This window comes from Amphibalanus amphitrite, unplaced genomic scaffold (genome assembly GCF_019059575.1).
Source record: "Amphibalanus amphitrite isolate SeventyFive unplaced genomic scaffold, NRLGWU_Aamphi_draft 000444F_arrow, whole genome shotgun sequence".
Classification (NCBI taxonomy): Eukaryota; Metazoa; Arthropoda; class Thecostraca; order Balanomorpha; family Balanidae; genus Amphibalanus; species Amphibalanus amphitrite.
The window spans coordinates 215291-286697 of NW_024881938.1; the positions used below are offsets into that span (position 1 = coordinate 215291).

The 71407-nt window shown below is 46.7% G+C and overlaps 3 protein-coding genes and 1 non-coding gene across 6 annotated transcripts; 2 read left to right on the forward strand and 2 right to left on the reverse strand.

Annotated features, from left to right (window-relative positions):
• Positions 1–15082: 15082 nt before the first annotated feature.
• LOC122391548 (probable palmitoyltransferase ZDHHC24) lies at positions 15083–24944 on the reverse strand. 2 transcript variants are annotated; one of them, XM_043385588.1, is made up of 4 exons: positions 24822–24944; positions 17488–18070; positions 17074–17198; positions 15083–16572 (listed from the first exon to the last, which is right to left on the reverse strand). In XM_043385588.1, the coding sequence occupies exons 2-4, from the start codon at positions 18046–18048 to the stop codon at positions 16416–16418; spliced, it is 843 nt and encodes a 280-aa protein (XP_043241523.1). In that variant the 5' UTR covers positions 18049–18070; positions 24822–24944; the 3' UTR covers positions 15083–16415. The 2 variants fall into 2 exon arrangements, with proteins under 2 accessions (XP_043241523.1, XP_043241522.1); XM_043385587.1 differs by lacking the exon at positions 24822–24944 and adding an exon at positions 20536–20654.
• Positions 24945–25210: 266 nt separating this feature from the next.
• Positions 25211–26996, forward strand: LOC122391555 (TBC1 domain family member 19-like). Its single transcript, XM_043385596.1, has one exon. It carries the CDS (start codon positions 25351–25353, stop codon positions 26914–26916), a length of 1566 nt encoding a protein of 521 aa, XP_043241531.1. The 5' UTR covers positions 25211–25350; the 3' UTR covers positions 26917–26996.
• A 161-nt stretch (positions 26997–27157) lies between these two features.
• Positions 27158–50871, reverse strand: LOC122391550 (helicase SKI2W-like). Of its 2 annotated transcripts, XR_006258368.1 has the most exons (24): positions 50662–50871; positions 50054–50163; positions 48979–49060; positions 48432–48600; positions 47988–48202; positions 47040–47204; positions 46620–46732; positions 43598–43829; positions 42738–42854; positions 42276–42430; positions 41644–42070; positions 41079–41189; positions 40704–40815; positions 37198–37317; positions 36808–36961; positions 36323–36422; positions 35421–35525; positions 34763–35012; positions 31576–31790; positions 30661–30787; positions 30185–30390; positions 29637–29774; positions 27705–29344; positions 27158–27438 (listed from the first exon to the last, which is right to left on the reverse strand). XR_006258368.1 is itself a non-coding variant. In XM_043385589.1 (23 exons), exons 1-23 carry the CDS (start codon positions 50668–50670, stop codon positions 29144–29146), a joined length of 3633 nt encoding a protein of 1210 aa, XP_043241524.1. In that variant the 5' UTR covers positions 50671–50796; the 3' UTR covers positions 27588–29143. The 2 variants fall into 2 exon arrangements, 1 of the variants encoding a protein (XP_043241524.1); XM_043385589.1 differs by lacking the exon at positions 27158–27438 and having other exon boundaries at positions 27588–29344; positions 50662–50796.
• Positions 43254–43326, forward strand: Trnav-cac. The gene has a single exon. It is a non-coding gene; the product is annotated as a tRNA-Val (tRNA).
• Positions 50872–71407: the final 20536 nt, after the last annotated feature.

Consider the following 71407-nt stretch of genomic DNA (forward strand, 5'->3'; position numbering starts at 1 on the left):
AAAAGCCAAGGGATGAAAAATAAGTGGCCTAAAACCGGTGAAAAAACTAGATTTGGGGGTACCCTAGGTTGATCTCCATTATGGTGTGCCCCCCAGTCTGAAAGTAGTTCCCGCGCCTATGTCCATGCATCCCTGTTATAATATTAATGACAGACGTGTTTTATTTCCGATTAGGTTCGGAAGCAGGACTGCAACAATTTATAAATAGCAATGGTTTCCTGGATAGCCGAGCCGTACTTATGTAAAGGGTAGAGTCAGAGACTACATTGAAGTGTTTGAAACTTGAGCTGTCATATTCTAAATCAGCTCTGGCCAAGCTTACCGACGAACGAAATGCATCTGTTCAATGAGGATTTATTTAATACATTGAAAAAGATTTACGATAGGCCGAATGCCCAATCGAAAAACTACTTCTTTACTGCTTATAAACTAGCGAAAATTGATGTTTTTTCACATTTTTTGTTTTGTTTCGTCCTTATCTGTCCCAACCGCTCTAGCCAATCACGTAATATGTATGAGCCAACATAAACATAAACCTATTCCACCACAGGCCTCCGAAGTCGCTCGACCCCGAGTGAAAGCTCAGTTAGCCCAATTTTCTGTCCTTGACGGTGACCGGACGTCCGCCCTTGGCCGTCGCGTACATCGGCGCTCCTCTTCGAACGGCCTAATAGCCGAGTGTGCCGACTGAATGGGACCATTGGTCTCTTTGCCGGAGGCCAATCGCCAATGTCTCATTTCGCGATGAGTCATGGCCATCCATTCGCTTCTGACACGGCTAATTTGTGTTGTTTCGAGCGAAGCGATAGACGTTTCTATTACGTAGGGGAAGCGGGGGTAACACCGCCCCCCAAAGCTTTTCGCCAAAATGAGAGAATATGTGTGAAGTCTCTTGGTAGTTATTGTTTTGGTTACAATATTTAAACATTTTCTCACGTGTTTTAGGTACCTACTTATTTTGCATGCTCCTCAAAGGTTTTCATGGATCACGACTTTTAAAAATACCTTGCATATTTGCTGCCTACAAATTGTGTGGGTAACCCCGCCACCGGTGTTGATGTTAACCCAACCCATTCCTACGAAAGCTTTTAATTGTTCAGAGATCGTGTGCGATGAGTTTCCTGTCGGTAAGTGGTAATTTTCGCAAATAATCGGTAATGGACACCTAAATAGGTATAGGTTCATCAGCTGTTTGCCAGCTTTATATAGCTGGCAAGTGCTTGGTCGGGATGCATGAAAAATATAAAGTAAAAAATCAAATAAGCTGCTTATTCCCGACTTAGGAACATCTACCAACATAAATAAAGCGTGTCTTTGGAGTTTCATCACTTATCACGCTACAAACAGGAAACACCGCAACCTCAATTGGGGTAACACCGCCACGGGGTGGCGGTGTTCCCCAATAAGTGATCACAAGCAAAAATCGCCAGCGGTAAGAATGTACTACACGGTTCAAGCAAACTTATCTTACTGGACAAAGCCGATCAGTTATTTTTCGATGTAATCAAGTAAATCAAAATGAGTCTCTACTTAAAGACATTCAAAAGTGCTCCCAACTCATCGAATTTTTATAAGAGAATGTGCATTTTTCTTTAAATGCCCACATTGAGCTTCGATTACACTGAAACACCGGAACACAAATCAGAAGACGCTTACCTGCGTGCGGTCAATAGGGAATAACGGATTTTTACACTTCACATTTCATACTTTCGCCGCCAGATGGGGTGGCGGTGTTTCCCACAGTGGCGGTGTTACCCCCGCTTCCCCTAAATCAGACATCGTAAAGGTTGGTTATGTGGTCGACATGACATGACTTATTTATATACCTATTATTATTTATTTTCTTTCTCCACATTTCAGCCGACATTTTTACTCGTACGATGGTGGAGAATGCCTGTAATGGTATATGAATAAAATAAGACCAATACCGTGACCAAAACACAACTAAAAAGTTAAAAGCTGCCAAAATGTTTTTGAAATCGCCACAGCATTTGGAGTCACAATGTTTCTCTCCAGCCCGACCACGATCCCCAAAATACAGCGCAGGAAGCAAGAAAAGTCAGACATCACCGACACGATCGTCGAAAACCCATCATGGGTGCTTTATCCCACGCGGGCCCGGTGGCGTTTCCCCCCCCCCCCCTGCCGAATATTTACGAAAGGTCCCGAATGCTTAGGAATAGGAAAGCGAAACTTTCAGTACCTTTTCTCCCATCAATTTGACATCTTCTGAAGTAAAAAATTTGGATCTAGCCCCCTTGGTGACGTCACAGGGTCGATTTTTCTAGACCCCTGCACGGCAAACTTCGGCGTTAAAGACGCGAACTTCAAATATCTGCTTAAAATAGAGTTTTAGAGATAAAGATAAATTACGAGCACCGTTGTGTAGCGTTTGACCTAGAGAAAAATAGAAAAGTATTTTTGGTGACCTGAGGCCAGAGGCCAGGTCAATGACACCGAAAAATGGTTTTAGTTTTTTTTTTGCAAATACTTCGCAAAATGGCCCTAGAGCTATATGCTATAGAGAGAGCTATATTTTATGCTAGAGCCCCAGCAGTGGTACCATCGCATTTGCCTTGTCCAGCCGCGCCGAATGATATATATTTTGTTTGGAAAAGGCCAAGTTTTATGTTGACCTCATGTGACCTCGAATGACCCTTGGTTGACCTTGAAACATGAAAGGTCACCTATGATGGATTCGTACCCGCTGATCACGAATCTGGCATCCATTTTCCTCTAATCCTTCATTTAGAACCTCCGGATGGCAAAATCGTCTTATTTATAATTACTAACTTGAATCAGTGAAATAGCCTCAAGCAAGGATATTCTTCTGTGACCTTGACCTTAAAGCAGCCTTTCGTAAGATGAACCACAAATAGGGACCTGATAAGCCTCAAAACATTTCAAAACATCTTGGAAGTTAGCAAGCAAGATGTACGAAAAAGTACAAAGTTTGAGGTCAATTTTGAGCATGACCTTGACCTTGATCTTTGATTTTGAACACATTTTCGGAATTCTCAGATTCTCGTCTTTCGTTTGACACCCAATTTTGCCGGTTTTATGCATCCTGCCGTCCTCTAGCCCTCGCCCGTAAACGGCGATCTGCCACCTTCGCCCATGCAGGGGGGGGGGGGTTGGTGCGACCCCCCCCTTGGCGTTTGAAAACGGAGCGTCGTAGAGCTTAGCGGAAAAGACCAACGGATTGCTCTCGCCGAGATCTCGCGATTGGTGGTATATTTTTTGGTCCTAGGTCAACATTTGACCTACTTTTGACCGGTCAAAGGTCAAATTTTCGGAAAAATAGACTTTTTTCAACTTTCGGCGGCGATTGCGGCAAAACGGTGGGAGATATCGACTTGAAACCTTCACTATCGTGTTTCTTGATCAATTCTCTATCGTTTGGTATGTATTTTGTTTCCCTAGCTCTAAAAATGGCGCGTTGGGAGCGCCGGAAGTCGGCAAGGTCACAGTCGGCGGCAGAAATTCGAAAAATCAAAATTTAAATTTTTGAAATCTGATTGTATTTTTGGATTTGGGAGGTCCATTTGCTCCCTATATAAGCTAATATTGCTGCATATTCCCATTGAGGTGACAAGAATTAGCAAAATAGTGGTTCGGGCGCTTTTCAAAAATAGTACCGGACGCTGTTCCTCTTGTGACGTCATAGCTCCGTGACCTGACCTGACCCGGTCAAGTTTCTTATACCATATGATAGCCAATACTTGCCCCAACATGCATGGGAAGTTTCATCACGATCCATCAACCGATGTCCGTACCATCGGCAGGAAACCTCGGGCGTTGGCACTCAGTTTGTGAAAATCCGGCCGGAGGCTGTTCCCTTTGTGACGTCATAACTCCGTGACCTGACATGACCCGGTCAAATTTTTTTATCAAAAGATGCGCAAGGTTTGCCCCATAAGGTACCCAAAATTTGGCGGCGCTGCGGCCGCCGTTTTTGCACTATTTCCGAAAAGCCTCAGGGGGGGGGGGTTGCACCAACCCCCCCCCTACATGGGCGAGGGCTAGAGCGCTTACTTTGAGATCACTACACATGTGCCGGTTTTTGTCTTTGAACTTGATCTCTGACCTTGAAAATTGACCTGAGGTAAAAAAAATTAGGTGCTTTAGAATCGTCTCGTAAGGACCTTTCGTTTGGTATCGCTTTTGTTTCCGTAGCTCCCTTATTTACGGAGTTAGACAGGGGGCGAAAAACGCCCCCGGGCTGCGGTGGTTGGGAAAACGGCCCGGGCCCGACCGGGTTATAGGCGTTCGCTTATGCCATTCACTGCATTTCCTGTTCGTCTATAGCGCATATAGCGCAGGTAGCGGATATTTACTACAAGGAGCATTGGCGGATCCGGGGGGTGGGCACTTGAAGTAAATCCAAATCGACAAAAATCCGCGTATTTTTAGAATAAAAAGAAAAGAAAACAACTTTCATCAGAAAATATTGTTTTACACTGCTCAACAGTGCGTCGGAAATCGAAAACCGAGGGAGTTTTTGGAAACTGAAAAACTTTTTTGAAAGTATGCCCTCTCCCCCCTCCCCCGGCCAGCAGCATTAAAGGCCACCTTTCTGAATCCGCCAGTGACAAGGAATCAGCGGGAGCCGCTTCAAAGCCACTCAGCCCTCAGCCCTCTCCGTGTCTATTACCCCTGGCCGTGACCTGGCCCGTCGGTCCGCGCCCCTGTCCATCGCCTCAGTGATGCTATCACGAGCCTTGAACAGCTGCGAGGTCAATTAGCCTTCCGGCAGGTTGCGTCATCCCTGGACACACCAGGTGATCCTGACCCGCCTATAGCTCCAGTTTGGAGGACGCGACGAGACGGCTGTTTAGGTCGCCTAAGGAATGAGCCTTTGATGCATGGTGCCTACCTGTGGTAGCCACTAGACAGTTGGCCACCAGCGATATACAAAGCCATCGGCTTTGGTGCTAGCCATTGTTTGACTGATAAATTGATATAACGGGTCTTCTTGGTCCGAATAAATCTAGGCGTAATTATTTCCATCCCATACTTTGTAGGCCTGATATAAGGTTATTTACATGGTACCTATGTATAACTCACGACTGGCTGTAAGCGTGATGTTGGCTAATTGCTGTTTTCGCACGTCGGGGGGCTATTTTGACGCTTGATGAGCCTATCATGCATACCTTCAACGATATTTAGATGTCAAAGCATACCATGGGAATGATGTGAGCCGACTTATCGTCATTCATCAATCGTCGGTGGTCAAACCCGCAGTCAACCGGTCAGGTCCTTTCGCATTGGACACGGACAACAAGATGAGTTGATATGCCATAAATGGCGATTGACTCATGTCGTTTAGAGGCAACACGTTTGCCAGGGGCCACCTTTCTTACTATAAAGGACTAAGAACCTAAATATAAAACTCTGTCAGGCTGTCAGCCCTCAGATATTGGTAAATCAGTAGGTACGTATAGGCAAAGTACGGAGAGCATGTATAATGTTTAACCCGCGCCCCGTAGGGCTACCGGCGGACCCTACCACCCGTAGGGGGGGGGGGCCGTTTCGGCCCCCCCTAAGATCTCGGAAAGTTACCGGCCGATTTTCAAAATTCAAACGGCGTTTGATAGCCCTACCCGGGAACTACCTTGTGACCAAATTTCATTGACCTAGGTCAAACCGATGACGTCACAGGTCAGGTCAAAGGTCAGATTTTTACCGTTCACAGGCAATTCAAGAAATGTGCCGTGAAATCGAGTAAATTGGTAATTTATTGAAAACCATCGATGGTATATTGTTCGTCAAACACATACTTTGCTATCTGAGGTCACTGATACCAGGTCAGGTCACAGCGAGGTCAGGTCACCGGGGGTCACAATATGAATGTGTCGTGTGATACATGGTTTATGGTCCATTTTACATGACAAATGCGATTATGTGGGTTAGGCAGCCTTTGGGGCCAGCCTAGGTCACGTTTTGGTGAAGGTCAGGTCAAGGTCAGGTCAAATTAGGTCAAATTTCAAAGTTGATATTTTGCATCAAATGGGTATCCATTCGATGCAGCTCGTCACGGGGAGTCTAATGGTGGTCTTTGTTTTGCTCTACGAGTTCTAGAATTGCCAAAAAATGAGTTTGAAAATTTGACGTCATCATTTTTGAACAGTTTTTTTCGCTATAACTTGGCCAAAAAACGAGGTATCGATCTGAAATTTGGTATGTAGATAGAAGACGATAGGTACTATCACATATATTCCGGTTTTTTCGAAACTCAAAAAACTTTTTGGATTTTTTGGCTAATATATCCAAAAAATGCTTTTTTGATTTTTGGGGATCAAAACTCAAAAATTTCAAAAATCCGAGATAGTAGTTTTGTAGTTCTGTCAATTCTACACCTTTTATGTCTTGATCATTTTTCTGTATCTTCAAAGCTGTAGGCCTGACAGGTCTTTTCGCGAAGGTCTTTTTTCGGTCGAAAATGACAGAACATGACGTCACTCTGACGTCATTTGTGGCCAACCTATCACAGCTTCTGGAAAAATTTTTGGTCACAATGTGTAAAATTGATGCCCGGAGGGGTCCTGAAAGTTTGGTGGCGATATCTCCAGCCGTTTAGGAGATATCGACCGAAAAGGACAGGGGGGGCCGTTTCGGCCCCCCCCCCTACGGGGCGCGGGTTAATTAGCAAAATTGCAGTGCTGTTCATTCAATTGATAAAATGATGTTTACATTGTTCAACTGAATGTTGCCAAGATCTCTATGGTTGCCGACTCTAATTACAATGTATTGGAAAGTTTTATTATACTGACGCAGACGATGGTCTTTGGATGAGATGGCGGCATTCTTAGCGGCTTGGGAATAACACTACGACAGTGTAGACGGTATAGACATGATGATATAACACTGGATTGGTGTCTCGTGGAAATTAACATTGGGATCCGCGACATTGGGATCAGGCCTGCCATCTAGCGGGAGAATTATCGTAAGTTAGGAGCAAGCCGAGTGAACGCCATTGCTCAGCATTATGACACACGTGGGTGTGGTGTGTTTATTGACTTAAAAAGCAGGTTCTCACGAGCTGGAGGTAATGTTACTAGGCCTGAGACGATAAAAAATGTATGAAATGCTTGAAAGCCAAAAACGTCAAGCAGCCTTCAGGTAATAACGAAAATAAAATGCGTAAGACTGTGTGTATTGAACCGCCCAGTCCCATCGGCTTGTACGACCTTTTACATGGTCATTTACTCACAATGGTACAGCAGCTTGACAATATTGCATACATATTTAGTAGGCTTATTCCTTCTTCTCCGAATTTCGCCCGATTTTCTATATCTTAGCTAATGTTACGGCACGTGCCACGTGCCAAAATTAGGGGTGTCGAAATCGTTCCACATAAAATAACTCCGCAATGGCTGGGCCCAGTACGGTAAAACTTCGTCAATAGTTAGGCACCCAGTGGCCAATGCATTTCCGTGTGTCACCATGGGGGTGCTACTGCACGTGCACACGTGCGGGGTGCCGCTTCCATATCTCAAGAACGGCTGGGCGGATAACACTCAAACTTGGTGCACAAATGTCACATTGATGCTCGCACTGCATTAATCAGTACCCACATTGGTGCAGAGTCGTTAGGAAAACGATGAACTGAGATGCGTGGTGTTTATGCCTTTCTGTTCCAGCAGTTGATTGATCCGCAACAGGAGATCCTTGTTTGTGAAGGGCGAAGGCTTCGTCTCCCTTTTCCATTCCTTGTTTAAAATAACATTAACAATGTACGAAGATCACACATCAAAGTTGTTTTAGGCGGTTATCTTGGGCCAGGGCTGCGGAGTTGTAGTCAGAGCCAGCGGTTCTGTTCCGACGACTCGGAGCCGGTTGATTTTTAAAAGCTGTAGTCGGAGTATGAGTCGAACGTCACCGAAAAGTCATCGACTCCACAGACTTACCAGGGCTGCAGAGTCGGAGTCAGAGTCGGAGTCTGTGTGAATCGACAGTTCTGCCCGCAGGAGTCGGAGTCGATAGGTATTTGGATACCGGAATCGGAGTTGGAGCCAGTCACTGAAATTTCATCGACTACGCAGCACTGGTTGGGTCCTTTTCATAGAGCGTCTTGAATGACATATTGAGCGGCAATGACGTTAGCAATTCCGTTTAACCTTTTCATTAGACTTATAGATTAGTACTTAAGTTAGTTTTGTTCTTTGATCGAACAATTTGTTTGATTTAGGCCAAGTAAAGACTCATGTGAAAAATAGCGGAAACGACACGTGCTGGCGAAGCAGGGGCGCGGGAACTACCTACTTTCCGACTGGGGGGGGGGGGCACACCATAATAGAGATCAACCTAGGGTACCCCTAAATCTAGTTTTCTCACCGGTTTTAGGCCACTTGTTTTTCATCCCTCGGCTTTTTCAACAAAAAAAGAAAACATTTGCAAAAAAAGTGTGGTATTCCGTCTCAAAGCTGTGGGGGCACCGCCCCCACGGCCCCAGAGTTGGGGGGGGCAAGCTGCCCCCACTGCCCCCCCCCCCCGGCTCCCGCGCCTATGTGGCGAAGTCTCCAATAACTCCCCGTTTCACGATTTAAAGGAAAAGGGCCACCTTCGTGAAATATGAAGATATTGTTGTTTTTCATTTTGACATTATTATTTTTCATTTTCTTTTTAAAACTGCTGCCAGGAGTGCACAATTCGCGAAAAAGTATTTAAAACTATTTAACATATTGGTACAATGTTGATACTCTCTACGGCACCTACTGTATGATGGCATAGCGATGACGTCACACTCAAGCCAATCAGCGTTCAGAAGACAGACTCGTCGGATTGTGTCAGATAAGCTGATTGGTTAAAGGGACAGTATCATCGAAAAAAAAATCAATGTATGAAGCTGATTTTTTTTTACTAGCATTTCTTATTTTTCTGAATCAGAAAAACATAGTTTGAGGACCGAACTCGGTGAAAAATATTGCAACCACATTTCATTTTCATGATTCATTTTCATGAGCGAACCACCACTATACAAGCATGGCCGCCAGTTTGGAAGCATGTAAAATTACTACAGAACTGGCGCAGATAATACATTATTGACGCTACGCTTACGCGGTCGTTCTTCTGATTGAGTCGTCCTTAGGGAGAGGTAGCCTTAGGTATTGCCTATAAAAATATCACGTGACAATTGGAGGGAGTGACAATTGGACGTGACAATTGACAATGGGAGAAAATATCACGTGACAATCACGTGATAAACGTCATACATTGGAGGGAGATTGTGATTCAAGCTGGAGGAATTCCTTTGTTGAGCCGCTAGAATCCGAAGGAAACAGCGGAAATTGCCTACGACTATTTAATGAATTTAACGGTGATGAATAAGTGCGAAAAACGTTTTGGCTTTATAGAATTTGATGAAATGACCAGGGTAAAAGTTTTATTACTGGCGGTCAATTCAAAACGGCGCAAACATTTAAACAGTGAAGATAGTGAAGCACGATTCAAAGTGTGGTACACCTTTCGTACTTTGAGCGGCGATAGCGGGATAACGGTGTGGAGCTTCGAGGATCGGTCTTCAGTTCCCGGACCAGAAAGGTGAGGCCTATGCAATGTCAAATTTCATCAAAATGGTGATACTGTCCCTTTAAAGCTGAGCTGGTTGGAGCTGATTAGTAAAAAACCAAAGCCTCGCCGCGGGTGGCTGTATTGTCGGATAAGAACGCATTCCTCTCCAGTGGCGGATCCAAGGGGGGGGGTCACATGGGTCATGGCCCCCCCCCTTGAGGCCCGGGGGCCCAAAGACCTGCCAGGGGCACCACCGGCCTATCAGGGGTATCACAGTCCTGACAGGGGCACCACAGGACCGCCAGGGGCACCACAGGCCTAGCAGGGACACCACGGGCCCGGTGCCCCTGGGCCCTGACAGGACTGTAACGCCCCTGACAAGCATGAAGTGTCCCCGGCAGGCACGTGGTGCCCCTGACAGGCCTGAGGCGCCCCTGCAAGGCCGGTGGTGCCCCTGGCAGGCCTGTGGTGCCCCTGACAGGCCAGTGGTGCCCCTGGCAGGCCTCTGGTGCCCCTGACAGGCTTGCGGTGTCCTTGGAAGGACTGTGGTGTCCCTGGGCCCTGACAAGCCTGAGGTGCCCCTGACAGGCCCGTGGTGCCCTTGTTAGGCCTGTGGTGCCCCTGACAGGCCGCTGGTACCCCTGCGCCCGGAGAGGACTGGTGCCCCTGAAAAGTCTGAAGTGTCCTCGGCAGGCCCGTGGTGCCCCTGACAGGCCCAAGTTACCCCTGCGAGGTCGGTGGTGCTCCTGGCAGGCCTCTGGTGCCCCTGGCAGGTCTGTGGTGCCCCTGGCAGGCCTGTGTTGACTGGTGCCCCTGCTAGGTCGCTGGTGCCCCTCACAGACCTGTGGTGCCCCTTGGCCTTGACAAGCCTGAGATGCCTGGCTATGACAGGCTCGTGGTGCCCCTGATAAACCAGTAGTGCCCTTGCTAGGCCTGTAGTGCCCCTGGCAGGCCTCTGGTGCCCCTGACAGGCCCAAGGTGCCCCTGCGAGGCCGATGGTGCCCCTGGCAGATCTCTGGTGCCCCTGGCAGGTCTGTGGTGCCCCTGTCAGGTCTGTGGCGCCCCTGGCAGACCTGTGTTGACTGGTGCCCCTGCTAGGTCGCTGGTGCCCCTCACAGACCTGTGGTGCCCCTGGGCCTTGACAAGCCTGGCTATGACAGGCTCGTGGTGCCCCTGATAGACCAGTGGTGCCCTTGCTAGGCCTGTAGTGCCCCTGGAAGGCCTCTGGTGCCCCTGGAAGGACTGTGGTGCCCCTGCCCCTAGGGGTGCTCATGGGCCCAACAAGCCCGTTGTGCCCCTGACAGGTCTGTAGTGTCCTTGCTAGGCCTGTGGTGCCCCTGCTTCCTGGCGGGCCTGTGGCGCCCCTACAAGGCCGTAGGTGCCCCTGACAGGTTTGTGGTGTCCCTGGAAGGACTTTGGTGCCCCTGACAAGCCTGAAGTGTCAAGGACAGACCCTTTAGACGCCAGGGTCAAGTTCGTCGGACTGACCAGGCCCATGTCACTCCACTTTTGATGACATCATATGGGGGCCTCAGGACAATAATGGCGCGGCGCGCCATAATCGCTTCAAAGCTACTTGCCAACAGTTGCCATTTTTGAAAATATTATTTTGAAATAAAGTTCCAAGTAATAAAAATATTGTAATAAAGTTGTTGAATAAATCGATACCATATCTAAAAACTTACTGAAAAATGATTTATTCATAGTAAAAATATAAGCTCGATGCGTTTTTACGTTGCTTTCCTGCAACTGCAGAGGGTTTTTAAATCGTCTATATCTTCAAAACTGGGCATTTCTAAGCATATTGCTGCTCTTTTTTATCGCTAGAAAATTAGTTTGACTTTCCAATGACATCAATGGTTGAGCGATATGTGTAGAGTGTCACCAACAATCTTCAAATGAAGTTAGTCATTTTTACGTTGTAAAGAAATGGAGTACCCCTTTCGAGCATCAGGATGACGTCACTCAGGATCTGTCTCTGATTGGTCGGCGGGGGAGTGACTGTACCTTCTATAGATGGCCTTGGGACTGACAACGATTCGCAATTACCTGATAACGTTCCTGGTAAGTACTCACTACTCAGCGTCCACAACATATATACACATAGCACATTCATATATACTTGCTTACAATCGATAAATGTGGTTGTGGCTAAGAGTTAACCCACGAGCCGCCCGGGGGGGGGGGGCATAAAGTTGCCCCCCCTTACGTTTTGTGGAATATCTCCGAAACCTATTGAGCTACGAACGTGAAACTTGGCATAGCTTCAAATGAATACCTAGGCAATGTTTGAAGAAAGTTTGGTGGTTGTAGCATCTAAGATGACGTCACAGTGACGCCATAAAGTTTTGCCGTTTTCCGATATGGACCGTTTCTGATGACGCTGAGCATGAAACTCAACTGTAAATGAACTAGACAGCACCTGCTGTCATCCTAAAACATCTAAGTACCTACACTTCCATCTAGTTCCTAACCAATAATCGGCCCTTTATATTCGGTCCCATATAAATGACGTATCGTGAGGAAACTGAGAGTCGCAAATCTACAATTTGACTTATGACGTCACTGTGACGTCATTTCAAATGGGATCGACACCAAATTTGGACACAACCTCGGCTAGGTATTCAGGAAGATGTGTGCAAAGTTTCGCTTCTCTATCTCTTCGCGTTGCGACGATATCGCCGCGGAAGTAAAGGGGGGGCAACTATATGCCCCCCCCCCCCCAGCGGCCGGCGGGTGGCGCGGAGGCCCAGCGGCCGCCGGGTTAAGTTACTGACTAAAAATAAAAAAAATAAAAAAACTGAAAATGGGGGCACCACCAAAATGAAGTGGACGAAATCCGTTGAGTTTTTAATTTTGGGTATAGGTAGGGGCACCACTTCGATTCATGACCCTCCCCTTGCAGTTTTCCTGGATCCGCCCCTGGGGATAAGGACGCATTCCTGGCGTATTTTCTTTTAAAATTGCCGATAACTACGAATGGAGGCCGAAATCGGCCGTAAGGAGGTAGACAGATAGGTTTTCGGACACGGGCTACAAGATGGCTATCTCAGTTTCGATCCCCATGTTAACCCGCGCCCTGCTGGGGGGGGGGGTGTTTGAACACCCCCCCCCCTTGTGGTTTTTCGCGAATATCTCAAAAACGGCGGCGCGGAGCGCCGCCGTTTTTGGTACACCTTATCATACATCAATTCTACACATGTTGTGAAAATTTTAGACCAAGGTCATTCAAGGTCAGGTCACCAGGTCACTTGAAGTGACCTCACCTCATAAAAAGTTTCAATGTCTGTCATAGCTACACCGAGTGACCGATCGCTTTGAAACTTTCAGCGATTGCTAAGAGCAATAGCATGTACAAAATGTATATCTCAGAATTTTGATATCGATGACCTAAGGTCAGGTCAATTTTGCGACCTCCCCATTATAAGTCAATGGGAGAAAATTGAAATGCGCCTCTTTTGGACAAAAGACATTATAAACACTCCCAAACACCGAATTACAAGTGGTTTAGACACACTGAACATGAAAATGGTGTCCGTGACCCTTGTTTATGCCCTGAGGTCATCTTAGGTCACGAATGGTATCTAACCGTTTTTCGCAAATAACTTTTGATAGAGGCATGCTAGAGCGATGAAAACGCCTTAGATGTGTTCAGCTCGATGATGCGGATCGACTGATATGCAACATGACCCTTTCCGGTCAGGTCATGACCTTGACCTGAGGTCAAATTTTCAAGTTGACCTTTCAAGGTCAACTTATAGTTCATTCGATGCGTCTTGACGAGAGGAACACAATGCCGGTAAAAGTAAGCTCGTTCAAGGCTTGGGTCAAAAGTTATTGCAGAAAAACTGTTTCCGAAAAAATCGGCTATTTTTGCAGTTTTTACCCCCTGCAGGCAAAACCGTTGACGTTAGGTCAAATCTGAGAGAATTACTCAGAAAGGGCTTTAATAGGGCTATCGAATGCGCTTTTCCGCGGCGCTGTAGCTCTATTGGTTCTCGAGTTATGCGTTGGCTTCTTGGAAATTGTCGACATTCGACCTGGAAATCGGCGAAATTTTGCCTTCAATGACCTCTGGTGACCTGACCTTTGACCTGACCAAAAAATTGACCGAAGTAATTTCGTCATTATTTTTGCCGCTCTTTCGAACGCCGCCTTCCGCGTATCGCTACGTGGCCCAGGAGCCGAGTTACAAGGGGGGGGGTGTTCAAACACCCCCCCCCCCCCCCAGCAGGGCGTGGAAATCCAGGACCCCCAGCCGGGCGCGGGTTAAAGGTGGCCCTTTTCCTTTAAAGAGGAAATAACTGGGAACCGCTTATATTATTACTCACCCTGTACATAAATTTATTAATTTCATCACTTTTGCTGACATATTAAGACATAACATTTTGAAAAATTGCACATCAAGCCTGCTACTACACCACACTCCCGTGTGTCACAATGCTAATCAGCGGCGTTCACCCGGCTTGCTCCTAACTTACGATAATTCTCCCGCTAGATGGCAGGCCTGAGCTCAATGTCGCCAAAAACTGCGAAGACACCAATCCATTATTATCTCATCATCCATATAGGCCATTCACAGAGTCAAAAGTGGCAGCCTGCCACGCGCAGGGCCGCTGTACATGGAAGCGCAGTACTGTATAGTCAGTTCCCCAATTTAGGTTCCACTATGCAAGTGAAGATTTTAGAACCCAATTTTGAGGTGGAGCAGCGCCGGGCGCGAAGCCACGGGTGCTCTCAGCACAGGTAGTGATGCAAAGGGGACGGAACAGATCAGCAATGAGCGATCGATGTCCGCAGGTCTCCAAGCACCGCTTCCAACAAGAATCGAGAATAAGGTGGTATATATAACATTTAACATAATTAGTTTCTGTAGCACGTTTCACAAATAGATAAATTCTATTTTGACGTTACAATGCTTCAATGATGCGCTAACTGCGCCATCTAGTCGAGCTATTGTTGCGCCATCTGCCAAATTTTTACTGACTTCGATAACATCAAGAATAATTTGTAACAAGCCAAACACTGCTTGCTAGATCACTTAAGAACGATTGACACGACATCTGTTGAGGGCATACAGAAACTCATGCAGTGACTGGTAAAAGACCGCCATCAGTCTCAGCGCGTCAAAGGAAAAGCGTTCACCAAATGCATTCACAGATTAAAAATATGGTCATTATATGAGAAATAGCATTGCAGTTGATACAATAGCCCATAAAACGTGCTACTTTGTTCGGCATTCTATAAGAACATCAGCCGTCTTAGCGCCACCTAGACCAGGATAAATTAGCGTCAGCGACACCTAGCGGGACGTATTCTGGTGTCCCAGCTTTCGCTGCCGACGGTAGCCGACCTACGTAAGACACCACGGGAAAATCATAACCTTGCCCCACGATAAGGTTAAGTCCAGCTGACTCGTAACACATTCTGTCGTCAAAACTTGTAAAATATCCTCAACGTAAGCACCCCTTCGTGTTTCTTAACAAGAATCTGCAAGAAATATTGACCTTACTCGACCGGAGCAGGGACGAATACCGGTGTATCTAAAGCGCAGATTCTGAAGGAAATATTACCAAAATCTTTGGAGCTTACACGTTTACTTACACATTTAACGTTGCATATTTCAGACACATTTATGCATATAAGCACATCAAAACGTTCATGTAGACATAACACCAATGATGCATAGGTACGAATGGGTGAATTGTCAAATCCACTTGGACGCAGTAGAAGTCACTTTTATCGAGAATGGAGCTTACCCAGGTAGCACGCACAGAAAAGCTTTTTTATCTACAAGAAAGCAGCATACTCCAGGATCTCATAGTCACTTTTCACGCAGTCCTTTAGTTGAAAGAATTACAATATGTACTGGTGCATGAACAATAAACATGTTTGTCCAGCTACACACAACAGCCACGTATAATCATTGTGCAATCAATGTACAAATCATAACCAATCACATGGAGCAGTTCTAGCAAAAACCTAGCGTACGGCGATCTACGACAATTACATACATGAATTGAACACCATTCAATCAGTGATATTAAGGCAAGCACATTTAACAGCGACGTCTCTCAAACGTGGGAACACATCGCTTCCTCTACCGACATCATCCATCTCTTGTCGTAGGCTGTGACCAGGATCGAAAGCACATCAACCCCGCCACCTAGCGGCCGGAACGATAACTACGGCGCTGCCACCAGTCTGCCAGCATCGCTAAACAGAGCATATCTAACTTCAACGCTCACTCGGGACTCGCTCTTACCCGATGCTCTCACTTCTTACCGACGGTAGCGTGTCGTAAGTCACCGCCTGTGTCCACACACAGTCCACCCTGGCCCCAGGCCCTCACACTCCTATCACAGGGCGTCAGGTTGGGCGGAACCCTGCCAACGCCATTTCACATCGGGCCGCCTGCCTGTTGGGACGGCGACTGAGCGTAACCGGCCCCTCGGGGGAGCTGATCGAGAGCCCACTGTCCCGTGGATGGAATCAAAACACTTTGCCTTACTGGCCAACCGACACTAAGACCGCATATTGATCCTGTTGAGACCGATATCGAGACCATACCACACATCATCTTGTCTTGAGAAGCTCATAATTCGACGACGGCACGACCCGGCTCTCAGCAAGCCGCAAAGAGCACCACCCTAAAGCCATCACAGATCCACAACACTGCTTCGCTATTCGGCTGCATAGCTCGTCACCATATGAAGGTCACCCCTTCAACCTACCATCGTCCCTCGTTTAACATTTCCCTCCTTGTCATCTCTCTTCTGAAACTTCTCAACCCCTTCCTACACCACAGGGCGCGCGTCACCTCAGGGCACCTCAGGGCCCGCGTCGCCCACCTAGCACTTCAGCAGGCTGTGACGGAGAAGGGGATACCACGACAGCGTCTCTCAGCGATGTTTGTCTCCCTCCAACCTCCACTGTTCGGCTGTTGTGAAGCTGATGCCGTCTGAAGGTAGGGGTGAGTGTACTGCCGGCGACAACACGGCCAGGTACCAGCGGGTGCCAAAAATCTGCCGCAGGTTTTCCTTCCAGCCCAGGTCATACCTGTGAACGTGGAGAGACAGGCTGTTATCCGGAACACTGGTGGTACAGTGTGTGATGGCTCGATAAAATAGATGTTAAGTGTCCAGCGTCCACGAAAATTGCGAGCGTGGTTGGGGATATTATGGGTGGCTCCTGTAAATGTATGTGAAATGGCAAAGATGTAAGCATAAAAAGCTTCATTTTTCCAACATGCGGAAGACGTATGGTGTCTCACAATTAGCTGGGAAAAGTAGATTAAGGGTAAAATTTGAATACATGCCATGACACCTAATGGTATCCAATATCCATGCAGGTCCCAAGATATCGAACTGCGAAGGAAGGATATCATCACAAGATGTAAATTTTTCGTCCGATTACGCAAATGTTGACAGGTGACAAACTAGGCAAATGGGCCTTCTTTACTTAGGATCCACCTATACCCTTTCAAATTCTGACGTTCACAGTTTATCAGCTCACTATCCCGCGGATTTCGGACAGTCTGATAAGTGAGGCGGCACTCACTGGAACTGCCGGTGGACCTTCTCGTAGTTGGTGGCGCCTCGTAGAGCTCCCTGTCCGTGGTAGAGCAGTAGAGCCAGCACAAACAGGAACCCGATCAGGTCCAGGGTGAACAGAAACGCGTACAGCTGGGGAGAGAGGGAATGGGGTGGTCAATGGTAATAGAGTCGCGGAACTATGAGGCCATTTTTATAGATAAAAAACACGTAGTTATTTACAATAGCTAACATCGTTTGATATATTACATACATCGTGATTAAAGCTAAGACCAAAATGCATTACAAATTATCAGTAATTCAGATAAGTATTGTGTAGCACAGGACTTACTACAGTCCCTTCTACCTTCCAGCCTAGTCGAACACTGCCTCTCCCAGCCGCCTCCCCCACCGCTGTACTAGACAGAGCCACACAACTCACCTGTTTGGGCGACACGTCCAGGCCGAACACCAGCATGGCCGTCGGCATGACCAGCTGCAGCAGCGACAGCAGGTGGAACCCGCCCACCACGCGCATGATAAAGATGACGTTCAGTACTGTCGAGTAGAGCGCGCCAAGCGCCAGGTACGCCAGGAACAGCAGGAAGTGGCGCTGGTTGAAGTGGCCCACGCAATAGCCCGTGAACGTGCAGTGATGGTCACGGCGCAGGATGCACGCCCGACAGATGGGGCAGTGCCAGGAGCGCGGCGGCGCCGTGGCCTCGCACGCCGAGCAGAACCGCCAGCCGGGCTTCAGACTCGCCGGCAGCAGCAGGCCGTGCGTGGACGTGTCCAGACGCATCACGGCGAAGATGTTGCCGAGGATGTTGAACAGGATGAAGATGCCGATGACGGCCTGTACCCAGTAGAGCGGGCCGTCCACCAGACCCGGAAGGACCAGCGACACCTCGCTGACGAATGTGACGCCGATGGCAGTCAGCATGAACACGGTGGCGAAACCGTCCATGACGGAGCGCGGCAGGAAGTTGGCGCGGTACCGCATCGTGAGGCAGGCAGTGTGGGCGCTGAAACACAGTCGAACGTACAAAATCACCATAGACCTCTCCATACTCGCATAGAGAATTACAGAGGTCTATAGGCCATTCCGACACGTTTTAGTGAAAAATCAGGCAGATGATTTCCCCCCCCCCCCATTGACTTACAATGGGCAAGTCGATCCAAGAAGTTGACCTGACCTTAGGCCATCGATATAAAAATTATGAGATGTCCAAATTATAGCTACCAATGACCTCATTATATCCTGCAACTTTCAAAGAACTTCGTCATCTACTGTAGCTCTGACTCATCTACTGTAGCTCTGACACATTGACCAAGTTGCAAAAAAGTGAATTGAGGTCGGGTCATTCGAAGTGACCCGGGGACTTGACCTTGAAAGAAAGGACGTTCAAACTTGCACACTATGTGTAAAATTGATGGGGAAATCGTCATGTCAAATTTCGCGGCGCGCGCCGCAGTTTTTCCGCTATTTACGAAAAACCTCAGGAGGGGGGGCGGATATGCCCCCCCCCCCCCGTCGGTGCGCGGGTTAAGCCGTGGCATGGCCGACTTGGGCCAGACCTGGCGGTCCGAAACCATACCAACTCGAGAGCGCTACGGCACAGGCCGGCTAACGGGAATAGAGCCATATCGACCCAAACCCCGGCTCTGAAATCTGACAGCGTTCCATTTACACCTGCCGAACTCGGGCATGTCGGAGCTGCCGGAGCTAAACGGACTTGAGTCAAACGAAATTGCTGGCTGGGTTCTTGTCAACTCTTTTGCCATGCTTTGTAATCTGGCCTAGCTCACAGTCACCGCCCCAGAAATTACTTAAATTCCACAATTTTTCACATAAATAAGGCTTCAAATTTGAATTGGATTTTAATTTCTGAACAAAAGCAAGTTGAGGGCTTGCATATTATTTTTCGTTTGAATGGAAGCCATTATATAGACAGATATGATATGAGTTATGACTCAGCTTATATTCCATGATCATGGTGCTCATGTGGCTGTAGGCATCATTGGGTGGAGCAAGTGGCACAGGCCCCCAAAGTATAATGCCAAGGCAGAATATTCTGCTACAAAATGGCATTATTGGCGTGACATATTTTTGTGATTCAGATTGTTTTGCTACCGGATATGACTCACCAAGGGATTGAATTGTGGTGCGTTTCCTCCTTGCAGGAATTTGTAATGTGAGGTGCAAGAGTGTGAATTGGTGAGTGCCACCCACAGGGACAGGCGTCGCCAGAGAATTTCGGTTGGGGGCAAATCAATGGTTGTGTTAAATCTTGCCTTTCTCCAATCTTTACTCACTCGTTTTACATATCATTCGACGTGCAATGATGCGAGGCGAGAAATGCGATGGCTACAAAGTTTTCTTTCTAGCTATGACATGTTCTTTTTTACATATTTTTTAAGTTGGAAATATTGGATAGAAACAAAAACGACCAGCAGAAATTAGAATTATTCCACAGTGGCTGCGCCTGCCGACCCACTCTTAGGGTAGGCTTGGGATTGCCAGGCCATTTTAGGCCACTCAGGGTCAGTGTGGGCTCTTAGAAGCCCGCTTGGGATCCCGGAGATCGGCGTGGGTCTGGGGTCACCCCAAACATTTACTTGTTAGGGCTTTCCAGGCCCTAGGTGGGGCCCTCAGAAGCTAGTGTGGGCGCCGGGCGGCGGGCGCGAAGCAGCCAGGCCCAGGGCTAGCCTGAAACTCTCAGATAACAGTGTGAACCCTTGGGGTCTGTGTCAAATCGATAAGGACCCTACGTAAGGACATAAGTAACGTGCGTTCGACTTGAGACCCTCAGAGGACCTGCAGCACCGAATTTCCGGCTGCAGGAAAGCAGAAGCATGCTTCGCTTCAGTAGGTGACGTCACACAGGCGATGACACAGTGGTGTGGACGGGACTAACGGGTGACAACTGATGTAGCCCTCACTGCCCATGCGTTCTGCAGCATAGTTCATTTTGGCTGCACAGCTGATCAGTCCTCTGGTTGCAAAAAGAGTGTGACACCTGCTTTATATGACTACTGAATATTCCAGTTGGGCAAACTAGACTTTTGGAATCAAAATATGGAGGCATCAATAATTTGATTTTGGTGGGAGGAGCCATGACCAAATATGGGCATGGAATCAATTTTTTGATTCATTTGGGTACACTTATGACTTCAAATGTATCGTTACAGTTGAAAAAGGGCCCATGACGGTCAGATTTTTCTCTAAAAAGGTAGCAAAAATGTGGTAGGTTTGCAAAAAGTGTTACCTCAAAACTAAGAAATTGTCCTTTTGGCCTTGTGAATGGGAAAAAGACAAAGCCACTGTCCATCATGTAAAAGCTGTTTTGAGGAAATCACACTGTATGTTATTTTTGTATCATGAATCACATACTAAACAATCAGTATTTGTGTAAAATGGCAAAATGAAATTTTCAAACCCCTAATTATCATTGTTGTAGTGCTTTTATATTTATTATATAGTTTTTACCTGTTGCTTCAGTTTTTGTATTCCTGACATTTAGAAATTGTGAATTGTTAGGTATCAAATGTAGTGAAGGTAAAGTACAACAATGCTATAGGTATCTGTTGTAGTGCTTAGGATACTACTAAATCAGTCGGTGACACACCAGGGAAATAAGCTAAAATTAGAGCGCTCTATTTATTGCTCCCGCTACTTCACCGTCTCCCATAGGGTCCTGTGTTGAGCTGGTGTCGAGGCTCTAAAAATGACGCCGATTTTTGCACCCTTCTCACGAAAACCGCTCGGACCGCCTGGAAACCAATTGTTCCGCTCTAAAAATTTCATGATCGACGGGAAAATGAATGAGGAAAAGATTGGTCCTGAAATAATTCTGAACTCCCTGTAGAACATATCGAAATATGGCTGCAAACTAGGAGCATGTCAAAATCGACAAAACAATACAAATAAACTTACCGGGATTTTTTTTATTTTCCATGCATCTGTGTATGAAATCAGTCGGTTTTTCGGAAAGATCATCTTCTGTTTAATAAATAATTCCACAATTGCAATCGAGAAAAAAAAAACATTTCCGCTGTGACAGCAGTTTTGGCATTGTGCCAGTAGTGTGGCGTGCGCGGTGCTGCGTGGTCGTCGGGACGGAGTTGTGAGTATTTTCGGTGTTTTAAATGGTTGATGGCCATTTGAACCAGCTTCATATTATTTCCTACAAATTTTTGCATCAAATTATTGCTTTGAAAGACCATTGAAACCCCTTATCTCTTCATGAAGCACGATCATATTCATCGTCGACGAAAATGGCGCGGGACTCCATGTGCATTCCGATCGAAATAAATCGTAATTTAAATAATATTCGATAATAAGTATCATATTCTAGTGACACATTTTCATAAAATAAGGCATAAACTTTGCAAGGAAGTCAACATTGGATAATTGAATTCTTATTTTTCTCACATATCCTTGTAGTAGTCAAATGGCTCAATTGTTAGATAGATGTAGGTATATGTTTTGGCTTGATGTTTGCTGTGAAACCACCCAGCCACTTGCTGGTTGAGTGGTTTTCTGATAATTACCTGATAATCATTTCTCCTTTTCCTTAAAAGAAACTAAAATTCCTTTCAAAGTAATCCATTTTAAGGAAAGAGGCGGCTTGCTCATTGGTATTTCATGTTCTTGTTTTGTTATTGCTGGCAGTATTTTGATACAATAATGCAATATGAATTTTTTGCAATAATAAAACCGAAGAAGAACTTAGTTAATGCGTCAATCAAACACCCAACAGAAAGATTGTGAGTCCTTGTGACGTGAAGTAGAATATTCTATGAATGTGTTATATAGAATATGCCAAATATTAAATTAATTATTATTTGATACCAATAGCCGAGCAGGTGAATTATGCCACAATATAATTTCATCTTCTGGTTTTGAAATAGCCGGCAGTATTTTACTTCAACAAATGTAATATACATGGAATACATGTTGTTATGTTACCTATGTTAAAAGTTTAATAACAGCCAACAGAAGGAGCTGTTTCAGCAGATAATGTTTGTACCTTATGCATTACCTTTCTTTTCTGCAGGACCATACTTCCGCTGGGTGGTCGACATTTGCCTCCTGAAGAAGTTGAGCAACATGAAGACCACCAGATGAGGTGTCTGCAGTTCATGTGGAACTCTGCAGACTACAAGTGTTATGCCAACCACAACCAAAGTGCTGTGATCATGGAGGCATGAACCTCATGACAACACTTCAGATTTGCAGTTGAACCAAAGTGTGATTCAAACCACCTGTGGCATCTCACTCAATGTGTGAACAGTGTGATTATTGTGCAGTGTTCAGCTGCAACTAAGACATTTATTAGTGACTTGTTTTGCCATTAGCCACCAAAAGCATTTTTGGGCTGGCTGCTGTAATTTGTTGTGCACTGCGCAATAGTGGTAGTGTTTTGTCACTTGTCAAGTTGTCAGTTGTGCATGTTGCATGTTTCTCTTCCCTCGGCCCTCATTATCAGTTAAGTGGTGAATTGGCATCACTCAGTCTCCCCAGATCTCCATTGACTGTCTGTCAACCACCTAACTTGAGATGGTATTTGCTAATAGTGTCAGAAAAGAAGTGATTGTAGAATTTTTAGGAATATGAGCTCCAAGGCCCTATATATGAGCTCCGTTTCATGCGTGTTCCAGTGGTCATTTTGTCACATGTCCCATAGTGTAATAAATGGAAACTGTTGTTCCCTTTTGAAGGTACTCGCGGATGCAGAAAGCGTTGGGCCTGATTATTAAAGGGACCCTCCCACCTTCAAAAAAGTTTATGAATTGGCATGAAAGTGATGTCGCTCGGTTCAGAAAGAGCGAAAACGAATATCTACCAAATTTCACCGAAAAATACTCACCGGTTTTCAAGATATTAGACTTTTACTTTTGTTTACTTTTTTGGGATCTCCGCTGTTTCTAGCGACTTTATTTTAGAAGTGCGGCGTTTGCGGCAGATGTTGCGCGCAAATAGCATATACCACCGCGTGCTACAAAACGTTTTAGTCAAACATTTAAAAATCGTTAGATATCTGCGCTGACGTCACACATTCAGAGGGGTATTCCTAAGCATTAGCCCCTCTGAATCAAAATGCTGCAATTTTGAAATTCAATATTTCCGATTTAAGGCATTTCTCGATGTTGTGAGTGCCGAAACCGGTAATTGTGAGCCAGGGACCCCATTTTGGCTATCTCAACTCAAATCTAATGTTAAGGTGGGAGGGTCCCTTTAAACGCACCCTCCTATCAGCGACGCACGAAATCGACACATATCATCCTTTTTAGAACAGGAGGAAACGAAAACTTGTGAACATAGCTGTACCTACAACAGTGCATAAGGAATTGAAATTCTGGGAGTTTTTGAAATTCGGAGAAACTCAAGTTGTCGACAGGTATGCCCCCTTGCACGTCAAAGACCGCCTAAAAAACAAACGTCTACAAATGAAGGCAGTATTCGTATGTTTGTTGTAATTGCAGCAGCCTGGCAACATGTATTGCGGTCCGATTGCGAATTACACTCGTGCTCAAAAACTATGCCGGTAACTGCCAATGCACTTAGGTCATAGGTGAGGAGAGGAAGGGTTATGTCATATGTCAACATCATAGAAATGGCTTCATCTGAGCTGTGCCTATTGTACATAATTCAACCAATCTATGCATTTCGTTTCTTGCAATCTACTCATGCTTTCACTCCAGCTTCAGAGTAATAATTCCATATTGTACGTCTTAAGATATTGATTTCTATGGCGGTTTGCAATTACTAGCCACGTCTCACCTCAGTTTGGTGGCCCCGCATCGGCCCACTCGGCCGCTCTAAAATTGACTTACGGAGGAGGATGGTGGCTTTTATTTTAGCTTCTCCGCCGACTGCGGGGAGCGCCGTCGCCGAGGTAGGAGCAATAAGTAGCTTATGTTTGGGACTAATTTCCACGCTTAATTAACATTTTTATGTTATTTTAATTAATTCATGTTAATCTTTGACGCATTCTCTTTCTATTGATACCATCCACCGGTCTGAGAATTACTGCCTTGCTGCGTAAGGGCCGATAAAAGATCACGCTTTTAGGGGTATCTCTTCAACATGGGGCAGGAGCAATAAATAGAGCGCTCTAATTTTAGCTTATTTCCCTGGTGTGTCACCGACTGAAATGAGAATAATAGCAAGATAAATGCTGTATTCTTGCAAGTCATTGTTGCCTATCTGTTAACATTACCTGTGAATCAAAATAATGATTAGCCAGCTGATGGGGAATCAATATTATGATTATCTGATTAAAGTGGATCAATTCCTTGATTGCCTTTCACTACCAATAGAATTCAAATTGTTATGATAGGAGCAATATTATTTTGTTTAGGAGATAGTTCCAGCATTTCTGTTCAAGATCAGGCATGCTCCTTCTTGAAACACTCTCTTATTTTTATGTGATTGGTAAGTTAGAAATGGTCTGCATTTATGCCCAAATATGGTCATAAGGAATCAATCTTTTGATGCCTCCATATTTTGATTCCAAAGGTCTGGTTTGCCCAACTGATTCTGCTCTGCTGCATGTGAAGCAGGCCTTCTGGATTGCCAACAGTACCCAATTTTGAAGCCTTTCATTGCTTTTATTTCTAATAATCAAAATTGGGCTCATTTTTATTATATTTCAATTCGAATTTCGACTGTGAATTGCCGCGAACCATGCTTAAATGCCGCAAATACAGCTATCAGCTTGTTATTGATAAAATAATCCAGCAATGTAAAGACAGATGAATCATACGTACCTCTTCACAGAAAACCCGTCAAAGCACCTCTTTCTTGGCAATAAACGACAATAAATTACCCCCAGTCCGAGTCAGAGTTTCTTGCCGGGGTTGTTGTTCTCTCTCGTGATGTTTTGATTTGGCAGCATTCAGCGGCATCAGCATTTTTGTGCGATGCCAAATCGGGAGATTTTCCTCCGATAAAGTAATTTTTAGCGCGGTAGGGGGAATCATGTATCGGGCATTTTGCGGTTGTTTGACACAGCTCATATGATCGCAAAATAAAAATTTTAACTTTGATTTTCAGTGTCCACGAAAAACTACCCTCCACTTTGACCAATGACAGGCATCGCATTATCAGGCACCCCAAGTCGCGAACCGAACCTGACAGACTAGCATTGATCAAACAAGCAGCTAAACCGGGCGACCCGTGGTGTGGGAAGGGAACACTGACGACTAGTCAGTAGTCACTCAGGACATTGTGAAAGACGAGTGATCCGTTCCGTGCAATTCATTCGTGGAGCTGTACGAGCTGAATCTCCCGGCCGCCATGAACCGAGACGTGACGCGGCTGATGGAGCACATGCGGAAGGAGGACGGCTACGCCTCTGTCATGCAGAGTCTGGAGCGGCTGGTGGCCTCGCACCCGGAGCTGTGTGACGCTGACGACTATCGCGAGCAGCTGTTGACGCTGGTGCGCTCGTCGCGCTGCCAGCGCCGGCTGCAGAACCTGGTGCAGCAGACGGTGCTCAGCCGGCCGGACCTGCTGTATCCGCCCGGTTACCCACTCGAGGCCATTCAGGAGCCGCTCGACTACATGCGCCGGGCGCAGCGCGCCTGGGAGCGTCGCCTCTACAAGTCGCTCAACGCCATGAGCGCTGAGCTCGGGGTACCTCTGGCGCGTCTCCGGCCGCCGGCGCAGCAGCAGAAGATTGTCGAGAGGCCCGAGGAGGCGTCTCAGGACGAGCCAGTCGAGTTGGAGCGATTCCGACCCGTCTACGCCCCAAAGGACTTCCTGGAGGTGCTGACACGAGTGGAGAACCCCAACTACGCGGCCTCGAGCAGCGACTTCCTGTACGGAATGGTGCGTCTGCCGCTGCCAGTGCCCGACCTGGCTGAGCTTCGGCAGCAGTTCGAGGAGCTGGGCAGCTCGCGGCTGCAGCACCTCAGCATGTCTGCCGACCTGCCGGCCGCTGGTAAACCGCACCTCAGCGTCGCCCAGTATCGGGAGATGCTCGGCGCCCGACTCCTAGAGCTGGACGACGCGCCGGCCGCGCGCGAATTCGCCAAACTGGGCGTGCCGCAGAGCCAGCGCGGCGAGCTCTGGTGTCAGATGCTGGGAGTGCGGCCGGACGCGAGGCACACGGCGCAGCTAGAGGAACTGGATCGGGCCGTGCTGCAGCATCAGCTGCTCGCCGACCGACTCGTGGCACGTGACGTTCAGCTGACCGCCGGCAACGACGACCAGTACTTTGTGTTTTCCGAGCTGCTGCGCGCGACGCTGCTGCGATTCCTGCGTCACACAGCACTGCTGGAAGCACTGACGCCGCTCCCAGGCCGGCCTGCGCGTGCGACCGCCGCCGGAGCGCCCGACACTCCACTGGCGTACCCGCCATGCGGTGTGGTGCCCTTCCACGGCTTCTCCATGTATCTAGCACCGCTCTGTTTCGTTCTCAGTGACCCGACGCGGCTGCTGATGGCGTTCGAGCGGCTGTACTCGCGGTACTTCGTGCTGCTCCACACGCTCTCCAGCCGTCCGGACGGTATCGTCAGTCTCAGCCTACTGCTGGAGCGGCTGCTGCGCGAGCACGAGCTGACGCTGTGGCTGCACTGCCGGCGGTGTCGCGTGCAGCCGCTGCGGCTCGTCTTCCGGTGGCTGGTGCGCGCCTTCTCGGGCTACCTGCGCGTCAGCCAGCTGCTGCCGCTGTGGGAGCTGGTGCTGGCCTACGACTCGCTGCGGCCGCTGGCGCTGCTGGCCGCCGCCGTGCTGGCCTACCGGCGCGCCAGCCTGCTGGCCGCCACCAGCCAGCAGACCATGGAAGCCGTGCTGGCCGACCTCTCATCCATCCGCGTGCTGCCGCTGCTGCGCGCCGTGCTCGGGCGCTGGACCGCCTGACCTGGGCGGGAGCGTCGGCGTCTGACCCGCTACAGGCCGGTCCGGGCCATCCCGGGCAGAGAAGCGCAGCAGGTCTGTGTCGTCCCAGCCTGAGCTAGACGGAGGTCTAGCTCATTGCGCCTTCAAGGAAGCATGACAGACGTCGGTCGTTATATGAGCATAATCTTTCTGCGACACTGTAAGCATAGTAGCATGTCATTTCATTACAGGAATCAACGATCTTGGTTAAGTCAAACACCTATTTGCCTTTTGTTTTATTACAGAAGCGGACACGTCGAATCAACCCAGGACAACACACGCGAGTTACGTCCCGGTCTGGCCACATTGGTCCAACCTGCATCAAGTATTGTACTATCAACACCAATACATGACAATGTAAAGCTCGATGTATCGGTGGTATCACCCGGTACTTGATGCGTCCAGAAAATTACCCATATAGGGTAATTGGTCGCAAATAAAGGTTTCATAAGACAAACAATTCGTATTACGATCAACAAGGCTTCTATGATTCTGAAAGAGTTAAGGCCTGGCTACACTATGCGTTTTCTGCGTGCGTTTTTGCAGGTTTGCGTGTTTTGCGTAATATCGTTCTAGGAAAAAAGTTATAAACAATATAATTTTTACTTTGGTTATATACAAAAGCTAATATAACTCTTATGTAACTAAAATTTAAGGTGAAAAACATCACGAAAACGTAATATCGTTCGTTTTTCTAGAACGATATCACGCAAAACACACAAACACGCAAAAAACGAACGAAGAAAACGCATAGTGTAGCCAGGCCTTTAGAACAAAATACGCAATATCACACCTAGCACAATACCGATCCCAGCAATTATCTTCCCAGAGATGACAAAAGCACAGCAATTACCGTTCCACAGCCAACGGCGGAGTAATAGCTCTTTCTACAGCGTAAATAGGTCTCTTCCACAGCCCATTTCCTATCACATTACACGCGTCCAGTAACTCAAGAAAATGAATCACAAATAAGACTCTCATCTCCAGATAAAATGATTCAGATCACATGAAAGGAGTGATAGAAGTCAATGCGTTTCACGTACATGAAGGCAATAACCATCATTTATCAATCTCAGCGTTGCGATAGTATTTTTCTTCCAAATTTCAAATCACGGGATAGAAATTACATCCAGCTATGCGGCTGGTAGTCATCAACTCACAGTCCAGCACATTTCTAGTGTTATGCTCCGTTGAATAACCACAGTCAATCGTTTCGATCAAATTTAATCTCCTTGCTTCATCCCTTCCAAGCATGCTTAAATTGTACAATGAAATGACATTTCCGAAAACGAAGCTATCGTGTGCAACAAAGCTCAATCACCTCCGAACAGCCTGGTAACATCCAAACCCTTACTAGCTGGATAACAGACGATATGACCGTTGGCAGTACATAACTGACATACTGTCCCAAGCAAACGCTGTACCACTGTCAAGGCGGCATGAGCTGCCACACTGTTCCTTTCGTGCCGTGAATTTGTGAGATGTTTTGGAAGCCGATTTTCCGACACGTCGCAAGGCAAACAGCAGCGTAATGTGATCTTGTTCGAGTTGAAAAGCAAGTCTGAAGTGTGTACTCGGTGTAAAACGAGTATATGAGCGAAATAAGCCTGAAAAGACAGCAAATTGGCCGAGTAAAAAATAATTTGAAAGTTCCTACATACAGTAATAAATGTTTTAACGCTAGTTGGAGACATTGCTAAAACATACGAAAAAGGAGGACATTGAGGACAATCGGAGCTAATGATCGCGCATTGCCGAAAGCTTGTCGAAGTTTTCTTTTGGATCCGCAATTTTAATTTAGAAAGCATAAGAGCTAGAATTCTTAATATTCTTCTTTTTTAATTCCTATACACTTCAAATATGTTCTTTACCAGTTAGAGCTTGTCTGGGCTTAGTTAGTCTCTAATTCGTATTCATTATATGACTTACACCGTTTGTACGGCATATCTGTCCTTCACTTTACAAGTGAGGTGTTGATGCCGTTCGTGCTGTTAATTGGACCATGCGCCAGTTGATTATTGCGGTAGCTGTACAATTCAAACCGGGTCCGCCTACTGCCTGTAGACGACGATTCAGGAACAACTCTCTGTGATAACCACCAACTTAGGCAGTGTCCTGTCTATCGTAACAGAGGGAGAGTAGGGTATAGAGGGCCGTCAGTTCAAACCGCGCAGTGTCAGCTGTCTTGTGTGGCCGGTTCACTCCCCGTTCACATTGTGTAGATGCTGGGGTTGAACGGTAGACCCCGGCGGATCGCCACCAGAGCGTCGCGCACGGTCGACTGCAGTCGGGGGAGGCGCAGCGTCACGGCAAGGTCGCGCACGTCACGCAGCGTCTCGTCCAGACGCTGCAGCGTGCGGCACAGGTTCCCCTGGTCGCTCTCCCGCGGCAATCGGACGTTACGCAGCTCCTGCAACAGGAGGGCAAGGCGGAGAGAGAGTTAGCGGGCGGAACCGAGGACAGGCGAGACATTTAAGCCGTGATCTACATTTAACACGACTGAAACTTCTACTGTCCAGCATCCACCGGAAGATTCACTAGAAGCACACCTCATGCGCACATTTATCATCATGCACGTTTAGCATCCAGTGAGACGAAAAACGCGCATTCATATCACGGCAGTAGATGACAAACAAACACTCAATCGTCCTTTCCCGCACAAACGTCCCCGCCTCGGGCAATGAGCGAGGAGTTGGACTCACCATTCCGCTAGCCCAGTCGAGAACGGCCTCGATCAACTCAAACTGCAGCGACATCTCCTCGTCTGTGCGAGTCTGTAGTCCGTTCCTCTCCTGCACTTTGTCAATGTGACGAGCGATCTTCAGCATCCGGACAACGCCCTGCGACGGAGCGAAACCGACGCAGTCAGAGCTCGTGTGATCAGCAGATTAGATAGAGGTCATCCCACACAGCAGCGCGTAACCACAGCTGTGCTTCACACGGCGGTTTATTTTGGGTTGTGACGTTATATACGGCCCCCCAGTGGAGCGGTACTGAGACGAAATAATGGAGCAGCAAACGTGGAGAGCATAGCAGAAATCCGTCGTTACGTTGAGCTGAAGAAACGAAAACAGCTGACACCTATCACATTGTGTAGAGCTGCAAACATTAATCAAATGCAACCTAAAAATAGCCAATATCTGAGAGCCTTCAAGAAATCCATCGAGCCAACAGCACGCCTCCAACCCTTTCCCATTACCAGCCCACCTCTAAATCTTCGACACAACCGCCGAATCTTGTCCGTCCTCACCTCTCTGAGTGCGGCTGGCAGACGCGCGGTGTCTGGCTCCTGCCTTCCCGGCTCCTTCGTAACCACTACCAGCACGTGTGACACGGCAGACAGAAGAGCGGCCAGCTGAGGCGACGTCAGGCCGTCCAGAGCGTTGTTACAGACCAGCTCGGTGACCAGAAGTTGACGGTAGCCTACTCCGCAGGCCGCCTTACCCTTGCCGGTCACTGCCGGGTCCGGCAGGGACGGTCAGAGCACGTGGTCAGAGGGTTCACGATCAGGAAGGCAGCGGTCCCGGTGCCGAGGTGGCGGTCAAAGGGTCATGGTCAAACGGGGAGTTGAGGAGGGTCACCGACAGGGAATCATGACAGCGAGCTGAGCCCAGTCTTACCAAATCAGCTTTTTGTTTCTCGTCAACACCATTTTAGCTGACGTCATTACTAGGAGAAAATAACACAAACACAACCCGTGCGCACTAAAAACACACACAGTCTCACCTCGGCCGCTGCTGTCCACGTAACCGAGCTCCTTGAGGACCTGCATCATCGCCGAGGTTTCAACGTTCCAGTCATCCAGTTCCTTTTGCTGCGCGTACAGCCGGTCAGCAGCGAGCGCGGCCTCCAGCTGGCGGTCGAAGTAGTGAGAATCAATCAGTAGGCACAGGAACAATACATGATAGCTCACAAATTCATTATGTATCTCTGAAGCCATAACGTTTTACTAAAAATAACGGATAAAAGTGCCGGCAGGCGATTTTATAGTGAAGTAATACGATGGCGTTAGAGTTCGACGGTTTTAACTTTGCATCAGCTACAGAATACTGAATTAACCAATGGATGATATATGTACAAATGGTATTATCAATCATCAAAACAATAAACACACGACGATAATAACACCAGCCAACCAATCCTCCTAGTCAGTCAGCCTCACCCCACCATACACCGGGATAGCTTAGAAAACCCCTCTACACAACAGAAGAAGTAGACGTCTACACAACAGAAACAGAAGTCCAATGCTCTATCGACTGAGCCCGTCCCGTAGCTCAGTCGGTAGAGCGTGGGACTTCGCGTGGTGAGAGCACGCGTTCCCGGTTATAACAGTCCGGGTTCGAAGCGCGACGGGCGCATGACATTTATAAGCCTCCTGACAGGTATGATTGAGGTTGGTGGCAGGCCGTAGCCAGGCAAAATCAGTGAGGGGACCGGTCGTGCGCTGCTATGTGCGCACGTTCAACCTTTGACTCCCAATTCTGCCATAGAACCCGAATAGCGCGATCGGAGGGTAGAGCCTAGAGGGCAGGGTCAACACAAGCTTCGCTAAGCTTCGCTCTGTCCCTGTGAATCCTTCCATTCAAAAAGGCTCGGACTAAATTTATGTTTTAAAAAATCACCGTCCACCTTTCCACCTACCGTGTGGACGAGCTCCACCCGCTCCACGCCACGGTACCGGCCCTCCAGCTGCTGACGAAGCTCCGTCAGCTGCTGCGACTCCGGTGGCGGTGCCACGGGTCCCTCAGAGAGCTCCACCAGCCGGCTGACGGCGGCGGCGCACGCCGACCACGGCTCTCGGTCGGCGAACCGAGCCATTGTTCGCTCACGAACGTCGTCCAGCACGGAGAGAGGCGCTGGAGGGGAAGCAGGGAAGGGGTGTTATGCTGCTCAGTGTTCGTGTGTCTATCAGCTGCAGTAACAAATGCCCATGCCAATTCCTACGGTTCTGGTCGAAGCGGTAAGCACAGGGTGTCCATGTCTTGGGTATTTTGACCGTTTTTCTATTTATTTGCTTTTTATGCAGCTATAAAAATATACATTTCAAACGCCCTATGTCAGTGAGCATCACCTACACTTACATGTCAATTAAATAGATTTGGCTCAGAATGATGATACTCTGACGGAAATGATGACATAGGCGTGGGAACCGGGGGGGGGGGGGGCAGTGGGGGCAGCTTGCCCCCCCCCCCCCCAACTCTGGGGCCGTGGGGGCGGTGCTCCACAACTGTGAGACGGAATACTGCACTTTTTATGCAAATGTTTTCTTTTTTGTTGAAAGGCCAAGGGATGAAAAATAAGTGGCCTGAAACCGATGAGAAAACTGGATTTGGGGTACCCTAGGTTTATCTCTATTATGATGTGCCCCCTCCCCCTTCCCCCAGTCTGAAAGTAGTTCCCGCGCCCCTGGATAATGATCGTAGCTGTTGGAGGTGGAATTGAAGGGGCCCGTTATTGATATAGTCCATCTTTGGAATGTGTGCAATGTCCTGTATAGAAGAAATCATTGAAGAAGCCCGGCAAGACGACGTCCAAGAATTGAAATCGGGTGAATAAGGGCTCACTCTTCAACACACTTCGGACTGTTGCGGCGGTAAGAGAAACACGTTGTCACTGCATTCACACTGCGATGTCCGGGGTGTCGATCCAGCCAGCTAGCTTCGCCAGTCGCAACGATCGCTCCCGCATCTGTTTCTGCTCCAAGAAGCGCTCCAGCGACGGAGCGAAGCTGTCAGTGCCGTGATGCCCCGTTTGTTTCCCTGGCTGACTTCGAAAATAAGCGATGATGCCAGGATGAGACCGATAGTCACATTTTCTGTCAACTGCCACCTTTTTGCCGTGAAGGGGTTTGGACAACACTTCACAAAAGTGGTACGTTCTCAGGTGGGCCGCGATGCTGAAGTCACATGGTCCATCCGCGATCTTTCCGCGTTTTTTTTTTACGAAATAACCGGTAGTTGGGTGTTACTCAAACCAGCCACGCATTTTCAACCGGCCTTCTCATGTCTTGCGCGTTGAAGTGACGAGTCTGGATGCATTGGGTTTCGAATGGAGGAACCTACCCACATGTACTGCGGATTGTCCTCCCTTCGGGAACGAGGTTTTGATGCAGACATTACAGAAATTTCAGAGGGTCATCGTCATTCACAAGTACCATACTTTTAAGGATTGGCATGATGTCGATCACATCAACAAGTTACTTAACCCGGCAGTTGCTGGGGTATTTCGCCACCCACCGTTTGCTGGGGGGGGGGGGGGGGAGCGTTAGACGCCCCCAGCCGATAACTCGAGAACCAATAGGCGCAGCGAAACGCACGAGGCGGCAAACGAAAGAACGCGACGAGACGCTTCAGAATTCAGAAGAGTACTTTAAAGTTGAATTTTGAGGTCACAGGTCGGGTCAAGGTCAGGTCAAACACCCAAAATCGGGCTTTCAGTAGCATGGACTTCAGGACTTCGCAATGGGCGCCTCTCGTCATAAACTCTGTCAAAACGGTACACAATCCATCATATAAGGCCTACAAGAGTGTCAGCTCCATGTAGGGGTCAGTCAAGCATAGGTCAGGGTCAAGGTCAGGTCAACCGGGTAGGCATATATCCCCGAAAATCAAAACTGATATTCGCAGCCTGTGACACATGTTTTATGGGTAATTTAGGGCGTAGAACACGATGGTGACATTCATTTTATCATATGTGTACGTGTTTGGCTCAAAAAGTTCAATTTAAGAAATTCATGTATCATGGTCGTGAAGTACCTAGTCACGAGAAATTGTCAAGATTCAGTTCAATATTTTGGAAAATGCGGAACGATAATCAATAATCGAAGATAGCCATTTGATTGTTCATGGTATTGGCAGTCTAATGGCGTTTACGGCATGTCTGTATGTCTATTGTGTGATTTTATATGATTTTTTGAACATATGCCGTTTTTGGTCGAAAACTCGGAAATCGTGACGTCACTAAAACCTTGATATCTCAAAAATTTTCCGACCGAGAAACTTTGTCACAATAAACTTCAATCAATTCCCTACATGTACCCAAAATTTGGTTATGCTATGGCCGGGCGAAAAAAGTGAGGCGTTTAACGCCCCCCCCCCCCCCCAGCAACTCGCGGGTTAAAATGTGGACTCTGTGGCCCTTAATTGAATACAGCTCATACTATTAAAATACGACCTAAACATGCCGGAAGAAGTTCTTACATGGACACCCTGCACATAACAGAGATATTGCGTGGGTTCAGCAAGACAAGCGACTGATAACCTTACTATTCCGCGTATGGTGCCACAGCAGCCAGCAAGACCAAGTGTTTCTTAGTAAAACTCATTTCTTCCGCAAAGCTAAGTGTATCAGCCTGTTCCGTCTTCGCAAAGCCCATCGAAACATGACTAAGTAAAGCTCGGTGTCTCGGCAAAGCTAAACATCTCAGCAAGGCTCAATATCTCAGCAAAGCTCAATAGCGCAGCAAAGCCAAAAGCCTCAGCAAAAGGTCGATAGCTCAGCAAAAGCCCAATGTCTCAGCAAAGCTCAATATCACAGCATAGCCCAAAGCCTCAGCAAAAGCACAATGTATCAGCAAAGTTCGCTGCCTCTGAAAGGATCAATGTCCCAGCAAAGCTCAGTTTCAGCACAGCTCGTCGGTGCAGTGTCCTCAGCAAACTCTTCAACAAAGCTAAATGTTCAGCAAAGCTCAATGTCTGAGCGAAGCCATATTTAAGCATAAGCTCTCTGTCTCATCCAAGCTCATATCCGACGTAGCAGCCGCAGTGATCTGTATCGCGCCGCTCCAAGCGCCGCTGTGTCCGCCTCGCTCGCTCTCTCGGCCACCTGCCTGTCACGCTCTCAGCCAGGTAGAACTCCACGTCCGCCCAGCCGACCGTCATTTCTTCATGCGCCGCCACCCGGCCAGCCGAGACCTCGGGGCGCAGCAGCGGCGGCCGCAAGGCGGCGGCGGCGCGGCGGGCCAGCTCCCTGTCCGGCTCGCGAGTCGGCTCAGCGGGCGGCGGGGGGTCGCGAGGCGCGCTGAGCGTCAGCACTGTGTGCTGAGTGCACTCCAGCTGATTGCGGTCCACCTGAGAGGACTGGAGACACCGGCCATAGGTTCACTACCAGTGTAGTAGCGGCATGGCACGGGAGGGTATTGTATTGTGTAGATGAGTCTGTGTGTGTAAGGGGAAGGAAGCTTGGCGAAGCATCTAGAAGAGCTGGGTTGGTCAATTGATAGACAAGCAGGAATACAGTTTATCGAAAGAGATATAAGCTAGTGCGAGTAAAACCATGAACTAAGTCGCGATTTGTGAAGAAAAACTATAACTGATCCAGATCAACACATATAAACTCAAGTGACGCACCGAAGTCACAAAGAACCAGTTCCAATTCCCACCAAAGCATCCACACTGCCCCACCACAAACACACAACACTGCATGCCCGCCTTCTCCTCTCCCATGCACTGATGAAACCGTCCACTCGCCGCTGTGTCTCGACTTACCTTCATGACAATAGCGAGTCGACGCTCGATTTTATCGGAGCTTATCACCGCTACCTTCCCCCGAGCCGGATTACCGCCCTCACACAACTTCTTCGCGTGCTCCCTCTGTAGAAACAGTAGACACCGATTACAAAAAAAGAAATAACATAAGTACTTGAGATAAATAAATTTTTAGGGCATCTACTTACTACAGCAACGTAAAGTTTGTCAATTTTGTCAGCTTGCAGCAGTTGTCATTTTTTATTCATTTACTTAACTATTTATGTATGTTTTGGTTACTTTCACGATTACAGTTATTTCTTGCCTCATCCTACCTAACGTTGCCGATTTTTCACCACTTTTCAATTAGTGATCATCATTTCGCCAGTTTTTTTCCGGCTTCGTGGACTGCTTACTAAAGAAAGTCACTTCCGCCAAAACGTCACCCCCGCCTGATCCAAAATCTTCAGCTTAAGAACAAACTCCTGAAGTTTGGCACTAATTTTTCCTAGTCTAGCCTAGCCACATCACTCCAAGAAGTGAGCTAGTACTATTGCAGTTTCAGTATCGTACAATCTTAATCGGATGTCGCCCCGACCCCTGGGCAGTCTGTGATTTCGGCGAATCCCGATCAGCCTCTCACTATTTTTTTCCGTCATTCATTCATTCAATCATTCATTCATTCATTCATTCATTCATTCATTCATTCATTCATTCATTCATTCATTCATTACATTTTCGCCGTTCTGGCCCCCATACACACCTAACCCGTTCTTACTCCGTCCCCATCCTATCCTGATGATCCAGATCCGTTCTCACCCCGCTCCAGTCGCTCTCACCCCATCCCTGCCCGCTCTCACCCCATCCCTGACCGCTCTCACCCCACTCCTGTCCGTTCTCATCCCAGCTCTGCTCGTTCTCACCCTTTCCTCCTGCACCAGTGCCACCAGCTCCTCACACTGACTGCGCAAGTCGGCGGCGTCGGTCGCGCTTAGTCGGGCGCCGACCTCCTCGTTCCGTAGTCTGCCGACAGACCCAGGTTGGCGACAGCTGCTTAGCGTAGCGCAAGGCAGCGGCCGAGGGCAGCGACAATTGAAAAAAGCTCCGGTAGCAGTGTGGAAGCAGTTAAAATCGTACGGGGATCTATCATTTCTCATTCAAAAGTTTATTATTTTTAAACATAGGTCTATGAATACAGTTACGGTCTATGTTGAGCGGTGCGTATCAACGACGGTAACATGACCACGAACTGTGATGTACGGTAAGTACTGCAATGAAGCAACAGAACGAGAGCACTATGAATATTGTGATAAGCGTGCTAGAAAATGTCGGGTTTAGCAGTCTGACGACCGGAGGCTGTCTTCTGTCTAGCGTCTAGCCGGGGCGTCACCGGGTTCCTATCCCTCACCTCTCCAGCTGCGCCTGAACTTCAGATGGACTGCTGCGGCCCCACAGCGCGAAACTGTTCCAGACGACGCTGGCGGCGCCGCGGCCCGTGCTCAGCATGTTGAGTAGCATAAAGAACGTGAGCCGAAACTGGGACCGAATGGGGTCGGGCGGCGCTGGCAAGGGAGGGGACTTGTCACTTATAAAGACGCACAAACATTCACCATTCATCCCGCAAAACAAGCTGTACGCTACATTATCCCCCTGAGCCCATCCAAACCAGAAAGGACCCTGTCCTGTGCCTTGCCTACCCACTAGAGACGACAGTGTGACGCAGTGTGGCCCTGCTTAAACACTCACTTTGAGACGAAAACATGCAGTTTGGCCCTATCTGGACAGCGTGGACACTTACTTGAGACGACAGTATGCAGTTTCGCCCTGTCCGGGCAGCGAGGCACAGCCATGATGATCACTGTACCACTTTGATCCTTGCCGCGTCGGCCCGCCCGACCCGACATCTGAATGTACTCGCCTGGAAATAGCAGGCACCGCATGAGATGGGGAAGCCACGAGTTGGAGGAGTCAGAAGACTGTTATAGCGCTTACCAATAGCAGAGGCGGCAGGATGGGGAAGGGCGGCCACACGGCCGAGCGACATACACGTGCGGCAAATAAGCTCCGCACACGAATACTGGCGAAACTCACTCACATTTACGGAGAAGCAGTATCACAATGCCTTGAGGAACTTTTAGAGTATTTGTTGTAAAAGGTAGGGCCCAGGTCGTCTGATTTTAGTGATTCAGGCAACATTCAACCTCAGCTAAACAGTTCATCACTAAAACAGTAAGGTCTCACGGCTTTTGGGGAGTACATAACCACTAGAAAGTATGTAGATTGTGGGTGTTGTGTTGTTATTATGTAGGATAAATGATGTTAAATAGAAAACAGGTTTAGCAAATCAGCCGAGCATCGGGACCATTAGAAAAGTCACCCCTGTTAACCCGCGCCCCGTAGGGGGGGGGGGGGGGCCGAAACGGCCCCTCCCTGTCCTTTTCGGTCGATATCTCCTAAACGGCTGGAGATATCGCCACCAAACTTTCAGGACCCCTCCGGGCATCAATTTTACACATTGTGACCAAAAATTTTTCCAGAGGCTATGATAGGTTGGCCACAAATGACGTCAGAGTGATGTCATGTTCTGTCATTTTCGACCGAAAAAAAGACCTTCGCGAGAAGACCTGTCAGGACTACAGCATTGAAGATACAGAAAAATGATCAGACATAAAAGGTGTAGAATTGACAGGGCTACAAAACTGCTATCTCGAATTTTTGAAATTTTTGAGTTTTGACCCCCAAAAATCAAAAAAGCATTTTTTTGGATATATTCGCCAAAAAATCCAAAAAGTTTTTTGAGTTTCGAAAAAACCGGAATATGTGATAGTGCCTACCGTCTTCTATCTACATACCAAATTTCAGATCGATACCTCGTTTTTTGGCCAAGTTATAGCGAAAAAACTGTTCAAAAATGATGACGTCAAATTTTCAAACTCAATTTTTGGCAATTCTAGAACGCGTAGAGCAAAACGAAGACCACCATTAGACTCCCCGTGACGAGCTGCATCGAATCGATACCCATTTTATGCAAAAATATCAACTTTGAAATTTGACCTAATTTGACCTGACCTTGACCTGACCTTCACAAAAACGTGACCTAGGCTGGCCCCAAAGGCTGCCTAACCCACATAATCGCATTTGTCATATAAAATGGACCATAAAACATGTATCACACGACACATTCATATTGTGACCCCCGGTGACCTGACCTCGCTGTGACCTGACCTGGTATCAGTGACCTCAGATAGCAAAGTATGTGTTTGACGAACAATGTACCATCGATGGTTTTCAATAAATTACCAATTTACTCGCTTTCACAGCACATTTCTTGAATTGCCTGTGAACGGTGAAAATCTGACCTTTGACCTGACCTGTGACGTCATCGGTTTGACCTAGGTCAATGAAATTTGGTCACAAGGTAGTTCCCGGGTGGGGCTATCGAACGCCGTTTGAATTTTGAAAATCGGCCGGTAACTTTCCGAGATCTTAGGGGGGGCCGAAACGGCCCCCCCCCCCCCTACGGGTGGTAGGGTCCGCCGGTAGCCCTACGGGGCGCGGGTTAAAGGGACCCTCCCACCTTAACATTAGATTTGAGTTGAGATAGCCAAAATGGGGTCCCTGGCTCACAATTACCGGTTTCGGCACTCACAACATCGAGAAATGCCTTAAATCGGAAATATTGAATTTCAAAATTGCAGCATTTTGATTCAGAGGGGCTAATGCATAGGAATACCCCTCTGAATGTGTGACGTCAGCGCAGATATCTAACGATTTTTAACCTTCGCCCTGGTGGGGGGGGGGGCCATTTTGGCCCCCCCCTGTGGTTTTTCAGCGATAACTCAGAAACCACTTGAGTTAGCGCCCTGAAACTTTGTATAGCTGTTTATTCAACATTTTTACATCATGTCCTTTTTTGGGGGGTTCGGGTCAGGTCAGGTCAGGTCACAAGGTCACCAAAACTGACACCACCTCTAAAAAAGTTCAAAGCTCTCTCAAAGGCACAGCTTTTATCCGATCGATGTAAAATTTACAGTAGTTGAAGATGTCACCCAGCTCTACAAAATGGCTATCTCGGATTTTTTATAAATTTGACCTAAGGTCAGGTCAGGTCATCGCTGCTCCCCATTATAAGTCAATGGGAGAATCGAAAAGTAGTTGTTTTTCAGCTAAATCGGGCGTGATTGTTCCTATATTTCGTTATTGAAGTGTCTTGGGTCAGCAAATCACAGCCCATGTGAAACCATTTGCTTGTGACCTCGCTGAGGTCACGCTAGGTCATCTCCCTGGTCACCAGAGGTCACCAGCGGTTTTTCTGCACTTACTTGTTATTGAATAGAGATAGAGACTCCGTTCGACGTTTATCGTGTTTGTCTCGTCAATGCGGATCGAATGATATGCAGCATGACCTATTTCGGTAAGGTCATGACCTTGACCTGAGGTCAAATTTTCAAAATGACCTTTCGAGGTCAAACTATATATCATTCGACGCGTCTCGACGAGCCAAGCACGATGGTGCATGAATCGTTTCTCTATTTTCTCGTGAATGCATGCTATAGTTGAAAACATTTTCAACGAAATTTGCCAAGTTGACCTTGCATGACCTCTGTAGGCCAAACCGTTGAGCTGAGGTCAAATCTAACGAACGTTGGCGAAAGAGCTTGAAAAGAGCTATCGATTGCTTTTTTCCGCGGCTCTCTAGCTCTTCTAGTTTCCGAGCTACAGCGGAATATGTCCGGCAACACCGAAAACACTGAAATTTGACCTATGATGACCTCTAGCGACCTCAATATTGACCTTAGCGAAAAAATGACCGAAATACTTTCGAACGTACTTGTTATGGGCTTTCGTTTGCTTTTTTCCGCGTCTTCCTAGCCCTCTTCGTTTTCGAGTTAGACGGGGGGGTCATTTTGGCCCCCCCCCACCAGGGCGAAGGTGGCTCAGACCCACACCAGGGCGCGGGTTAAATGTTTGACTAAAACGTTTTGTAGCACGCGGTGGTATATACTGCTTTGCGCGCAACAATTGCCGCACTTTCAGCTGCCAAACTATTGCTTCCAAATAAAGTCGCTAGGAACAGCGGAGATCCCAAAAAGTAAACAAAAGTAAAAGTCTAATATCTTGAAAACCGGTGAATATTTTTCGGTGAAATTTGGTAGGTATTCGTTCTCGCTCTTCCTGAACCGAGCGACATCGTTTTCATGCCAATTCATAAACTTTTTTGAAGGTGGGAGGGTCCCTTTAACAGACACACGATCTCGGGCGTATATGAGCCCTTTCACAACCAGGGCGGCCCAACATACGTACTGGGCAGCAGATAGCGCTCAGACGACCCGTCAAATTTGATCAGCGAGTCAAACACCACCGTCCGTGTGGGCATGTTGATGCCGATTGAAAGCGTCTCCGTGGCGAACAGGACCTGAAACACAGCACGTCCGGTAATTCAGACACACCGCCCGAGACTAGTTATTCCATAAAACAACCATATATATATATCGACAGAAGGAGCAGAAACAGCATATCATGAGCGTGAGAGCAAAAACAGAAACATCGGCGCACCGAAATAAAAACACCAAGACGGGTAACTATATTCATTTTAACTTTGTCTAAATGTCGAAGGTGGGAGAGTTAACAAACCAAAGTCTCCAAGATACCGTTTCCCGCTTACAACTGTGTACACACCTTCACCAATCCATCTTGGAAGAGCAGCTCCACTGTTTCTTTGAGGAAGGGCAGCATACCAGCATGGTGCACTCCTAGACCTCTCAGTAGAAACTCCCGCATCGACTTGACCTGAGAACAAACCGTTCGACAAAGGTCAGCCTGGTTTCAACTTTTACCAAGTCACAGACTTGGTAAGGCTGTGTAAAAAAAAAGTACACAGATCAATAGTCAATACACTTTCAATCCGCCCTCATCTTCAAAGAAGTCTTGAATCATCTTATCCACTCTCGACGGCGATCTTCCAACTAAGCCATCTCCCTGACTCTAGAAAGTCGTCCTCCTCCCAACGACTACTCTCCTCCCAAACACAAACGAATGGCGATCCTCTGCCCAAGCTTCCCCACCAGCCCCAAAACATGACGATCCTAGAACCAAGCTGGCTGACTAACCCTGACTCTTAGAACCCTGACTCCTTAGAAGGCCCTCCTCCCAACCAAATGACTCACGAATGGCGATCTCCAATCATAGTACCAAATTTTTTCACCAAAGACCGAATAGCGATCCTTTTCCTAAACCTCCTCACCGAGTTGAGGTGACGATCGCCCGAGTCCAGGTGCGTTTCCAGCATCCTCAGACGAGCGCGAATCCTCTGTTTCTCCTCATCACTGGTGAGGTCCAGGTGTCCCAGCACAGCCACCGTCGAGTCGCAGCGCCGCCGGGACGAGACAAACACTATGGCCGGCAGCAGGGCGGAACTCTCCATGTGACGCACCAGGTCGCCCCAGTCCTCTTGTGTCGGGGAAGGTGGACGTTGACGGCGCCCCGACCCACCCCTGCCGCCGCCGCCGCCGCCGCCGTGGCTCCGCTGCTGCTGCAGCCTGGGTTTGGCCTTCTGGTTAGCGTTTCCGTGATATGGTCTGCCACGGTTGTCGACGGCGGCGGTAACGGGTGCTACAGAGTTGCTTCTGCTTAACCGTCGGTGCCTGGTCGATTCAAAGGCCAGTTGGTAGCTGCAGTGAACATAGACATGATAGATGGTTAGAACGCTGCCACTACCAATACCAATGTGAGTGAGAATGTGATATCATATCTCATAATAAGAACATCTTCCGCTCCTCAAGTTTAAAAATTACGTAAATTCATTAGTCAACACAATAAATGACAAGCATACACAAATATATGGTATGATCCAACCGCCCATAGCCCTGCACGTACTTGTCGTTCGAAAAGATGCCGTTATGGTCGAGCACAGTGAAGATGCGCATTGGCTGCATATCGGCATCCCGCAGCTCCTGAGCGGGCCCGGTGTAAAGCTGGTGTTCTAGCGGTACCGGTCGGTTCGGGCAGCTGACTACGAACACAGGCCGTGACTGGGGAGCACACGGCACAGCGGTGAGCACAGGGAGCACGCAAAGAGCACGCAAAGAGCACTAAAACTCGGCATCGGGGCACAGTTTCAGGCCAGCTCGAAACAGTGGCCCTACTCGGCATAGTTGCACTATTACCCCTGAATGTGGGCAAATATCGCTCACTCAACGTCACTATGTACACCCCAATGATGTCGTCATGCTGTTTATCTGTTCAACGAAAAACAACGAAAGCTGATCAAATCACAGACTAGACAAGCTCTATAGGTTGGAGACGCAGCTGGTCCAGTCGGCCGCCGGACGTACGTACCTTAATGCCTCCGACCCAGGCGGCTAGGTCGATGGCGTTAGGCACTGTGGCCGACAGCATCAGAAGACTGACGGTCGGCGGCAGCAGGATCAGGCACTCTTCCCAGATGTGACCCCTCTGCAGAGTACACATAGACAAATACACATCGCTAATGGCCGTTTGGCTTTAGTCAGAGGGAGAGTGAGGGAATGTCGTGAATGGATTGCTTCGGTGTTACACCAGAGACACCTACAAGGTATATAAAGTGACTAGTCTGCTGATGCGATATTCAGCGTAACAGACCGTTTACATCACAGGTCGGATTATGCCTTGGGTGTGAGGAATAAGACTTCTGAGGGGGCAATTTTAATTGAATAAACGCAGCATTGCGAATCTAGCATAGTAAAACGATCCACGAATCCTGTTTCTATGCGTGTGACTATCATGTGACTTATGACTATCATCTACTGAAAGTATGAATCCTTGTGACAGTCTGTATGTATGTTTGTTTGCCTGTATGTATCAGCCTCCCCCAGCGTTTCCGTAGTGTAGTGGTTATCACGTCCGCTTCACACGCGGAAGGTCCCCGGTTCGATCCCGGGCGGGAACATCTTCTTGCTGCGATTTGAGATAACCGAATGCACAAGGCCGCCGTGCATCTTTTCAGAACCGTGGAAACACTTAATTACGGCTCAAAAATGGAAAAACACATCTGAATTAAGTAGCGAGCAAAGCATCATTTCAATACCCGTGTCTTGTAATGTCGCAGCCAACACAACGCTTTAACACACAAATTACCTTCACATTAGACAAGCGCGTCCGCCACGCCTGCCCACACAAACCCTGCCTGCGTCGGGGCGATTCCTGCCAGCGTTACTCACGTCCACCTGGTCGATATAGTGCACCTCGTCCAAGACGACAGTGCGCAGTCGCTCCGTCAACCACGGCCGGTTGTAGAGCATCGAGCGCAAGATCTCTGTCGTGCAGATGAGGCAGGGCGCGTCCTCGTTCAGCTGCGTATCGCCCGTCAGAATGCCGACCGAGCTGAACTGACTGCGCAGCTCGCAAAACTTCTGGTTGGAGAGCGCCTTCACCGGAGAGGTGTAGATCACTCTGTGTGTGAAGGGGGGGGGGGGTCCGTCATCTCGACCGTATCCAGCTAATAACTGATTAACCCGCGCCCTGATGGGGGGGGCCATTTTGGCCCCCCCCCTGTGGTTTTTCTTAAATAGCGAGAAAACGGCGGCGCGCAGCGCCGCCAAATTTTGGGTACCTTACCGGACATCAATTTGACACCTTCACACAAAATTTCAAGTCACAGGTCACCTCAGGTCAGGAGTTATTGAGGTCAAACTGAGGTCATGTTCGAGTAAAAATGAGCAAAAAACATGACATCTTGAAACGCTCACCAATTCTACAGTTCACAAGCAATTTTAAAGTTCTTTATGTGGTTGTGTAGAGAAAAAACGGCGCTACAAAACTGCTATCTCGGATTTTTGAAATTTTTGGATTTTGACCCCCAAAAATCAAAAAAATTGATTTTTTAAGAAAAACTCAAAAAATTTCCAAAAATTTTTCGAATTTCGAAAAAACCGGAATATATGTGATAGTCCCTGCGCTCTTCGATATACATACCTAATTTTAGATCGATATCTCTTTTTTTGGCCAAGTTATGGCGAAAAAAACTATTAAAAATTGATGACGTCAAATTTTTGAACTCAATTTTTAGCAATTCTAGACCTCGTAGCGCAAAACGGAGACCACCATTGAACTCCCCGTGACGAGCTGCATCGAATCGATACCCATTTTATGCAAAAATATCAACTTTGAAATTTGACCTAATTTGACCTGACCTTGACCTGACCTTGACCTGACCTTGACCAAAACATGACCTAAGCTGGCCCTAAAGTCTGTCTGACCCACATAATCGCATTTGTCATGTAAAATGGACCATAAAACATGTATCACACGACACTTTCATATTGTGACCCCCCAGTGACCTGACCTCTGTGACCTGACCTGGTATCAGTGACCTCAAATAGCAAAATATGTGTTTGAAGAACATTTCCCCATCGATGATTTTCAATGAAATGCATTTTACACGATTTTACAACGCATTTCTTGAAATGCCTGTAAACGGTGAAAATTCGACCTTTGACCTGACCTGTGACGTCATCGGTTTGACCGAGGTCAATGAAATTGGGTCACAAGGTAGTTCCCTGTTGGGGCTATCCAACACCGTTTACCGCTTGTCGCTATGTTGCGTGGTTCTCGAGATCTGAGGGGGGGCCAAAATGGCCCCCCCCCCCCCATCAGACCGCGTTGCTCGGCAGACCCCATCTGGGCGCGGGTTAATAAGATTATCACATCCTGCGCTGATGTGACGAATAGAGAGCACGCGGAGTGGAAACTGACAAAATATTGTACAAAGGCGCAATTAACCCGCGCCCTGGTGGGGTCTGTTTATAACGCGACCTGGTGGTGGGGGGGGGGGGCTATTTTTTGCCCCCCCCCCTCGTATCTCCGAAACTACTGGACGGATCCGCAAAATTCAAACGGCGTTCGAAAGGCCTGTCAAATTTGTCAAGGGAAACCAAATTTCATTGACCTCAGGGTCACCGATGACGTCACAGGTCAGGTCAAAGATGAAATGTTTCACCGTTCACGGGTCTTCTAGGGAATGCGCTATAACACCGAGGAAAACGCATTTTGTCGAGAATCAGCGATAGGGCGTCAGTTGCCTAGTAGATATGTTGCTATTAGAGGTCACTGACAATACCAGTTCAGGTCACAGGTCAGGTCACCAAGGGTCACAGGTCAGGTCACATGAGCCCAACTTTACTAAGGTTGTGTGATGCATATTTTATGGCCAATTTTTCATTTCCAATTCCATGGTGTTGGTTATAAGACTATCAGGTACGGCTTAGGTCACTTTCTGGTGAAGTGCAGGTCAAGGTCAGGCCAAAAAAGGTCAAATTTTAAAGTTGATAGTTTTGCATAAAATGGGTATTGAATCGATGCAGCTCGTCACGGGGAGTCTAATGGTGGTCTTTGTTTTGCGCTACGGTGTCTAGAATTGCTAAAAATTGAGTTTGAAAATTTGACGTCATCAATTTTGAACAGTTTTTTCGCTATAACTTCGCCAAAAAAAGAGGTATCAATCTCAAATTTGGTATGTGGATGGAAGGCGGTAAGGACTATCACATATATTCCGGTTTTTGCGAAATTCAAAAAAACTTTTTGTATTTTTCGATTTTCATATCCAAAAAAAAATATTTTTTAATTTTTGGGGGTCAAAATCCAAAAATTTCACAAATCCGAGATAGCAGTTTTGTAGCCCTGTCTATTCTACAGCTTTTATGTATTTATCATTGTTCTGTATTTGCAAAGCTATAGGTCTGACAGCTCTTCCCGCGAAACCCTTTTTTGGGTCGAAAACGGCAGAACATGACGTCACTCTGACGTCATTTCCGGCCAACCTATCATAGCCTTTGTAAAAAATTTTGGTCACAATGTGTAAAATTGATGTCCGGGAGGGTACTAAAAGTTTGGTGACGATCGGCGCAGCGGTTCTGGAGATATATCGAAAAGTCTGGAGGGGGGGGGGGCAAAAAATAGCCCCCCCCCCCCACCAGGTCGCGGGTTAAGAGGAGAATGGTTTGACTTCAATAAGATCGCAGCTTCAAAAGTCCTAATTAAACAACACTTTGCAGCAGTTAGGTCAAATAAAAAGCAAATTCAATCAAAGGAAGACAGATGATCCGCCTGAGCCCAACCATATATTTTGAAGTTGGATAAATTAAAAACACGTAAATCACGGTGAAGTGCCCCATATTCATCACCGCACTGTCAGACTAGTCCAAAACTACCACAAAATGCGGGCGCGACCCCGGGAGCTCTCACCTATCGCCATCGGCGAGAGCACGGGCGATGGCGTACTCGGCGATGGCCGTTTTACCGGCGGACGTGTGAGCCACCACGAGCACGTTCTCACCGCGCTCAATCAGTCCTATAGCCTGCCGGAGTCCCACAGGGTCAGTCAGGGCGCTGATAGGTCAACACGGAGCACAGTTACTAAGGGTGGGATCATAGGAGGAGGAGGATGAATTGGGGGTTTTTGGGTGCCCGGAAAAAACCAAATTCGTCATCATCGTCCTATGATCCCATCCTGAGTAACTGTGCTCCGGTATAGGAGGTTATCAATTTCACCGGATGACGGCATTTATTCATGCGTTCAGCAGCAGTAACAGCTGTATAACTCCCTACCATAGCTCTAAAAGTCCAATCCCTCAACAGCGCGGCGCTCTGCTCCTCGTTCTGTACCTGTTTCTGAAACGTGTCGAGCTCGAACTCGAACGTCCTGACGTCCGGGTCGGGCACGCCGTCGGGCGGCGTCTCGTTCGGGTCGACCCGGCGCGCCCATCCCAGCTCGGCCCTCGGCGGGGGAGCGGTGTCAGTCTCCAGAACGGGCCACACCGGCTCCGCCACCTGGAGACGGGTGGTGGTTAATACCACAAACTACATACAGTGTGCAGAATCCAGCACTCGACGCAGAGACGGACTGAGGTTGGAACGTATGTAACTAGGACAAACCAGCTCTCTCAGAACGGTAATGGCGCTATAGTTCGTTTTTTTTTTCAAAAGGACGCTGGCTCCAAGTATATTTTTCGAACAAGCACGTGTTTTTGCGAGCAAAACGAGCAAAAACTGAACCTGAGAAACTCGAACGTCGCCTTATTTTAACATGTGAATTATTCCCGATAAACTTCATGCCTGCGTTTTGAAACTAGACATGAGAACAGTGGTGACGTCATGCTGTGGAACTTGCATTGCAATGCAATGCATAACTATCATGGAAAGAACCGCTTACTCGATTCGGGCCTCGGTAAGAGCAAAAAACGAAGTTTTCCCAAAATTCGTTGGCAATGAATGCTTTCGTACGGACATTGGGTGCCAGCTGTCACCAGTGACGTCATCATAGTATGCTCATTTTTGAAGTCACAATTTCCATGTATTTACCGAGCACAATTTGAAATCGATCATTTTTTCGGCAGGAAATTCTTAGCCAGACGCTGAAGTTGCCAAAACTCACGTGAGAGCTTCGATAATGAGCTTTGAGCCAGCGTCCTTTTGAAAAAAAAACGAACTATAGTATAAAACACTGATTGGTGACGTCATTTGTACCCAACGAAGCTCATGCATGCGCAACTCTAAAACACATCAAACATTCCCACAACTTCACTAGAATGATTCCTACCCCCGTGCCCATACCTCGAGAACTTGATCCATTCCCTCATCGTCCGCGTCCGGTGGAGAGGTATCTCGGTCTGCTCCTATCACGTCGGCAGGCCGCGAGAGGTCACCAGAGGTCAGAGGGGTGAGCAGGTCATCCTCAGGAGTCGCCGCGTCCCCGGCCGGCCCGACCGCCGGCGGAGGGGGGTCCTCTAGCCCGCCGCTCAGTCCCGGAGCCACTGTTAGGTACTCATCTGCCGGTGAATCAGGCAGGTAAAAGAGTGACTGGCTGGGCTAGTGAGTCATTGAAGCATGGAGGCTGGTTAAGGAAAGAGCAGGACACCTTCTACTTCTCAAAACGTGTGTAAGCCGTAGTACGTATCAGTGGAAGTGCCACTTCAGATTTCATATTAAGAACACATTATCGAAGAATCCTTCCCCAATACGCCAACTCATCCGAAAGCCACACATCACAGCACTCACCTGGATCTAGAATATCGCCGCTGCAGCCATCGCCGCCGCCGAGGGCATCCAGGAACGAAATGTCATCAAATCGGCAGAACTCGGCCGGCGCCGGGGGCACGACGAGGCCTTCGGCGACCGTGCCGCCCTCCACAGGAGTCTCCCGGAACGTCAGATCATCGCGGGACACCTGCCCAGAAAAAGGCACTCCGTCTGAGCCGAGCCGATACATCGAGCAGACTGTGGCCGGCGCCGGGAGGGTTGCATGTGTGCATAATCACGTTGTCAGCGCAGGGCGGGACAGCCAGCACAGCCTTGTGATGCATCAACGCATAACAGTACAGTTAGCCTATTCCATCACTTACCGCCCTGTTCCAGATCCACCGAACACTTGGTCAACTGTCCTACCGGTGTCCAGTGGCCACCGCTATCCGCTTCTCTACGCCCCTCCCCACCCCCTAGCCCCCATACAATCTCCAGCCGATAGTGATTAGCTATGGTCCTCTCATGATCCAGCCCCGGTCCAGCTACGGTCTCGTCGCGGGCCCGTCAAGGCCGGGTCACGTACCAGCAGGGTCGTCTGTGCAGGGGCCGGCTCGGCATACAGCAGCTGTCGCCCGGCGACTTCCAAGTTGGCAATGGCTCCACCCCTGCGGAGAAAGCCAACCTCAGAAGAAGAAAAAACAGCATATAAAATGAGAAAGTGGCGGCACCATGAGGCTCCAATCTGATATTTACATGGTAGGTACCTACTTATATGTCATAAAGATTTGTGACCTCGCGGAATGAACACTAGCATAAATGCTAGTGACAGACAAATCTGTCTAGTGCACATCAATATTAAAAACATCCCTTGCCTGTTCTTCTTGGGGACAAAATATGTGTGAGAGCACCACCAATTGAAAGGAGCACAGTTAACCTGCGACAAAGTGATATAATGAACGGTTGGTCAAAATTTGGCCATGGTGCAGTGTCACTGGCACTGAACAGTCGCTGGCCTATCAGACAATAATATCACATAATGTTCTCATTGTTCTCCACCAGTGTCTACGAGCCTGAGTTCAAATCTGATAATATTTCAATCCCGAAACCAAGGGTATGACTGAGAAGTAACTCGACTGTGGAAGACATGGGTACCATGTCAATCAACTCGACCTTGTCAAGATAAGAACCGAGATCAGTAGTCGCACAATCCTTATCGTAGTGCCGACACCTTCAATCGCTCACTGTCCTGATTGCAGCGCATCGGCACTTTGAAAAGGTTTCTGGCTTAATATCGAACTTGTTAAGATATCAATCATAGACTACTCTATATCGGATTGATAGTTAGTAAACATAGGAAACATATTAAACAATCATATACTAGTTACTCATGATTAGATATGAAAAAGGCACCATGAATCCGTCTTTAAGTCACATCTCAAGTTTCTGCATACGCCGAATCTTCAGAGAAAAACAAGCGCAACTGTTGCACAAAGTGGAAATAAATGGAACTGTTATGAGTTACGCATGATTTATGGCTGAAGAACTGCGATGACAAGCAGCTCAAACACATTTCAGAAGAGACTGATCTAAATAGCTGTTCAGATGTTTAACCATAATCTGCTGATAAAGGGAAGGCGTGTCAAAAAGCCATAACTTACCATTGGGCTTCATCTCCCAGACCAGTGGGCTGTTGTGCGAATATACCTGGAAGGTTGTTCTCCAGTAGCTCCTCAAGGCTTGGACCTGGTAAAGGTCCATTGCCATTGCCCTGAAAATGAATCAGGGTAACCTATAAATAATGAATTATGCATGACTAAGGATATGCTCCTATTTAATAAGGGCATGGAAATTGAGCAAGTGTGTAAACTTTTGAACTAGGAATGATTTTGACAGATATTGAGAGCAATGAGCATATAGGCCATACAATGATACATGTTGGAATAAGGTGAAAAAGTAAATCATGGCACTAAAAAATTGGCAGTTCAATGAAAAGCAATCCAATCAAGATATATATACCTAGTCTTGATGAAATCAGGGAGTGTTTAAAACTTAAAGAAGAGAAGGTAAGGACATAATTGTCCATATATTATTATTGACATCATTGACAATTGACATTCTTTGTTGGTCATCATATCACAATCACACATGCATCACCAACTTCTGACATTATAATTTTTGCAAGCATAGGCTAGTATTTATGTTCATCTTCTAAACACTTGACAGAATATGGTGAATTTTTGTACCAAAAATTTACCAAATCACTCACCTCTGGCATCTCTTATGCTGTCTGGCTGTTGCCTGATCTATCACAAATTCACAAGTGTTTAGGTTTTCATTACCAGAAACTGAAAAACATGTTTGTAGCAATTCAAATGATATAGTGATTCTTACACTAACTACAAATACACCAGACATGTGCAATGTGCATGGTTTACAGAAAATGTATCAGGGTCCTGGGCCCTGTTTCACCGGTGATAGCAGCAAGCTACTATCAAATTGCGCGAGCTGACGTAATGTGATGACGTCATACTGCTGACGTAAGGGGCAATTCTGGCGCACGATTGCCGCAATATTGTTTTACGTCATCAGCTAAATGTTCGAAGTTAATGTCAAAATTTTTCCTAAACCCAACTTCTTTTAAATACATCATATTGAAAAAATATATACCAAAAATATATCTACTATTATGACTGCGTAAACTCTTACTTTTAGGCTCATACGTCACTTAATGCCGCCGCCAAGGTCGCGGCAATCGTGCGCCGGAACTACCCATTACGACAACAGTATGGCGTCACGACATGACGTCAGCTCGCGAAACGTGATAGCAGCTTGCTGCTATCACCGGTGAAACAGGGCCCTGGGAAGAAGGAAAAGGGCATCTGATCCCACAGATCTTCATCTTGGATCCAATGACATCATTGATCCAGCTCACCAATTTACCAAAAGATCCATTATCATCAATCTAAGCCTTTGTTTTGCCTAGGGATCTGAGGGGTGTTCACGGGCACCGCACACTGCTGCGTGCGGTGTGTGCGGTGCGTCCAGCAGGCGTGGGGGTAGGGGATGGGTAGGTGGCTCTGACGTCACGGCTGCGTGCGGTGGACGGTCCGCTGTGGCCAGTCCCGACCGGCCACAGCGATCGCTGTGTGCGGTGACGGAAGGCTGACGTAGGGACGAAGTGGGCGGAGCTCCGAGGCTGTGTGCGGTCCGACCGCACACAGGGTCCGTGAACAGCCCTCTGGTCAGATCATGTAAAGAAGCACTAGGTAATTGCAATTAGTCATAGTTCTGTTCTAGGGATTTCATGTGATAACAAATCACAATTCGTAGTTTTATGGCTCTTACTGAAATGAACCACCTGCAAACATAGTTTTGTGTGGTGTGATCCACATGGATCATAAATCTCTGTCCTTGGTTTGTTGTCAGATCCTGGTTGCACTTCATCTTTGAACTCAGTTGCAAAAGTCCTTAGGGACCCTCCCACCTTCAAAAAAGTTTATGAATTGGCATGAAAAAGATGTCGCTCGGTTCAGAAAGAGCGAAAACGAATATCTACCAAATCTCACCGAAAAATATTCACCGGTTTTCAAGATATTAGACTTTTACTTTTGTTTACTTTTTTGGGATCTCCGCTGTTTCTAGCGACTTTATTTCAGAAGTGCGGCGTTTGCGGCAGATGTTGCGCGCAAATAGCATACCGTAAAACGGGGTGTTAAGGGACAGTTTTGAGGTGTTTTGTTATATAACTCAAGAAGGGTTGGAGATAGAAGCATCAAATTGTTAGCATTTTATGTGGAATTTGGTGCTTTACATGCCTGCCACATTAAAGTTTTTAAGATTTATACCTGCATATTATTTTTTATTATTTTTCATCACTGTCCCTTAGCACCCCAATGTGGGGTGTTAAGGGACACCTATATTATTCCAAGAAATGGTCATCAAATGCCCACAATTGGGGTGTGGAAGGGCACACAATTTATTTATTGAAGTGTTTTGCATATTCTGTCACAAAACAAGTCAGGTTCATTCACCACTAATGACCTTTTTAGCCAATTACGTGTAATGCAATTTACGCTTGTGGAAAATGTGCTAATTATAAGGTAAACAGAACCAAAAGTAATCTTCTGTCATCAATAAAAACCCATGTTGAAGCTTGTCACTTGTCATTATGTTGCGCTCTTTGTTTAAGCCTTTTTATGATGCCATCACATTTACTTACATCAGTCTCCATTGACCCATCATTGTAAAAGAGTGTTGAGATGTTTTGTTACATAACTTAAGATGTGTTAGAGATAAAAGCATGAACTTGCCAGCATTTTATGTGGAATTTGGTGTTTTCCATGCCTACTTAATTAAATTATATTAAGATATTATTTTTCTTTTTTCTTCCCTGTTCCTCAGCACCCCACATCCACCTCAAAATATGCATGTATCCGGAAAAGAGGAAGAGGATGATGAATGAATGGGTGGATTTGCACAAGTTTTTCAGGAAACATGTGCAATACATGGGACAATACACCTATGCATTCATTTTCCCTGTACACCCACTAGTTTATGTGGTACACACAGAGTTTTGGAGATGTTTCAATTTTGTGAAAATGTAGCATGATTTTCAAATCCATTTTTGAACCAAATCACTTGCGTGAAAAACCATACCATTTTCTCCTATGGTCAAGAGCAAAACAGTGTCAACTACCACACTGAAGTTTTTATTGAACATTCTCAAATTGGGAAGTTAATATGACTCAAAGTTTTTCCCATGCAACTGTCCCTTAACACCCCACTGTCCCTTAACACCCCATTTTACGGTATACCACCGCGTGCTACAAAACGTTTTAGTCAAACATTTAAAAATCGTTAGATATTTGCGCTGACGTCACACATTCAGAGGGGTATTCCTAAGCATTAGCCCCTCTGAATCAAAATGCTGCAATTTTGAAATTCAATATTTCCGATTTAAGGCATTTCTCGATGTTGTGAGTGCCGAAACCGGTAATTGTGAGCCAGGGACCCCATTTTGGCTATCTCAACTCAAATCTAATGTTAAGGTGGGAGGGTCCCTTTAATGAGGCTCTAGTCCTGAAGGGTATGGTTGAAGCTGGTGGCAGACAATAGCCAGCTGAAGTCAGTGAGCAGGACTGGCTGTGTGCTGCTTTGTGTATACATTCAACCTCAGACTCTAAATTCTGTCATATACCAGGAATTGCACTGCACAATCATGGGAGGGTGTGCAGCAGTCAACATGAAAATCTCAGCTTTGTTAGTGGGGGCCCATACCTTGTGAATCCTTCCATTCAAAAGATTCAGCTTAATTAATCAAAATCCTGAGATCACAGATCCAGATAGATTCCTATATTTTCAACCACTTAACCTAAAAATATTTGACTTACCATAGCTTGCAATCTATTCATGTGGGGATCTGTTTCCTTATCCCTGGACCCCAAGTCAGGCAAAAATGGGGTAGGCCAAGGGGTAGGCAAAAATCAGTAGGTCAGGTTAGGTCAGGTAAGGTTAGGTTGTGTTAGTTTTTATCAGGCCATATTTTATTTTCAGTCTTTTTATTTGGCATTAGTAGAGCAGACGTCACACGAAGGTTTTCCAACCAAGGAGAGGCGCTGTAGGTTTGTAGGTTGTAGGGTAGGTTTGTAGGTTGTAGGTTTTTAGGTTGTGGGTTTGTAGGTTGTAGGTTGTAGGTTAGGTTAGGTCAGATTAGGTTAGGTTTGTTTAGGTTTTGTTAGAAAGAAGTACCTCCAGGCATAGCGCCTCTCCTTGGTTGGAAAACCTTTGTGTGACGTCTGCTCTACTAATACCTTTTATTTTTCTATTTTATGGAATTCCGAGGGCTGTTCGGGTCCCTGCAGCATAGATCTGTGCTGCGTGCGTCATACTTGGGTGACGTCAACCGCCTGGCTCCGCCCACTCTCCGCCGGCACGCCGCGGCCGAGCGTCGCCGCAGCCTATTTCAAACGCGGCGAACCGTTGCGCGGGTGAACTGGTGATTGTCGCTCAAATAGCGATTAATTTGCGTTCAAATGTGGTAATTAGCAATGTGCCACCGAAAAGAGTGATAATGATACCCAAAAAACAGCATACAAACCACTTACAATAAGAAATATTGGACGGTAAACTTTAATCCGCGCCACTTTCGCCTCCTGCAGCACCAAATTTCGTGCTGCAGGAAAACGAAGCATGCTTCAGTAGGTGACGTCACACAGGCGGTGACGCAGTGGTGTGGGCGGGACTAACAGGCGACGAAGTCCTCACTGCGCATGCGTGCTGCAGCATATTTCATTTTTGCTGCGCAGCCGAACAGCCCTCTGGAGTGCTCTGTTACGATACAACTTTGCCACACCTGGCGGCACACATGGCGCGTGAACATCAAAATGGCGTCTGTAGTGTAATTTTGTTGTACGAAATACAGTTCTACCGTGTCGAGGAAAAACATAGTAAGCGCCAATGTAAACAAAAATGAGTTAGAGATGCTAACGGGGGTTTTCGGGAACGACGGATTCGTTTCTGGTATCGCTTTTTTCATAACTTTCTCCAAAACTGAGATATTAAAGGGGTACAATATAGCAAGTCCAGTGGCGTCTTCCGTTTGGCAAAGAAAAACACAGCATGTGACAAGTTGCTGCATGCTAGGTTTTACCTCGACCAAAGAGACCTACCTGAACATCCCATTTTGTGCTGATGTGCATTGTGATAAAGTGTTGCATACTAGGTTCTCGCCCATTCGCGACTTCCGCGCTTTAGGAAGCCCACTCCCCTGGTTGGGTCTGTCTGTTACTGCTGGCTACATGAGCTGGCTTGATGGCACATCAAGGTTGATGCATGTAGCAACTTGATGTGCTCTAGAAAACCTAAACTTCGCTTCACCGCCCCGGAGTCCCTATTGCAACTTATCAGTGTGAACCCCGATTTTTGAACTGTGAGAGCCACACTGACAAACTTTCGCGGTGTCCTTGAGCGGAGCGCTGTTCGGCAGCCGGCTATTTTGTGTGCAGGGTATGACGCATTCCGCGAGCCGACGTCACGGGCGATGACGTCGGCTCGCGCGCGAGCCGAACGCCAACGACAAACTAACGGGAACCCTCGGACACCCTCGGGGCATAAACCGCGGAGTAGCGTATTGAGCGAGTCTTATAAGGGAAATTCATATATTTTCGTTTCTCAAATGATAATCAGGGTGTCTCTTACCTTTTTACGTATCATTTAGGCTTACCTAACACTTCAGTTGCCAAATATCTGCAATTTATTCAAACGAAGGTATTTTCAGTAAATATCAATGCTATAGACCGAAATCTTTTGAATAAAAACTCCAACCAATAGAAATAAAAATAACTTATTTTATTCAAACCATTTCCTACAAATTAACAACATAAAAACTCACTTTTACACACATCATTCATAATAAAGCATACAAACACTCCGCTTTAGACAATTGCGGCGTCAAGTGGCGCGCTGCTAGCGCTCTTTTTCGATCGCAGAGACCCTGCACGCGCGCGAGCACACTGCGTCACATCCGGGGGGCACAGGTACATGAAAAATCGCAGTGACGTAACACTTTTCTCGCTTCTCATTGGTCAATAGCCCGTTGCCGGGGTAACGTGCACGTATGTGAGCGCGGGCAAGAGTACTAGCCGGCCGCCGATCAGGGCTCGGGCCGACATCTGCTGCGTGTGCCGAGCCGCCGAGCCCCGTTGGTACGAGTGGCAGTGGTGCCGGATCCAGTATCCCTACACCTCTTCCTGACGTTCCCGAGGAGTTTCTGAGGGACCCAGTGTAATCTACGTCTGCCTCTGCGATACCGAATGCGTCTAAAGAGCACGATATCAGGGTGTGTGTGAAGTGCGTTAGTGGGATAAACCGTTTTGATTTCAATTTGGGTTGTGTTGAAGTATTGGTATAGCGAGAGATATTGATGCATGCCGAGGCACTGTAGTCAGCCAGCATGATGATGAGATGGCGTACACTGCAGATATGCAGGTGTAACTTCTAAAAAACTGACCGTGGCCCTGTTCACGGGGACCTGCGGTAGCTGCGGCTCGGCGGTCAACCGAGGGATCTATGGCCGCGGGTAAACACCGAGCTGCAGCTACGGCAGGTGCCCGTGAACAGCACTCGTGAAAATCACTTCTTTATGAGCCGTCTGGTCCCTAGGCGTAGGAGCGGGGGGGGGCGGGAGCCCCTCCCACTTTTCAGCCTTTTTTAAGGAAAAGTCTTCATTTTTGATTTAAATAAAAAAAAAACTAAGAGCAGGAAATGGTTCAGCAAGGTAAGATGAGCACAAAACTACAAAAAATTATTCATAGGGGCATTCTTGAAATGACAACTGTTTCAGCTTTGTTGACAACCTATTTCATAGATAAAGCACATCTGGCACAGAAAAACGTAGTAAGTAACCATGCTAGGTTTTTCCCTCTTCGTCCAATGCCACAGCTAATCTAGCAAGTCCACATTTACATTATTGGTAAGCATTTGACAAATTTGGATAGCATTTCTGAATTGCGCACATAAAATACATATGGAAACACTATTCAGGTTGATGCATGTTATGCGCATTTGCTTAGGCTAGCACACGTTAACGTTTCCTCGTTTTTCTCCGTTTCGTCACCTTGACACTTACTAGGTTCTTCAAAAATGGGGTAGAGTTGGTATAATTGTAATAAATCAAAAATTGTTATCCATTTGAGCATTTTCATGAAGGTTTCCATGTTATTTAGCATTAAGCCGACTAAAGAAAATGTGTGATTTGATAGGCAAAGGTCTTAAAAATCACCATATTTTCATTTTAGTATGGGTAATGGGATCCAATGGGATGATACCTAGGTACATCCTAACTTACTGATTGTTTGAATTGGACAAATTAATTCGGAGATTTGCGCCAGCCCGCACTACCGCAACAAGCAAGGCAAAATTTTGCTACAGAGTTTTCAAGTCTGCACTTGTGATAAAACAAAACAAAACAACACAAAGTAGTCTCGTTGTTGTTGTTGTTGTTGGAATAGGACGCGTAGCCTTGCGACCCAAGCGTCCAACTTCACACAAAGTAGTCTCATTCTCTCTACTAAGCTTGAGCTTGAGCCGATTGAGAGCTATGGTATCACTATCCAGTATCCAAGGTCCAGTATCCACCATCACCATTATCACCAACTTGGTGAACATGAAAATGCACATGACCGCCATGACTCAGCTTGGAACGGAAACTCTGGAATATTGTCGAAAACGTGGGCTTCCTGTTCTTCTTTTCAGACTGTCAAGCTGCGTGAACAGAGCCAACGAAAAATCGGGTTGACAATTCGTCCATGCGTCATTTAGGAAGCAAACAAATATCTCTAGCGAAGTCTTAAACGCAGTTCACACTTGACCGTCAGTCTGTCGGTGTCGGGCCCGTCACCGTCGACCTGACCAGCCCCCGTTCACGAGCCTCAGAATTCCTTTACCGTGACGTCACGTGGGCGGCAAAAATCCCTTCACCCCATAACGATCCATACAAATGAGGCCGAGTTTTGAGCTGGGCTGACGCCCAAGTTGAGTGCTAAAATATTATAAAAAGCATACCATTTGACTCAGTAAGGCTTGATTTTTCCAAAACCGGGCCTCAATAGGTCGAATTCGAATGAACCAAGCATTAATTTTGCCTTTTAGATGAGGCCTGCAAATTTCGATGAAGTTTTTTCTCGTGAAGGAAAAAAATAGTGCTACCAAATGCGTCTTGCGCCGCTTTTGCAAAAGTTAGATACTAACGCCATTTTCTATCAATAATATGCAAATTTATTATGATTTTGGCTAAATCGAATGGCAAACATTCACTTAACAATGGCAAGACTTCTATGAGGTGCATTGTTTTGGCGAGTGATCTATAGTATGCTTCAAAAATACCACTGGAACTTGGTATGCCTCATACTGCACTACCAAAGGAACTGAAGACTCGTATCTGAGCCACTTTGAATACAAGATAATGGGCTAAAGTGTGAAAAAGGCTGTGTTATGCCTTTCAAGAGAAGACAACATGCCAGTATTGGTCTTTTTAGCACAAATATTTATTTCTAGTGAAAATTAATAATGTGTAAAATCATAAAATGTTGAATTTCACTTGATACGAGAACAATCAACAGATCACCAAAACAAGGGACCTGGTTGACTGGTCTTGTTGAGTCCATTTTTTACATTTCTCTCATCCAATAAGTACCTAGTTAATTGAGTAGAGTATTGTCTACTATTATAATTTGTGGTTAATACCTTAACATAGAACATTGTGAGCAACTGTCGTGCTGCCGCAAGGCGCAAATGAGCAAGCACAAGTGCTACAGTGACATGAATCATTATGAATGTATTTCCAAGGTGGCATGTACAATAAATGTTACAAGGGTGGAGTATGTTCTTTTATGAAATGGAAATAATTTAGAGATACAAAACATCACATGATTCAGAAGAATATTGGTGAGCTGATGACATTTAATGTTCGTACTTTAATAGCACCCATAAAAATCATTTTCATTTTGTTGAGCAGTGCTCTTGAGATAATGGGTGACTGGGACGGGTCAAGTAATTGAGTTGAAGAACTATGCTGAAATATGAATACAACACTAAACATTTTCAGCACAAAGAACCATCACCTTCTTCGTCCACTCCAAACACATCTATTTTTGAATGCATATTGCACACTCAGGAAACCTTAATGTAAGGCTGAAGCTGAACTGCAGGTTCATTAGCTATGTTAGACTGTGCCCATGCTGCCCACAGTTCCTTACATAAGAAGACCAGTGAGTGATGAAGTTCTAACTTCTAAATCATTGAAGTCACTTAGAAACATGGTCTGGCACATTTTGCACAGCTATTTCAATTTCCTATAATCCAGCAAAAGATATATTGAACGTCATATGGAAACCATGAATAATGAATGTGTACTGGAGCAGCCAATCTGCAAATATGGTAACTTCGACAAGATCTTGTTGGTGTGGGCTTATTCGGCTGGTGCGGATTTGGCATGGTGCGGAGCGGATTTGGCTAATGGCTTGGTGCAGTACGGATTTAGTGTGGTGGGTAGGTTAAGGTTAGGTTGTAGGTTTAAGATTGTAGGTTGTAGGTAAGGTTAGGCCAGGTTTGGTTAGGTTTGGTTTGGTTTGACTTGATTAGCAGGCATCTCTGGGTAGAGCGCCTCTTCCTAGTTGGAAAAACAAGTGTGGGGCTTGCTTACCGACTACCACATTTTTTCTAATGCATAATTTTACTAGATTTTACAATTTGAAACATGTTAAAAACTGCTAAAGAGGCAATTGGTGTACATTGCTCAGACCATCACTTTATCAATATAGCCAATGCAGCATTGTTATGAGGGCTAATTATTGCATATCTGATGGCCATGCTCAACCCAAAATTTAAAAATATTCATAGCTGCATAAAAATTTAATCACTCATCAGCATTTCAATTTCATTGTGCGATACAAACCAACCTCTGATGAACAGACACTATAAGGGAAAATAATGACAGAAAACCTGGTGATATTATAAGCGATCTGATAAATAAAGCTAGAGTCGCCTGAATCCTCAATAGTCCGATCTAAAATCGCAAATTTGCCCATTATCACTAACTATTTTAAGGCAAAATCCACAAACAATACTCTATATACGGCCTATACGGCCTTGAACAATACCTTGCATTATAAATGTCTCACGCAAGTCATTTATGTATTTGCAAACGGCTACCAAATCGCTACCATATTATGTGACGTCACCTGGGCGGCAAAAATTCTTTAGTGAACTAACCTTATAAGTAAACGTGCATAAAGTTGCATTATATTCACATTCAGATTCGCGTGCACATTCGCGGACCCCTCAGATTTCGCTCAAAATTGCACAGCTTATAGATTTTGAGCTCCTGATTGCGAAAATCATGTTTTTATTTCACGCCGTCAAGTGGTTCTCAAAATATTCACATTTGTATTACTGCTAACATATTCTGGACCGTAACCTTTATTGGAAAAATCGGACCCCTCCAAATTTTTCAAAAACTCCTCAGTTGATGTAAACATAAGCGCTGATCCCAAAAAACTAATTTGTACTTAACGCCGTCCCATAGTTTTCTCAGGATGAGCATCTAAAGTTCAAGGTCGTTCAAGGTCATGTACCTTTTCTCACCTTTTGGCGCTATTTGACACGTGACAGCTTTATATTTATGATGGACATTCGCACTTCCTCCTACAAAGACAATATACTGAAATCAAAGGGGCGTTGCTGTACCAAAATGTAAAAAAGCGTCAAAACCTCTTTCATACAGCTAACAGTTAAATACAAGGGATATTCGAATTTGCCACACATAAAGCAAATTTGTCGGACATGGTCGGACCCCTCCGATATCGTTCAAAATCTCAGGAATGATGCTCCTTGACCTCCTGAACATGAAAATGGTACTCCCTTTGAACGCCGTCAAGAACTTTTCAAGATATACGCATCCATGCACATTCAAATTGCATAGGTGTTGCATATGCACGTTCGGCGGACCCCTCCGATTCCGTTCAAAATCTCAGAAATGATGCTCCTTGACCTCCTGAACATGAAAATGGCACTCCCTTTGAACGCCGTCAAGAACGTTTCCAGATATACGCATCCATGCACATTCAAATTGCATAGGTGTTGCATATGCACGTTCGGCGGACCCCTCCGATTTCGTTCAAAATCTCAGGAGTGATGCTCCTTGACCTCCTGAACATGAAAATGGCACTCCCTTTGAACGCCGTCAAGAACTTTTCCAGATATACGCATCCATGCACATTCAAATTGCATAGGTGTTGCATATGCACGTTCGGCGGACCCCTCCGATTTCGTTCAAAATCTCAGGAATGATAATCCTTGACCTCCTGAACATGAAAATAGTACTCCCTTTCAACGCCGTCAAGAACTTTTCCAGATATACGCATCCATGCACATTCAAATTGCATAGGTGATGCATATGCACGTTCGGCGGACCCCTCCGATTTCGTTCAAAATCTCAGGAATGATGCTCCTTGATCTCCTGAACATGAAAATGGTACTCCCTTTGAACGCCGTCAAGAACTATTCCAGATATGCGCATCAATGCACATTCAAATTGCATAGGTGTTGCATATGCACGTTCGGCGGACCCCTCCGATTTCGTTCAAAATCACAGGAATGATGCTCCTTGAGCTCCTGAACATGAAAATAGTACTCCCTTTGAACGCCGTCAAGAACTTTTCCAGATATACGCATCCATGCACATTCAAATTGGATAGGTGATGCATATGCAAGTTCGGCGGACCCCTCCGATTCCGTTCAAAATCTCAGGAATGATGCTCCTTGACCTCCTGAACATGAAAATGGCACTCCCTTTGAACGCCGTCAAGAACTTTTCCAGATATACGCATCCATGCACATTCAAATTGCATTGGTGTTGCATATGCACGTTCAGCGGACCCCTCCGATTTCGTTCAAAATCTCAGGAATGATGCTCCTTGACCTCCTGAACATGAAAATAGTACTCCCTTTGAACGCCGTCAAGAACTTTTCCAGATATACGCATCCATGCACATTCAAATTGCATAGGTGTTGCATATGGACGTTCGGCGGACCCCTCCGATTTCGTTCAAAATTTCAGGAATGATGCTCCTTGACCTCCTGAACATGAAAATGGCACTCCCTTTGAACGCCGTCAAGAACTTTTCCAGATATACGCATACATGCACATTCAAATTGCATAGGTGTTGCATATGCACGTTCGGCGGACCCCTCCGATTTCGTTCAAAATCTCAGGAATGATGCTCCTTGACCTCCTGAACATGAAAATAGTACTCCCTTTGAACGCCGTCAAGAACTTTTCCAGATATACGCATCCATGCACATTCAAATTGCATAGGTGATGCATATGCACGTTCGGCGGACCCCTCCGATTCCGTTCAAAATCTCAGGAATGATGCTCCTTGACCTCCTGAACATGAAAATGGCACTCCCTTTGAACGCCGTCAAGAACTTTTCCAGATATACGCATCCATGCACATTCAAATTGCATAGGTGATGCATATGCACGTTCGGCGGACCCCTCCGATTTCGTTCAAAATCTCAGGAATGATGCTCCTTGACGTCCTGAACATGAAAATAGTACTCCCTTTGAACGCCGTCAAGAACTTTTCTAGGTATACGCATCCAAGCACATTCAAATTGCAATTTGAATGTGCATGAATGCGTATATCTGGAAAAGTTCTTGACGGCGTTCAAAGGGAGTACCATTTTCATGTTCAGGAGTTCAAGGAGCATCATTCCTGAGATTTTGAACGAAATCGGAGGGGTCCACCAAGCGTGCATATGCAACACCTATGGATTTTGAATGTGCATAGATGCGTATATCTGGAAAAGTTCTTGACGGCGTTCAAAGGGAGTACCATTTTCATGTTCAGGAGGTCAAGGAGCATCATTACTGAGATTTTGAACGAAATCGGAGGGGTCCGCCGAGCGTGCATTGCAACACCTATGCAATTTGAGTGTGCATGGATGCGCATATCTGGAAAAGTTCTTGACGGCGTTCAAAGGGAGTACCATTTTCATGTTCAGGAGGTCAAGGAGCATCATTACTGAGATTTTGAACGAAATCGGAGGGGTCCGCCGAGCTTGCATATGCATCACCTATCAAATTTGAATGTGCATGGATGCGTATATCTGGAAAAGTTCTTGACGGCGTTCAAAGGGAGTACTATTTTCATGTTCAGGAGGTCAAGGAGCATCATTCCTGAGATTTTGAACGAAATCGGAGGGGTCCGCCGAACGTGCATATGCAACACCTATGCAATTTGAATGTGCATGGATGCGTATATCTGGAAAAGTTCTTGACGGCGTTCAAAGGGAGTGCCATTTTTATGTTCAGAAGGTCAAGGAGCATCATTCCTAAGATTTTGAACGAAATCGGAGGGGTCCGCCGAACGTCCATATGCAACACCTATGCAATTTGAATGTGCATGGATGCGTATATCTGGAAAAGTTCTTGACGGCGTTCAAAGGGAGTGCCATTTTCATGTTCAGGAGGTCAACGAGCATCATTCCTGAGATTTTGAACGAAATCGGAGGGGTCCGCCGAACGTGCATATGCAACACCTATGCAATTTGAATGTGCATGGATGCGTATATCTGGAAAAGTTCTTGACGGCGTTGAAAGGGAGTACCATTTTCATGTTCAGGAGTTCAAGGAGCATCATTCCTGAGATTTTGAACGAAATCGGAGGGGTCCACCAAACGTGCATATGCAACACCTATGCATTTTGAATGTGCATAGATGCGCATATCTGGAAAAGTTCTTGACGGCGTTCAAAGGAAGTACCATTTTCATGTTCAGGAGGTCAAGGAGCATCATAACTGATATTTTGAACGAAATCGGAGGGGTCCGCCGAGCGTGCATTGCAACACCTATGCAATTTGAATGTGCATGGATGCGCATATCTGGAAAAGTTCTTGACGGCGTTCAAAGGGAGTACCATTTTCATGTTCAGGAGGTCAAGGAGCATCATTACTGAGATTTTGAACGAAATCGGAGGGGTCCGCCGAGCGTGCATTGCAACACCTATGCAATTTGAATGTGCATGGATGCGCATATCTGGAAAAGTTCTTGACGGCGTTCAAAGGGAGTACTATTTTCATGTTCAGGAGGTCAAGGAGCATCATTCCTGAGATTTTGAACGAAATCGGAGGGGTCCGCCGAACGTGCATATGCAACACCTATGCAATTTGAATGTGCATGGATGCGTATATCTGGAAAAGTTCTTGACGGCGTTCAAAGGGAGTACCATTTTCATGTTCAGGAGCTCAAGGAGCATCATTCCTGAGATTTTGAACGAAATCGGAGGGGTCCGCCGAACGTCCATATGCAACACCTATGCAATTTGAATGTGCATGGATGCGTATATCTGGAAAAGTTCTTGACGGCGTTCAAAGGGAGTACCATTTTCATGTTCAGGAGCTCAAGGAGCATCATTCCTGTGATTTTGAACGAAATCGGAGGGATCCGCCGAACGTGCATATGCAACACCTATGCAATTTGAATGTGCATTGATGCGCATATCTGGAAAAGTTCTTGACGGCGTTCAAAGGGAGTACCATTTTCATGTTCAGGAGATCAAGGAGCATCATTCCTGAGATTTTGAACGAAATCGGAGGGGTCCGCCGAACGTGCATTGCAACACCTATGCAATTTGAATGTGCATGGATGCGCATATCTGGAAAAGTTCTTGACGGCGTTCAAAGGGAGTACTATTTTCATGTTCAGGAGGTCAAGGAGCATCATTCCTGAGATTTTGAACGAAATCGGAGGGGTCCGCCGAACGTGCATATGCAACACCTATGCAATTTGAATGTGCATGGATGCGTATATCTGGAAAAGTTCTTGACGGCGTTGAAAGGGAGTACTATTTTCATGTTCAGGAGGTCAAGGAGCATCATTACTGAGATTTTGAACGAAATCGGAGGGGTCCGCCGAGCGTGCATTGCAACACCTATGCAATTTGAATGTGCATGGATGCGCATATCTGGAAAAGTTCTTGACGGCGTTCAAAGGGAGTGCCATTTTCATGTTCAGGAGGTCAAGGAGCATCATTCCTGAGATTTCGAACGAAATCGGAGGGGTCCGCCGAACGTCCATATGCAACACCTATGCAATTTGAATGTGCATTGATGCGTATATCTGGAAAAGTTCTTGACGGCGTTCAAAGGGAGTACCATTTTCATGTTCAGGAGCTCAAGGAGCATCATTCCTGTGATTTTGAACGAAATCGGAGGGGTCCGCCGAACGTGCATATGCAACACCTATGCAATTTGAATGTGCATTGATGCGCATATCTGGAAAAGTTCTTGACGGCGTTCAAAGGGAGTACCATTTTCATGTTCAGGAGATCAAGGAGCATCATTCCTGAGATTTTGAACGAAATCGGAGGGGTCCGCCGAACGTGCATATGCAACACCTATGCAATTTGAATGTGCATGGATGCGTATATCTGGAAAAGTTCTTGACGGCGTTGAAAGGGAGTACTATTTTCATGTTCAGGAGGTCAAGGATTATCATTCCTGAGATTTTGAACGAAATCGGAGGGGTCCGCCGAACGTGCATATGCAACACCTATGCAATTTGAATGTGCATGGATGCGTATATCTGGAAAAGTTCTTGACGGCGTTGAAAGGGAGTACTATTTTCATGTTCAGGAGGTCAAGGATTATCATTCCTGAGATTTTGAACGAAATCGGAGGGGTCCGCCGAACGTGCATATGCAACACCTATGCAATTTGAATGTGCATGGATGCGTATATCTGGAAAAGGTCTTGACGGCGTTCAAAGGGAGTGCCATTTTCATGTTCAGGAGGTCAAGGAGCATCATTCCTGAGATTTTGAACGAAATCGGAGGGGTCCGCCGAACGTGCATATGCAACACCTATGCAATTTGAATGTGCATGGATGCGTATATCTGGAAAAGTTCTTGACGGCGTTCAAAGGGAGTGCCATTTTCATGTTCAGGAGGTCAAGGAGCATCATTCCTGAGATTTTGAACGAAATCGGAGGGGTCCGCCGAACGTGCATATGCAACACCTATGCAATTTGAATGTGCATGGATGCGTATATCTGGAAACGTTCTTGACGGCGTTCAAAGGGAGTGCCATTTTCATGTTCAGGAGGTCAAGGAGCATCATTTCTGAGATTTTGAACGGAATCGGAGGGGTCCGCCGAACGTGCATATGCAACACCTATGCAATTTGAATGTGCATGGATGCGTATATCTGGAAAAGTTCTTGACGGCGTTCAAAGGGAGTGCCATTTTCATGTTCAGGAGGTCAAGGAGCATCATTCCTGAGATTTTGAACGAAATCGGAGGGGTCCGCCGAGCGTCCATATGCAACACCTATGTAATTTGAATGTGCATGGATGCGTATATCTTGAAAAGTTCTTGACGGCGTTCAAAGGGAGTACCATTTTCATGTTCAGGAGCTCAAGGAGCATCATTCCTGAAATTTTGAACGATATCGGAGGGGTCCGACCATGTCCGACAAATTTGCTTTATGTGTGGCAAATTCGAATATTCCTTGTATTTAACTGTTATCTGTATGAAAGAGGTTTTGACGCTTTTTTTTACATTTTGGTACAGCAACGCCCCTTTGATTTCAGTATATTATCTTTGTAGGAGGAAGTGCGAATGTCCATCATAAATATAAAGCTGTCACGTGTCAAATAGCGCCAAAAGGTGAGAAAAGGTACATGACCTTGAACGACCTTGAACTTTAGATGCTCATCCTGAGAAAACCATGGGACGGCGTTAAGTACAAATTAGTTTTTGGGATCAGCGCTTATGTTTACATCAACTGAGGAGTTTTTGAAAAATTTGGAGGGGTCCGATTTTTCCAATAAAGGTTACGGTCCAGAATATGTTAGCAGTAATACAAATGTGAATATTTTGAGCAAGGGCTCCGCCACCGGGGGGGACGGGTGGGACATGTCCCCCCCAACCAAAATGTTGGGTGGGACATACTATCTTTTGTCCCCCCCCAATAATCGGCTCCTCCGCTGGTAGATAAATCGACTCTTGTTCCTGACACCGAATACAGAACATAAGTGCAAAGAATCTCCGAAGAAAAAAACGTGATGAGAATCTAATTAACCTGTCGTCGACAACCATTATTGTCGCCCTGCGCTTTATGTCTTTTTCTGTTATGGGGGCCACGGATTTCAATTTTTTAGTAGACAATATCGACAGGCATTTTCGCGTTAGGTATATCAACGTGAGTCTACTGCAACGAATGTTCGCAATCATACGTCCCAGTCCGATGATGAATCCAGTAGGTATATCCAGTAGGTAATCCAGTAGGTATATCAAATAAGGATCTCTCAAATTCAATCAATTAAACAATCAATACGGAGATAAACGCTGTCGTTCATTAAGAGGAAACTTCCATCGGTCAAATAAGAATATCGCAGAACTGTAGGATGAGAGAAGCTGTTTGTTTAGTGTTTGAGAGGTTAACCCTCGTTCTTATATGGACTATGGTGGGTCGGATTGACCCACCCCTCAGTTTTTCACAAGTAACTCGCGTAAAAAATGGTTTATCGTGACGAAACTATTAGTATTTCCCGGGAATTTTGCACATCCTCTGAAAATTTCATGATCCTAAGTCCTAACCCCATGGGCCATGACTTTTGGGCCTGTGGCCTATTTCTGGAGACCATGTCAGGCCGAACCACCGATTCGGTGTATGTTAGCGCACATTCTCTGTACGTTTCCAGACTTGTTATGTAATAAAACCGAGCCAACATGTGAAATGACGGTAGACACATGCATTCTGGTAGGTGTCAAGGTCACGTGAATTAGACACATGCATTCTAGTAGGTGTCAAGGTCACGTGAATATCAGGTCAAGGTCATTACCGTTAGATGAATTTGGTTCAATTTTTCGAGCTAGGCATGTTACTGGGAAACTTTTTGGAGATGATGTCGAATTAAGCATATAACATTGAGAAGTAGTTTTGGTACCAATGCAACATGTTACGAAGCTGTCTGTGGTTGACACCTACTTTGGCTAGCCGGAGGGACACGCACTTGTTGATCTCACCTAACCTGATCCGACCTTCGCCAAATGCTAAAAATGGATTCAGATTCAGCGCAAAACTATGAGCCAGATACCATTAAAAAATTGAAGCTGGTCTTTCAAGTTTTTTTTCTGTCTGGTGTGTCAATATGATGAAGGTACATACAATGACTACAATCTAATATTGGGTAATATTGCATGGGTCAGGTGGCCTACCATTTCTATATTTTTTATTTTTCTAGTTAAAAAATCATCGTATCAGGGCTATGACGAAAAACAAGTGGCCTAAATCCGATGAGAAAACTGGATTTGGGGGTACCCTAGGTTTAGAGGAGACACTAGGGCGATGGGCGAAGAGCAGACCGTCCCCCCCAACCAAAAGTCCGTGGCGGAGCCCTTGATTTTGAGAACCACTTGACGGCGTGAAATAAAAACGTGATTTTGGCAATCAGGAGCTCAAAATCTATAAGCTGTGCAATTTTGAGCGAAATCTGAGGGGTCCGCGAATGTGCACGCGAATCTGAATGTGAATATAATGCAACTTTATGCACGTTATAAGTAAAGTAATCTTGGACCTGACGGCCTGCAGCCCGTCAAACGAAAGTTGAGATTTGGTAGCTCCCATTGGCTGCCATATATTGTGACAGAAACGGCGCACCATTTTCGAGATTAACGCAGATGGGGGAAGGGGATGGGGAGGCCGAGAGGTTAAAAAATTATTTGAATTACAGAAATAAAATACCACGCATTTACATTTTATGTCAAATATTGCTGCAATTTTATTCAAATGAAAGACACATAGGTTCGCTGATTTAAATCAGGGATCGAATCTCAAGATATCGTGCCGTAATAAACACTTTCATCTAAAAAATGGATGGAAATTGGTATAAATACTCTTAAAAAAGCATATAAGCTTAATGCTGCATGAGAACGTTCCTTTTCCTCTTCCTCCAACACGCAGATATTCAAACCGACGGGCCCGTCACCGTCAAAAGTTGAACATTGCTGAACTTTCCAAAGCGACGGCCGTCAGGTCCGGCGCCGGCGCAGTCAGCTGTTGCCGACCGTCAAACGCTGCCGGTTCACACATGCCCGTCGACCTGACGGCCGTCGCTCCGTCAGATTCGGCCGTTTTGACGGTGTCGGGCCCGTCACCGGCAGACCTTACGGGCAAGTGTGAACTGCGTTTTAAACAGGTTTTGCGCCATTATTTGGCTCAAGCACACCTTATTTTGTAGCACTGCAGTCGGCCTTGACCTTGATAATTTTCTGGGCAACATTATTTAACCGCTATCCTTACAGCTCTCTTATATCTCAAGTGCAGCGGAGAAGAATAAGTTAATTTTTGCACTATTCCAATGAATATAAGCAATTTCATTACTCGTTTTTAATCTGGTGACTTCAGCTGACTTTGGTGATCTTGAGAGCTCCATTTCATCTTCATGGTTTTGCCTTTTGCAGACATCTAAAAATGCCAGCATGAGCAGTCGATCAACAACATGCCATTTTATCGTTTCTTACGATATATAACTCAGCAGGGGTGTAATTTTATATCTCTTTGTGGGAGCAGATGCACCCACAATCCTGAATTATGCCCCCACAACGCACTGATGAAAATGCACCCACATTCCACTGCCACAGCCCACAGCCCACAAGTCCTTTCCTTGTCCTTTCGAGAGCATGGCGCCCTTCACATGCTCTAACGGCGCCCTCCTGACCGTCTCGCGTTCCTTGATAATATAGCGTTTTAAATCACTCGGCACCAAGGGCGGAGCTTCCTATATGCCCCACCAACTTGCCATTTCGCCCCACCAATAACCGTTTTGCCCCACCAACTTTAGCTGGTTTGTAGGACTTCGTTGCTTTGCAAATCAATCTTTTTCGCATTGAGAAGCTTTGAAGTTTGAAAGGCCTGTTTAATGCAAAATATTACTACATCTGTAATGATAGGAATTGATTCATTGTGGATTTTTTTCAAATTCTTAATCGGACATTGTGGGTTTGACGACTTTTTGCCCCACCAACGTCCCTGGAAAAGATCCACCCATGCTCGGCACCCTCCTGCGCGAATGGCGCCCTTTTGACAGCACTGCGCCATTCTCATAGTCTAACGGCGCCCTCCTGACCGTCTCGCGCCCTTATGTCTCTGTCCACAGCGCATCCCTCGACTGTTCGGCACCCTTCTGGCCTCTCATTGCCCCTGGACCACATAGCGTTTGCCGTTTTCAATCCCTCGGCGCCCTTCTGGTAGAATGGCGCCCCTTTTCATGGTCTCACGGCGCCCTCGTAACCGTCTGCCGCCCCTAGGTCCCCACCAACTAAGCGCTACTGACTGTTCGGCGCCATTCTGGCCTCCCAGCACCCCTGGACCATATAACGTTTTCAACCACTCGGCGCCCTTCTAGGAGAATGGCGCCCCTTTTCATGGTCTCACGGCGCCCTCGTAAAGGTTTGGCGCCCCTCTACTTTTTTTGACGCCCTTCCTGTCCCTTTACACTTTTAACCGTGTATTTGCTTGGTTGTCAATTGAAGCGCCCTTCGGCTAACAATGTTATCAAATTCGGTGTTAATTTAGGCTCCCACATAAAGAATATCCATTGCGCCCCAAAGCGACCTGACACCCCAACAGCTGGGCACCCACAATCATTTTAGGAAAATTATTACACCCCTGGAACTCAGGACATCTTGGTGGCCTCGAATGCATGGGCGCGGGAGCCTGGGGGGGGGGGGCAGCATGCTGCATGGGGGCAGCCTGCCCCCACAACTCTGGGGCCGTGGGGCACTGCCCCCACAACTTTTTATAGGGCCAGGAACCGTCGGGGCAGCTTGTCCTCCCTGAATTAGCGGTTGTGGGTCACAAAGGAAAACTGAATGGAAGAAAACATTTAAGTAAAAAATTCCCCTTTTCCTAGCTTGACAGCCCAAGTGAAAGATTTAAATCTTTATTCTATGTTGTCAGGTCCCTGTGTGCGCCTCTGCGCCGCTCCGCTGTCCGGTCCCTGTGTGCGCCTCTGCGCCACTGTGCCGGCCGGCGCAGAGGGTCAGGTCACGGAAATACAGTTCGGTACTGGCGACCGCGGTGTTTGGATCGCCGTGCCGTGGCGGAGTGGTGTCGGGCCAAATCGAGTCACATCGTGTCATGGTGGCAGCCGGGTGTCTGAACCCCGCAGCAGCAAGTTGCGATGGCCGAGATCAGTGTTTCGGTCAGTGACTTTCCCGGTTATGACGGCTCGTCACCACCGGACGGGTTTCTGAGACAGTGCACGAGACTGGCCTCGCTTGGCAAGATCTCCGATGATCAACTCTGTGTGATCGTTGCGGCTAAGTGCCGTGGCCGGGCGCTAGCGGTGATCAATGATATTGAGGACTACGGGGATAAACTGTCCTGGGCTGCAATCAAGACGCATCTTCATGCTCACTTTGGTGACGCGGACAGGTCTGTGGAGC

Bases quoted from the DNA above. Each gene is read 5' to 3' on its own strand.
- LOC122391555 (XM_043385596.1), top strand. From the start codon at position 25,351: ATGAACCGAGACGTGACGCGGCTGATGGAGCACATGCGGAAGGAGGAC.
- LOC122391550 (XM_043385589.1), bottom strand. The intron at 36,962-37,197 runs GTAAGTGTCCAC...CTCCCTTGCCAG, and splicing joins ACTGCATACTGTCGTCTCAA to CGCCGCCCGACCCCATTCGG. The intron at 29,345-29,636 runs GTGAGTCCAACT...CTCCTGTTGCAG, and splicing joins TCGACTGGGCTAGCGGAATG to GAGCTGCGTAACGTCCGATT.
- LOC122391548 (XM_043385588.1), bottom strand. From the start codon at position 18,048: ATGCGGTACCGCGCCAACTTCCTGCCGCGCTCCGTCATGGACGGTTTC. The intron at 17,199-17,487 runs GTGAGTTGTGTG...CTCTCTCCCCAG, and splicing joins TGGACGTGTCGCCCAAACAG to CTGTACGCGTTTCTGTTCAC. The intron at 16,573-17,073 runs GTGAGTGCCGCC...CCACGTTCACAG, and splicing joins AAGGTCCACCGGCAGTTCCA to GTATGACCTGGGCTGGAAGG.